The 72,089-nt window shown below is 35.9% G+C and overlaps 3 protein-coding genes across 3 annotated transcripts; 2 read left to right on the plus strand and 1 right to left on the minus strand.

Annotated features, from left to right (window-relative positions):
- Nucleotides 1–235: 235 nt before the first annotated feature.
- Nucleotides 236–8,640, plus strand: LOC123560059 (uncharacterized). The gene is made up of 5 exons (XM_045352309.2): nucleotides 236–696; nucleotides 3,148–3,317; nucleotides 3,909–4,078; nucleotides 4,233–4,426; nucleotides 8,367–8,640. The coding sequence occupies exons 1-5, from the start codon at nucleotides 588–590 to the stop codon at nucleotides 8,504–8,506; spliced, it is 783 nt and encodes a 260-aa protein (XP_045208244.2). The 5' UTR covers nucleotides 236–587; the 3' UTR covers nucleotides 8,507–8,640.
- Nucleotides 8,641–13,787: 5,147 nt separating this feature from the next.
- On the minus strand, nucleotides 13,788–39,165 carry LOC123560061 (ubiquitin-conjugating enzyme E2 Z-like). Its single transcript, XM_045352310.2, has 7 exons — nucleotides 38,994–39,165; nucleotides 28,987–29,059; nucleotides 27,558–27,745; nucleotides 22,522–22,633; nucleotides 22,226–22,338; nucleotides 19,664–19,754; nucleotides 13,788–18,939 (listed from the first exon to the last, which is right to left on the minus strand). The coding sequence occupies exons 1-7, from the start codon at nucleotides 39,140–39,142 to the stop codon at nucleotides 18,787–18,789; spliced, it is 879 nt and encodes a 292-aa protein (XP_045208245.1). The 5' UTR covers nucleotides 39,143–39,165; the 3' UTR covers nucleotides 13,788–18,786.
- Nucleotides 39,166–51,658: 12,493 nt separating this feature from the next.
- On the plus strand, nucleotides 51,659–55,766 carry LOC128546310 (uncharacterized). The gene is made up of 5 exons (XM_053516712.1): nucleotides 51,659–52,113; nucleotides 53,004–53,132; nucleotides 53,377–53,491; nucleotides 53,724–53,834; nucleotides 55,474–55,766. Exons 1-5 carry the CDS (start codon nucleotides 51,907–51,909, stop codon nucleotides 55,608–55,610), a joined length of 699 nt encoding a protein of 232 aa, XP_053372687.1. The 5' UTR covers nucleotides 51,659–51,906; the 3' UTR covers nucleotides 55,611–55,766.
- Nucleotides 55,767–72,089: the final 16,323 nt, after the last annotated feature.

Consider the following 72,089-nt stretch of genomic DNA (forward strand, 5'->3'; position numbering starts at 1 on the left):
TAATAATGTAGTTTACGTGGGTGTTATTTCAGGTGAGGCTCCGCTGTCACAACTGAGACAGTAGGTGAAAGCAAGCAGATCTAAGGAAAAGTATATATCATTATGACAGCTGTTAGAAAGTTTGTATTTTTAGCCATTCTACGAACGGACAACAATTAATCATGTTTACATCTCAACATACGCTTTAGCTGCAGCACGCATCTCGGAAAGAACACTGACTAACCCGTATTTTTCGTCGAACTCGTGTTCCGGCGTGCGAAATAAATTAATCAGTAGATGTGAACATGTCAACGAAGTATATAGAGTGAAGAAAAAAATAAATAAACACTATAGGAATAAATTACTCCGATAATAAATCTTTTGTTACCGTCCATATTTCCTGACGAGTCGTGGTGACGTTAACGACGGAATTTATAAAAGTCAAAAAGTTAGCTTTCTTTTCAAACTCATTTTTGTTTTGGTACTTTCATCATCGTCGTTCATTTGTGCGTTTCTTTTTTGTGCCCGTGGGATGCCTTACATAGAATAAGTTTACAATATTACTCGACGTTTTTATACAGTTTAGATTCAATTGTCATTATATTAAAATGTCTGTAATATTAACGGCACTATTTTTTGTTTGCGTTGTATTGCATGTGAGCAATGCTGGGATTTTAATGACTGGTCAAGCAGGGGGTCTACCTGTAGGAAATGACGGTAAGAATTTTATCACACGTGTTAGAATAATATTTTATTTTAGCATACTATATATCCGTTTAATTAAGCCTTTTAAATGTAACAAGTGGCTAATTCTACTATCTATTGTCAGGTAAATACTAGTTACGAATAATGTACATTGGATTGGAATTACATGTATATAAATTGTTTCGTTCAGGATTTAGTACTATAACTTAGCGTCAAAAGCTTTGTGACATTTTATTCAATTACAGTACTTCAGTATTTTTTTCTATAAAATTCTTTAAATCTTTAAACTGATCTTAGAATTCAAGTCTACAAAAAAAGACATGGGCTACAAAAAGAAATAAAATGTCTCATTCATTTTTGAAAAAAAAAAGCAAGAACAAAAAAAAAACAAAAAAAAAACACACAAAAAAAAACCAAAAAAACTAACAGGTATGAACAAGCATATATATCCAAACGTTTTGCAGCATTTTATTCAGTATATAACATGTTGACAGGTTTACTTCAAATTAACTTTATGGTCTTTATATGCTATGACAGAGAGCTCTGCTCCCTCAACAATATAAAAGAAAAATAAACTAAACAGATTGGTTAAAAAATCTGGCATCGTTGAATTATATAATATGCAGTTACACTTTGGGAATAGGGGGCTATCCCACACAGTAAGCAAAGTGTTCAAAAATTGTTTGTGGTCACAGCATTTTATTCTCATAAGTATCTTACAGTAGTCAGAAGTTCTGACTACGAAACTTATCAATCTTTTCAAAAATATAGATAATTTCTAAATACAACAAAGAAGATATGAATCTTTACAGAAATTAGCGAACTAAATTTTATAAAAGCGTTGTATGTCGACTTAATTGGTGTTATCATATATACTATAAAAAATCCAGATCTGGTGTAGGGTTTCTCTCTGTAAACATTTAAATCAAGGGCTTCCATGCGGAGTTGTTAAGGTCGCTGACATCGAATTACTTGTCCCTCGCCGCTGAGGGTTTGAAACATTGGTTGCTATGTAGAACTTGTCCCTCACCGCTGAGGGTTTGATTGCTTGCGATATAGAACTTGCTGAGGGTTTGAAACATTGGTTGCTATGTAGAACTTGTCCCTCACCGCTGAGGGTTTGATTCCGATATAGAACCCACCGCTGAGGGTTTGAAACATTGCTTGCGATGTAGAACTTGTCCCTCGCCCGCTGAGGCTGAGGGTTTGAAACATTGCTTGCTATGTAGAACTTGTCCCTCACCGCTGAGGGTTTGAAACATTGCTTGCTATGTAGAACTTGTCCCCCACCGCTGAGGGTTTGAAACGTTGCTTGCTATGTAGAACTTGTCCCTCACCGCTGAGGGTTTGAAACGTTGCTTGCTATGTAGAACTTGTCCCTCACCGCTGAGGGTTTGAAACATTGCTTGCTATGTAGAAACCGCTGAGGGTTTAAATCATTGCTTGCTATGTAGAACTTGTCCCTCACCGCTGAGGGTTTGAAACATTGCTTGTCCCTCACCGCTGAGGGTTTGAAACATTGCTTGCTATGTAGAACTTGTCCCTCACCGCTGAGGGTTTGAAACATTGCTTGCTATGTAGAACTTGTCCCTCACCGCTGAGGGTTTGAAACATTGCTTGCTATGTAGAACTTGTCCCTCACCGCTGAGGGTTTGAAACGTTGCTTGCTATGTAGAACTTGTCCCTCACCGCTGAGGGTTTGAAACGTTGCTTGCGATGTAGAACTTGTCCCTCACCGCTGAGGGTTTGAAACATTTCTTGCTATGTAGAATTCATTTATTAGAGGAAGCTAATCATCGTGTCTGTGGATTTACATTGATACCCGCCCTCGCTTGAAACAATGTTCAGAGGGGTACATAAGGCCTTCCCCTACCATCAAAACATCAAAAGCTAGATGAAACATTACCATATGACCTGAAATATGTCGGTGTGGCTCTAAACCAGTTAAAAAATAAAAAAAAAATAAATAAAAAAAAAACAACATACTGTTTAACGATTTTAAACTTAACGTCTTGAAAATTTGCAATTTGAAGTGGATTTGATATACATTGTGTCAAAGCAAATACCGTTACGACATTTACGAACACTTAAAAAGATGAAACTGAAAACATCTTTATGCCGTCAAAAAAAACCTTGTTGTAGGCCTTCTTGTCATTAAAGATGGAAATGAATTTAAGGAACAAAATGCACAATAATAACAATAAATAATTCATTGCACAAAAAAGCTTCGATATAATTATGTAAGGTTTAAAAGATATAAGCTCTAAAACAACATTTAAAAACTTTATTATGTATTTATAAAATAAGCAAAAAATAATCAAATACATGTTTTTGCGCTCCGTGTAAAAGTATGGAATTTAGTCTTACATGTATTTGAAATTTCATGCAATGCAAAAAGAAATTGAAATGAGAATGTTAACTAGTTTGTTAAAGTGTACTCATTTGGAACTCCCTCATTTGCAGCTTATAACGAGGACGATTGGGAATCAGTGTACAGAATTTATCATGGTGACGACTGGGACTCCCATGACGACTACCTCAGTCAGGAACGAACCGCTCGGTACGGCGACAACGACGATTCACAGTTCCGTAGCTGGAAGTTGGACCAGTGGCACCATAGTAAAATACAGAAGGTAAGTTGCTGAAATCTAAGCTCTACGCGGCGAAGAAAAGAGTTCCTAGTTATGTAGATTGTTGTTAGAACTACATTGTATTGCAAGAACTACAATACTAAAGTACTAGTAAACAATCGGGACAGCGACGAGCTGTAGCTGGAAACGGACCGGCGACAAAAAGGATAAGAGGATAAGCGGTTTGACTCCCGGCTAGAAAGACTAAAAAAAGCATGAGCAGTTAACAGCAAAGTTAGTGTTTTTTCATAATGTTGTTTGTTCGCCAGGAATGGATCGCACGGCATGGCAAGGGCGATTTTTTTTTCGTAGCTAGAAGTTACACCACTGGTATCGTGGGGAAATTCAGAAACTATGGATAGGTCCCGTGGCTGTATGATAAAGTTCTCGAGTCACAGCTAAGAGTTACGTTAGTGACATCATAGTATCATTGTGGTTTCGTAGTAATTAAGGTGTCTCGAATCTATGAGTCCGCTCAAGTTATCTTTTGAAATAAATAACAAGAAAAAACATATCTAAAACAAAATTTACCGTGGTTAAATTATTGATCTATATTTCATGCATTATTTAGTTCTGACTGATTCACAATTACAGGTTCGATTAGAGCTGTACGATGATGGAGATGAGGTAGCAGAGTTTGAATTTGTAGGTGTAATGCAAAATATGACGAGTTTCTTCAATCCCAGAAACCTTCGCAAGACGACTTACATTGATATACCAGTGGACGGCAGTCCGTTCACGGGGGACGATTTCAGTTTTGACGGGTGAGATCACAGTTTCAGTATGTAGTAATTCTCTAGTGAAGTCTATATTTATTTAGACGAATAGTTTAAATACAAATGTATTTATAATGTGGCTTACATAAAATTTGCCTTGGAAATCCAGTATACGAAAACTCGCGTATAATCTTTTTTTCAGAGATGATGATGCCCGTCACTGGACGGTAAGTTATCGGCATCGAGGGGACTGCCGTAACGATGAAGGTTGGATACAGGTTATAGACAAGCCCAAACCTGGCCGTGACCGATGCGTCTGTGGGTACGAGAACGTAGATAAATTCCCGACAATAATGTACGCCAAGGGGAACACGAAAACGAAATGGAATAATCCACGTAAGTTCAAATAAGAATAGTATAATTTGCACATAAATAAAACTTACACATCATAAAGAATGTGCATTAAATAAATATTTCATTCCGATCATTTTCTTAAAAGCAAAGAAGGTATCTAATCATAAGCAGACCTATTTCAGTCCCCTACGCATTTTAATAGTTTTTTTTTTACAAGAGGCGCTCACACCATAATAGTGTAAAATTGTTTGACCTAGTGGCCCAGTTTTTGACACCACATGACCAAGTTTCAAAGTAGTCCGAGTTTTCAAGGATATAAATATTCTGACCAACTTTCATGAAGATTGGAGCAAATATTTTGCCTCTAAAATGTAAAGAAGAACTTTTTGATTTGGCCAACTGACCAAACTTGACCTAATCTTCAAATCATCCGAGATTCCATGGAGACAAATATCCTGATGAATTTTCATTAAGTTTGGACCAAAAATGTTGCCTCCTGATTGTAAACAAGCATTTTCTTTTAATTGACCTAGTGATCTTTTTTTTTTAACCTACATGACCCAGATTAGAACTCGTCCAAGATTTTATGAAAACAATCATTCTGACAGAGTTTCGTGAAGATTGGTGCAAATAAGTGGCCTCTAAAGTGTAAAAAAAGCTTTTTCCTTTGATTTGACCTAGTGCACGTTTAGTGACTTTGACCCCTCTACAGTTAATCACTATGCTTTCCTATTTGATGGTGCATGACTAACAAAGTGTAAGACTTTAGATGCCTTTCTCCTAAATCCTACCCACAACGGACGGAAGGAGCTGATTTTTTGTCTTGCAGCTTTCTTAGTCGTGCCCTTAAAAGTTAGGGTCTTGGTGCTATGACTTCAGACAAGTTGTTGAGTACATTGGTGTAATTATACCTTAGATTACTTTAATTTTATGTTTTACTTAATCTGGTATTTTTTCGCTAATGTCAGAGCTTCTCAGCGGGCATTTTATTCACATTGTGTTGTGAAACTATTGAAAATAAGGTAAGTGTGAGGTTGGCATGCCCTAAACGCGTTTAAACCCCCAGTTTCCTTTATATAGGTTACTGATCGTTCGAAGGCGGTGCCCTTATTTTCAACGGGTTTTCTGTCTGTCTTGTAATTTCTGTTGCGTATCTTGTCTTGCTTGTTGTAAGCGTTCCCCCCCCCCCTCTTCCTTGCCCCCCCCTCCCCCCCAGGTCGCCCCCTCCTTTCCTCTTGCGTTTGCGCTCCTCCGTTTTTTGGCGTCCCCTCCCCCTTTACTATGAGTTGGTTTTTGTGCCCCTTTAATTCTGGCTGCTGGGGTCCTGGGGCGTTGCACGATTGTTTTTTCCTGCTTGTAGGTGTGCGTTTGTGTGCTTAATTGTGTATCTAAAGCGGTGCCCTGCAGTGTTCTTGTATCTGACTTGTCTGTTTTTCTATGTTAGTAAATTGGGTGTTTATCTTTGGTACATGAATGTCTGCTTTATTGTGGTTTACGTTGTACTGTAACTGTGATTAAGGAACGTGGCATTCTCTTTGTATTTTCATCCTTGTTCTACTTTCCCCTTCAACCTGCTCCCCCACCCCCTTACCACTTCCTCCCCCACTATCTATATTTGGCATATGTACTTGTTAGATTTTTGAAGCAACCAGTCTGTAATATTTTCCCGTTACAGCTTCTTTTTATTGTGGGCCTACTTTGCAAATGCGTTGCTCTGAGGCTGTGTTTTTAGTGCTCCGTGCTTCCGAGAAATCTACCCTTACCTATTATCTTTTCTAGTGACGTACCTTTTGACTCTACGCGACCCAGATTCGAAAATACCCTAGACTTCATCATAATAAACATTCTGACCATGTTTTATGAAGATTGAATAAAAAATGTGGCCCTAAAGTGTAAACAAGCTTTTTCTTTGATTTGACCTGGTGACCTAGTTTTTGACCCTACCTGACCCAGATAAAAAGGCATCCGAAAAGTTATGGAGACAAACATTCTGACCAAGTTTCATGCACATCAGATGAAAAATCTAGCCCCCATTAAATACACAAGGTTTTTTCTTTGATTTGACCAGGTGACGAATTTTTGACCCCAGATGACCCATATTCCAAACTGACCTAGATTTCATAAAGAAGATCATTCTGAACACATTTCATGAATATATAGTGAAAAAATGCAGCCTCTCTTGCATACACATAGTTTTTCTTTGATTTGACTGGGTGATCTATTTTTTGACCCCAGATGACCCATTTTCGAAAATGAGCTAGACTTCACCAAGACAAACATTCTGACTAATTCTCACGAGTTTCAAACTTAAAATGTAGTCTCTACAGTGTAAACAAGATTTTCCTTTGATCTGGCCTAGTAACCTAGTATATGACCCCCATAACCAACATTCTGACCAAGTTTTATGAAGATATGGTCACAGATGTGGCCTTTAGAGTGTTAACAAGCTTTTCCTTCGATTTGACCAGGTGACCTAGTTTTTGACCCCCAAATAACCAAGATTCAAACTTGACCTAGAGGTCATCAAGATAAACATTCTAACCAATTCTCAAGAGTTTCAAACTGGGACTCTAGAGTGTTAACAAGATTTTCCTTTAATCTGGCCTACTGACCTAGTTTTTGAATCCACATGACCCAGTTTTGAACTTGACCTAGAGATCATTATGACAAACATCATGAACATGTTTCATAAAGAACAACTGTGGCCTCTAGAGCGTTAACAAGGCAAATGTTGACAGCCAATGACCGGTCACAATAGCTCACCTTGAGCATTTCATGCTTAGGTGAGCTAAAAAAGATTAGTAAAATTTCAGACAATGGCGGATCTCTTGGGCAGCAGTTTTAAAGTTTGTGACTTCACTGCCATCCGTTTAGATAAAAAGATCAGTGTAATGTGTTGGGGCCAAACAAACACATTTATTCTTTTGTGATATTCGACGCTTGACCTTTGTTAAATGAGGCGTAAAAACAACTCGACATTTTCATAACTGAACATCTTGTTTGATTTATTCATCACTTAACAACCATTACAGATTTTCAATATTCTTACCGACAATTATCCGAATAAAATTCACAAAAAATATTTCATTGGAGGTAGTTACATGAATAACAACACAAGCTCCTCGCACATGACACAGACGTCAAGGTCACAAACTGAGCACCTCAAAACAAGATGGTCATTGACACAAAATGCTCACCTGTGTATAAGTCTTCCAGTGTGTTTTAATGACATAATTATACAAGTACAGAGTTAGATTTTTCTGTGTCAGCCTACATTATATACATGTCACACACATTTTTGAACCTAGGGCAATAATTTGAACAATCAGGGTAGACAACTCTTGATATCACACGCCAAATATTAAGGCTCTAGCTATTATTGATTCACAGAAAAGATTTTCAAAGTTCCTTATATAAAAGCTTAAAGTAGGTACATGTCACACACGGGAGTGTGGCCATTTTGGACCTTATTGTAATAAGGAGCCAAACCCTTATTTCACATGCCAAATATCAAATCTCTAATGAAAAGATTTTTAAAAGTCTGATAGCTGAATACCTATTTTTAAACAAAAAGATCCATATGTTCAATGAACCGGAACCTTTCGAACAACTTTGAAAGATCATTTATGTTTAGTTTCATCAAAATCTATTCAGTGGTTTTGGGGGAGATATCTTTTGAACACAATAGTTGACGACGGGCGGATGAACTTGAAGTACAGACGACAGACACAGCATGATCACAATATCACAAGAGCACTTTTTGCTCAGGCAAGCTAAAAATGGACAACGCATTTTTACTTTTCTTCAGATTGTATCTATAAAATTTGATTTGCATAAAAAACTGAAAAACAGAATTTAATGTGTGTACATGAATGCTTTTCAATTAACATGCGTAACTTTTGTTTCGGACAATGCATATTTCAAACTAACACACAAGAAATTGATGCAAAAACCTATAACAACAGCTCTTATGTCATTCCAGTTACAGTTGGCTATGCGGACATGATGCAGATTTCTGTGAGTGACGTGCCATACCCAGTGCAAATGCCTCAGAATCGCCAGCCACAGCAGACACAGTTCCAGACAGTATTTCGTATTAATCCTTTTGAGATGAAGAAATAGGACAGTACGTGACGGGGAGTGTTTGCAAACAATGCATCTGGAAAGCAATTCTTGACCAAAACACGAAGAACGGAAAGTGATTGACATGTACAGCATGCATTAAGGCTTTGTAAATATTAAATCTTAACACAGTTTTCCTGTTGTGGTTGTTTTTTAAAGTGCATTTGCAATCACTGACATATCATGTGGTAACTAGAAAATGCTTTTGTAAACAAGAGCACCGCCTTGCGGGTGCTGACGCTCATCTGATTTTTTTTGTGTAATAGAAATATTGTCCTACCCATGATTTTCTAAGTCTAAAAAGGGCCATCATTCTCGCAAAAAGCAGGATAGAGTTATGATTCTTGATGTACAGTGTCCACTTATGATGGTGAAAAACTGTTGCAAGTTTTAAAGCAATAGCTTTGATAGTTTATGAGAAAAGTTGACTTAAACATAATACTCAACCAAGAAAATGATTTTCTAAGTCCAAAAGGGGCAATAATTATTGCAAAAAGCAGGATGGAGTTATGTTGCTTGCTGTACAGGGTCAGCTTATGATGGTGAACAAGTGTTGCAAGTTTCAAAGCAATAGCTTTGATAGTTTAAGAGAAAAAGTTGACCTAAACATAAAACTTAACCAAGAAATCTGATATTTTCTAAGTCCAAAAGGGGCCATAAATCTTGCAAAAAAGCAGGACGGAGTTATGTTTCTTGCTATACAGGGTCAACTTATGATGGTGAACAAGTGTTGCAAGTTTTAAAGCAATAGCTTTGATAGTTTAGGATAAAAGCTGACCTAAACATAAACTTAACCAAGAAAACTGATTTTCTAAGTCCAAAAGGGGCAATAAATCTTGCAAAAAGCAAGATGGAGTTATGTTTCTTGATGTACAGGGTCTGCTTATGATGGTGAACAAGTATTCCAAGTTTCAAAACAATAGCTTTGATAGTTTAGGAGAAAAGTTGACCTAAACATAAAACTTAACCAAGAAATCTGATATTTTCTAAGTACAAAAGGGGCCATTAATCTTGCAAAAAGCAAGATGGAGTTATGTTTCTTGCTATACAGGGTCAGCTTATGATGGTGAACAAGTATTCCAAGTTTCAAAGCAATAGCTTTGATAGTTTAGGAGAAAAGCTGACCTAAACATAAAACTTAACCAGGCAATGCCAACGCAGACGCTGACGCCGACAACCGCTCAAGTGATGACAATAACTCATCATTTTTTTTCAAAAAATCAGATGAGCTAAAAAGCGCATGTCTCCCCCAATGCAAAGTCCTATAGGCAAGAAGTCAATTGGAGTCAGGAGCGAAAGTCGAAGAGACACTGATGGTTGGCTGCAATAGGGATCACCGACTTGGCATGTCCAGTCATCCCGCTAAATTTCAACACTCTTAGCCTAGTGGTTCTCAAGTCACTGTTCAGGCTCCTGTGACCTTGACCTTTGATCAAGTGACCTCAAAATAAATAGGGGTCATCTACTCTGCATGTCCAATCATCCTATTAAGTTTCAACATTGTAGGGCAAGTGGTTCTCAAGTTATTTCCAAAAAATGATTTTACATGAACAGGCCACTGTGACCTTGACCTTTAATAGACTGACCCCAAAATCAGTAGGGGTCATCTACTCTGCATGTTCAATCATCCTATGAAGTTCCAACATTCTGGGTCAAGTGGTTCTCAAGTTATTGATCAGAACTGGTTATCAATGTTCAGGCCTCTGTGACCTTGACCTTTAACGGAGTGACCCCAAAAACAATAGGGGTCATTTACTCTGCATGAACAATCATCCTATGGAGTTTCAACATTCTGGTTCGACAGGTTCTCAAGTTATTGATTGGAAATGGTTTTCCATGTTCAGGCCCCTATGGCCTTGACCTTTAACAGAGTGACCCTCACCCTAAAATCGTTAGGGGTCATCTACTCTGCATGACCAATCATCCTATGAAGTTTCAACATTCTGGGTCAAGTGGTTCTCAAGTTACTGACCGGAAATGGTTTTCAATGTTCAGGCCCCTGTGACCTTGACCTTTCACAGAGTGACCCCAAAATCGTTAGGGGTCATCTACTCTGCATGACCAATCATCCTATTAAGTTTCAATATTCTGGGTCAAGTGGTTCTCAAGTTACTGACCGGAAATGGTTTTCAATCTTCAGGCCCCTGTGACCTTGACCTTTAATGGAGTGACCCCAAAATCGATAGGGGTCATCTACTTTGCATGCACAATCATCCTATGAAGTTTCAACATTCTGGGTCAAGTGGTTCTCTAGTTATTGATCGGAAATGGTTTTCCATGTTCAGGCCCCTGTGACCTTGACCTTTGATGGAGTGACCCCAAAATCAATAGGGGTCATCTACTCTTCATGACCAATCATCCTATGAAGTTTCAACATTCTGGGTCAAGTGGTTCTCTAGTTATTGATCGGAAATGGTTTTCAATGTTCAGGCCCCCGTGACCTTGACCTTTGACAGAGTGACCCCAAAATCAATAGGGGTCATCTACTCTTCATGACCAATCATCCTATGAAGTTTCAACATTCTGGGTCAAGTGGTTCTCTAGTTATTGATCGGAAATGGTTTTCAATGTTCAGGCCCCTGTGACCTTGACCTTTGATGGAGTGACCCCAAAAACCATAGGGGTTGTCTACTCCAGCAGCCCTACAACCCTATGAAGTTTGAAGGTTCTAGGTCAAATGGTTCTCCAGTTATTGCTCGGAAATGAAGTGTGACGTACGTACGTACGGACGGACAGGGCAAAAACAATATGTCTCCCTGGGAGACATAATGAATTATCTCCCAATACAAAGAGCTCACTGGTTACAAAAATGGACTAGATCTCCGCAATTATCAATAAGATCCTCAAAGAGTGATAAGACTTGTTATTGCAGTAAGCCTCCTTTTTTAGACAAAACTTATCGTATCTTCAAACAATTTGTTTAAGTCAATAATAAATGACTGAAACTGTGTATTATTTTGACTGTCTATATAAACTTAATTCATATCCTGCTTAATTTCTATAATGAACTTGTCAATCTTTCAATTTGGACAGTACCATTAACTGTTAAATGAGGAGCATGCCAAAAAGTTCCTGACTGAATGGCAAAAAGCATAGATCATTATCAGACTGCATGGATATACAGGCTGATCATGATCTGCACTGGCTGCAAAGGCAGAATCAATCTGTCCAGCATGATAAGGGTTAAAAACAAGAGGACCATGATGGTCCTGAATCGCTCACCTCTTCCCACATGATCAAGTTTTGAGTATGACGTCGTTTTTTCTATTATTTGACATAGTGACCTAGTTTTTGAGCTCATGTGACCCAGTTTTGAACTTGACCTAGATATTATCAAGATAAAAATTCTGACCAATTTTCATGAAGATCCATTGAAAAATATGGTCTCTAGAGAGGTCACAAGGTTTTTCTATTATTTGACCTATTGACCTAGTTTTTTAAGGCACGTGACCCAGTTTCAAACTTGACCTAGATATCATCAAGGTGAACATTCTGGCCAATTTTCATGAAGATCCATTCAAGGGTATGGCCTCTAGAGAGGTCAAAAGGTTTTTCTATTTCAAGACCTAATGACCTAGTTCTTGATCGCAGTTGACCCAGTTTCAAACTTGACCTAGAAATCATCAAGATAAACATTCAGACCAACTTTCATACAGATCCCATGAAAAAAATGGTCTCTAGAGAGGTCACAACGTTTTTTCATTATTTGACCTACTGACCTACTTTTTGATGGCACGTGACCCACTTTCGAACTTGACCTAGATATCATCAAGATGAACATTCTGACCAATTTTTATGGAGATCCATTCACAAGTATGGCCTCTAGAGAGGTCACAAGGTTTTTCTATTTTTAGACCTACTGACCTAGTTTTTGACTGCACATGGCCCTGTTTGGAACTTGACCTAGATATCATCAAGATGAACATTCAGACCAACTTTCATGAAGATCCATTGAAAAATATGGCCTTTAGAGAGGTCACTAGGATTTTCTATTATTTGACCTACTGACCTAGTTTTTGATGGCATGTGACCCACTTTCGTACTTGACCTAGATATCATCAAGATGAACATTCAGACCAACTTTCATACAGATCCCATGGAAAAAATGGCCTCTAGAGAGGTCACAAGGTTTTTCTATTATTTGACCTACTGACCTAGTTTTTGACGGCACGTGACCCACTTTCGAACTTGACTCAGATATCATCAAGGTGAACATTCTGACCAATTTTCATGAAGATTTCATGAAATATATGGCCTCTAGAGACGTCACAAGGTTTTTCTATTTTTAGACCTACTGACCTAGTTTTTGACCGCATGTGACCCAGTTCCGAACTTGACCTAGATATCATCAAGATGAATATTCAGACCAACTTTCATACAGATCCCATGAAAAATATGGCCTTTAGAGAGGTCACAATGTTTTTCTATTATTTGACCTACTGACCTAGTTTTTGATGGCACGTGACCCAGTTTCGAACTTGACCTAGATATCATCAAGGTGAATGTTCTTACCAATTTTCATGAAGATCTTTTGAAATATATGGCCTCTAGAAAGGTCACAAGGTTTTTCTATTTTTAGACCTACTGACCTAGTTTTTGACCGCACATGACCCAGTTTCGAACCTGACCTAGATATCATCAAGATGAACATTCAGACCAACTTTCATACAGATCCCATGAAAAATATGGCCTTTAGAGAGGTCACAAGGTTTTTCTATTATTTGACCTACTGACCTAGTTTTTGATGGCACGTGACCCAGTTTCGAACTTGACCTAGATATCATCAAGGTGAACGTTCTGACCAATTTTCATGAAGATTTTGTGAAATATATGGCCTCTAGAGAGGTCACAAGGTTTTTCTATTTTTAGACCTACTGACCTAGTTTTTGAAGGCACGTGACCCAGTTTCAAACTTAACCTAGATATTATCAAGGTGAACATTCTGCCCAATTTTCATGAAGATCCATTGAAAATTATGGCCTCTAGAGAGGTCACAAGGTTTTTCTATTTTTAGACCTACTGACCTAGTTTTTGATGGCACGTGACCCAGTTTCGAACTTGACCTAGAATTTACCAAGATGAACATTCTGACCCATTTTCATAAAGATCCCATGAAAAATGTGACCTCTAGAGATGTCACAAGGAAAAGTTTACACACGCACGAACGCACGCACGCCGGACGCTGCACGATCACAAAAGCTCATCTTGTCACTTCGTGACAGGTGAGCTAATAAATGTAAAATTTGGTATTGAAATTGCAAAGAAAAGATCAAAATGACAATAAATATATAAAGCAAGTTTATTATAGTTACAAGGAGCAAATAATATAAAACAGAATATTATATACAATTTAACTACAAAAAAATCGTAACAAAGTCATTTCATGATTCTTAACATTAAAGCAACAGAACTAGAACAATTAAACAACTATACCTTCATATGATACTCAACATTTCATTGGACCTTAATTGTGGTCCCTATATTGCACTAAGAAAGTCTCTACTTTTAAATATACATGTATTTATTCCTGAACAACACTCTATCCAAACTTTTGTGCAGGTATTATATTAACCTGCAAGCATAAACAAATGGAAACTGTCACACTATTATATTATCAAATATCTTAACAGAGTATATTAAACACTCATAAAATCTGTGAAATAAACATTTGAGCCGCACCATGAGAAAATCAACAGAGTGCTTTTGCGACCAGCATGGATCCAGACCAGCCAGTGCATCCACACTGTCTGGTCAGGATCCATGCTGGTCACTTTCAAAGCCTACTGCAATCATAGAAACTGTTAGCAACAGCATGAATCCTGACCAGACTGTCAGGATGCGCAGGCTGGTCTGGATCCATGCTAGTTGCAAAGCCACTATGTTGGTTTTCTCATGGCGCAGCTCATATTTGTGTTAGTCAGCCTAACAATTTTATAATAAATATAACTAAATAAGTTGAGAAAAAAGCAAAAACAAACAAACAAAAAAGTATCAGGCTAGAAAGATCTTCTTTTTGACTGGATAATTAATATTTCATTAATTTTTAGGTACCAGTCAAAAAACAAAAACGAAGAAGATGTCATGTTTAGATGCAATGGGACATAGATGGTTAAATCCTCCTGCTTAATTTGTTTTATGTCCACAAAGTACCCCTTTAATGTTTTCTAGTTTTATCCAAACTACCACTTCATTCTGTTTACATTCCATAACTGTCATCTTAAAGATTGTTATACCTTCCTTTCTATTCATTTTCATTTAATTTTAAAGTTTTTATTCAACAAAACCAACAGGGGGATTTGCCTACCTACAAGAGGGTGGGGGAGTTTGTCTTACACATGCAGTCAATATTATTACCGGTAACATATTTAGACAGGCAAATGCCACTGAATTGTTCAAATTCTACAGACAGGTCAAATTCCTGTAGTCTTGAAAATAAAAAGCTCTGAGAAGTACAAAAATGTATTACTGTTATCATTTAAAGTAACTGATTTCAGGCATTCATAGCAACACTTATAACATTGTTAAATGTTGAACACATATCTATAACGTTGGACATGTATCTATATCTCATCTTTCCAAAAGTGACAAATTGCATAAGAGCTATATCACATACAAATTATTGTTCCTATATAATAAATTAAATCATATATTACAGGCAAAATATGAAATTCTATGTAAAGCACGAGTAACACATAAAGCTTGAACAAAAAACATCAGGTGAAAATAAAGACTGATTAAAAACAAGAAAATTTCTCCTAAACTTGAATGTTTCAACATTTTGACACAAAAAATCATCACTTAATATTGTTGCTGTCACCCTTATGGCTTAATGAAAGCTAACACAAAAGTTAGTAAGGTTCATAATGCAAAACTAAAGCTGTAATGCCTAACTTTAGAGCAAACTGGATGAGAAGTCAGAATTGGCAAAAGAAGTTTTTGCTTTATCTTAAAAAGACAAGACTTAAAATACAATTGTCATTATTGCCCAGATTGTCCCAAAACTTGTACGGACAAGTGAAATTTGACCAGACTGTACTATTTAACTATCATACAGACAAGTACTAAATAGCAATTGACAAAAACGGACAAGCAAGTCAAAATCAGATTTCACCACCCCTGTTCAATAAGGTAAAAGAAGAAAACCTTTAGTTAAAACACAAGCCATACTTCAGAAAAAGGAAATTTGAGACATCAGATATTTGGCAATTCAGGGTGTGTGATACCCAACATATTTCTGAATGCTTTTAATACCAGACTAAAGGATAAATAAGTTTTGTAATGCAAGCCTTCAAGGCAACTTACCTGTTATAAGGACCTTATAACATCTTTAGGTAAACAAGGTTTATGGTATAAGACTAAATCCCTTAAACAATTTCTATGCAATACATAGGACAAAATTTCCAATATACCAATTATATTGGACTAAAGGCGAAACTGTAATTCCAGAAAGAAAATATTCTGAACATTGACTAAAGGGATAAAATATTCCAATGCCAAACTTGTTGGGTTAATAAGACTTCTGTTACAAGATTAAAGTGATAACAAAGCTTAACTACAAGGTTCCTTCTGCCAGACTAAATGGCAATCAAGGTTTTTTTTTCTAAATGACAAAGACATTTTCTCATGCTAAATTAAGTGGAAAATAAAGTTTCTGATGCCAGACTCAAAGGCAAACTAGGTTTCTGCTGCAAGACTAAATAGAAAACAAGATTTCTGATGCCAGACTAAATAGAAAACAAGGTCTCTGATGCCAGATTGAATTAAGAAAAAGTTTATGATGCAAGACTAAATGACAAACAAGGTTTCTGACACTAAATAGAAAACAAGGTTTCTGATGCCAGACTAAAAGACTAACAAATGATGTCAAACTTACTGGCAAACAAAGTTCCTTTTAACAGAAAGAAAGACTAACAAAGGTTTCTGATGTCAGACTAATGGGTAAACAAGGTTCCTATTAACTGCTTAAAAGTCTAACAAAAGTTTCTGATGTTAGACTAAAGGGCTAACAAAGCTCATTTTAGTAGATATGAAGACCAACAAAAATTTTTGGTGTCGCATTACAAGGTTAGAAGGGTTTCTATTAACTGATGAAAAGACAACCAAGGGTTTCATATCAAACTAAAGAGCTAGCAAGGTTTCTTTCTAGAGGACATCAGGACTAACATAATAGTTTTATGCCCAAGGTTTGACTGAAAAATTATCAAAATTTCTCACTATACAATGCAGGTACAGTTGTGAATTGAAAGGGGAGATGAAATTCATTCAGTCAAATATATACATATCTACAATGATTGTTTTTACATCATTTATCCTTAAATTAGGCCTGTCAAACATTCAATAAACAGACTTATATAACATAGATTTGTTTTATTTCTGTATGCAGACTGTGCCAAAATCTAATTCTACACTGAAAGTATCAAGTATAAAATTAATCAAGCATGTATTTAAAGGAGATGCCTTCAGATATCAAAACTATCAAAATAAATAGCATCTAGATACATTTGAGCTGCACCATGAGAAAACCAACATAGTGGCTTTGCAACCAGCATGGATCCAGACCAGCCTGCACATCCGCACAGTCTCGTCAGGATCCATGCTGTTCGAGAATGATTTCTCTAATTGCAATAGGCTTTGAAAGTGAACAGCATGGATCCTGACCAGACTGTGCGGATATGCAGGCTGGTCTGGATCCATGCTGGTGCACATGCACTATGTTGGTTTTCTCATGGTGCGGCTTATTTATAAAATATACATACTAATTTTTACCTCTGACATACATCATGTATTTCACAAGTTTTACAAACAAATATAAAACGCTGTATTCAACTCATATTGGATATGAAAAAATACTCAATGATGAGACTTCTTGCTTTAGTTGTGATGTCAAATACTAGTACATCAGAAATGATATAAGGATGGCGTCTCAACATTCTGTTCCTCAAAAAGATCACCTTTTGAAACGACTTTTCTGTTTTATCTATATAAAATTATAATGAACTGTGGCTGATAAAACACAACAGTGAGTGGTATACAATAAAAAAGTTGATGAAACACTATCCTGATCTGCAATGATCGTGGATTTTGCCAGTCTAACTTGGTACAAGTGTCTCATGAGACCTTGGTCTTGCAGAATCCACTGGTCCAGGAGTCAATTACAACACTGCTGATCAAGGTGCAATTTTACTTACTCTACTATATCAGTATTATTCAAGTCAGTATATAGTGAATAAGCTAGCAAAACTAAGTTGCTGCTACTTTAAAGCATTCTTTTACTGTCTGATTTATGTGAAAGAGCTTATTCATGTATCTACAACATGATATTATTATACCGGGTACTTGAAGTGATTTTGTGTTAATATGAAATTATTTAATTAGGCTCAGAATTTTATGCCTTTGGGCAAATAGTTATATCATGGGAAACATTTCGCAAACTTCACTTATCAATTTATCTAAAGTCTTCATTTAATTTTTTAAAAGTTCTAATTTGAAAGTACTTTAAACGTTTTCAAAAACTTAAAGATATAAATCCTTTCATTTAACAAAACAAAGGATTAAACAAATAAATGAACTTTAGCAATAAATAAAACATAATAAAATTTTCAGTGCCATACTGATATTCTTTATTTAAAAAATTTGTCCGTCAGAGTAGATATTAGTTAGACACCAAACTGATTCTTCGTAAATAGCGGGAGTTCCTGCTAGCGCTTAAATTGTTAATTTTGATGCCAGTGTAGTCATGATATGGTCCAGCCACTGATATATCCATGCAGAATTTTGGAAAGTAACTTTAAGAATAACAAAATTATTATATTTTATATCATTTTGTTAACAGTACTCAAACATTAAGGGCAAAGGGGCAGAGATTTCCTCCCTGCTGCAGTGGTCTGAACCTCCTCCTACCTTTCCTGTGGCAAACAAAGTTCTGAATGGAAAGACCCTGCTGGCCCCACTCTACTTTGAAACTTCGACCTACTTCAAAAATTAATGTAACCCCCCAATACAGACAATTTGCACTATTCCCAATTATTCTGCTTTGGTCCTATGATACACAAAATAACACACATTTCATACAGATTCAAAGAACAAGCACTTTCCAAAATAAATCCTCCAGGGATTTATACAAATTTGAAGCACAATTTCATTAGATAGTCTAACATTCAATATATATTTACAAGACAAACTGGTTTAATTAAAGACAAAAAAAAAGAAATTGCGATAATAAAATGTTGACATCACATCTAAGGACCATTATAAGATTGCACCTATGATTGAAGTTGTCGTCATCTTTCACTCGATGTCGTCTCCATGTCTGTATCAGAAGATTCGTCCTCCGAGCTTACAATTTGTTTTTCACTTAATGTAGTTTTGATTTTTTCAAGTCTTTTTAGTATTGATTCAAAATCAAACTGCCCTCGTTTTTCACCAAATGGGTCCTGAAAGAAAGATATATCAAAACAATGGCATAACAGTCAGATGTATTCTTAGACTCGTTTTATACAGAAGGACAATTTCTTTGGGGTTCAACTTTGCATTTATCACTTTCTTGCATGACATACATTGTATTATCTCTGTTTTGGGAAGTTTCTTAAAATTATTTAACGAAAAATGAACATTAATTTAAGGAACTTTGGCAAAAATCCTGAAAATGTAAAAAAAAAAGAGCTAACCAAACTTGTAAATCAGACCACCTTTAGTTAAATACTTCTGGAGGCTATATTTTTTGATGAGTCTGAAAAAAAAAACTGAATATAATCTTTTATTTCACACTGGGATCAGAGGTCAAAGAAGAAGCAGTTTGAAATTTTTTCTATCTTTTAACTCCAGCGGCCAAGTTTTTTCTGAATGAAAGCAATCTGAATAATCCTGTTACACAATAACCATGGGAACAATTCTGCGGAATCATTTTAAAATGATGCTAGTAATTTCAGAAGAGAAGTTCTATGTCTTTTCTTATACAAAAGTATGGCAAAGAGACCATGGGCACCACCCTAAGAGCATTCAATTTTTTTTAAACTGACTTAGTGGTTTATTAAGAGATGTTCTTTTTATTAAAGAAATTAAGTGATGGATAGCCAAAGACAACTAACGATTCAGTAATTGTGAAAGCTCGCCTAAACATGGAAAAAAAATACCTTGAAAGTGGAGAGAATATTTTACCTGCATAGCCTCTCCCTGTTGATGTATGTTGTTCTTACATATACTCTCATAATAATCATAGTAATCTGGGAAAGACTTCTCCATCACCTCTCTGAAATTATGCACAACTGTTAGATAAATGAGCCGCACCATGAGAAAACCAACATAATGCATTTGCAACAAGCATGGATCCAGACCAGCCTGCGCATCTGTACAGTCTGGTCAGGATCCATGCTGTTTGCTAAAGGTTTCTCTAACTGCATTAGGCTTTGAATGTGAACAGCATGGATCTTGACCAGACTGCGTGGATGCAAGGGCTGGTCTGGTTCCATGCTGGCTGCAAATGCACGGTGTTGGTTTTCTCATGGTGCGGCTCAAATGGATGTTACTTTTTCTTGTCTAAAAACACCAGGGTTGAATCACCTGCCTTCTGCAGGCTGGATAAACTGCTCCTCCCATACAGAAAGTATGAGTTTCTTCATGTCAAACGATTAAAAAAAAAAATTAACAAAAAACATGAAATGGGTAAAACATTGAAAGCAGAAGTACATCTTCATTTCATTACAAACATCAGAAATACACAAAATACTGGTCAGGCAAATAAACAGAAGGGGAACAAGAGCACCGCCTTGCGGGTGCTGACGCTCATCTGATTTTTTTTTGTTTAATAGAAAAATTGACCTATCCATGATTTTCTAAGTCCAAAAGGGCCATAATTCTTCTAAAAAGCAGGACTGAGTTATGTTTCTTACTGTACATGGTCAGCTTATGATGGTGAACACGTGTTGCAAGTTTTAAAGCAATAGCTTTGATAGTTTATGAGAAAAGCGAACAGTGCTGATCAAGAAATCTAATTTTCTAAGTCAAAAAGGGGCAATAATTCTTGAAAAAAGCAGGATGGAGTTATGTTTCTTGATGATGAACAGGGTCAGCTTATGATGGTGAGCAAGTGTTGCAAGTTTCAAAGCAATAGCTTTGATAGTTTAGAAGAAAAGTTGACCTAAACATAAACTTAACCAAGAAATCTGATATTTTCTTAGAAGTCCAAACGGGCCATAATTCTTGCAAAAAGAAGAATGGAGTTGTTTCTTGCTGTACAGGGTCAGCTATTGATGGTGAACAAGTGTTGCAAGTTTCAAAGCAATACCTTTGATAGTTTAGGAGAAAAACTGACCTAAACATAACACTTAACCAGGTAACGCCGACTCCGATCAAGTGATGACAATAACTCATCATTTTTTTTTCTCAAAAAATCAGATGAGCTAAAAATTAGTAAATGTTAATATGTAGATATACATGTCTGACTAAATAAACTTAAAGGTCCATTACTAAGGGAAAGTGAGTTGGCAATTTTTTTCATAGCCAGTGCATAGACTTCTGCAAGACACTAAATAATGAAGATTGGCAGGTCAAAATTTACAGAAGGTCTTTGGAACTCAAAGAAATGTATGTGTATTATGTTGAAATTTCAATGAATCGACAGAATGACCCCCCAGGTCTTTTTAACTTTCTTCATACTTCATAGAAAAAATAATTGTACATATACTGCGATTTATTTCGAATTTCTACATACCAACTTTCATTTTCCAATAAAATGAAATAGTTTCTGTGCTTTTTAAAAGAAATTAAAATGTTCACTTTCCTTAGTATTGGACCTTTAAGTAGAAAGTAAAACAAAATTGTCAAAGTCTTTTAAGTTCTATTGTACTATATATTTTTAACGAACTGTTTGTAAGTAGACTTTCCAATTATGTCTTCATTACCTTCCACATCTGGAACATTAGCAATAATAACCTGCTTGATGAGTACTGCCATTTTGAGAATTTGTTATACACTGACAGCTAAAACAAGATGGTGACAGGTCACAGTTTGTTCTCCACAGACTGTGGTAAGTTGGTGTTTTAGGTTAAGTGTCATATTTCGTAATGCAATGGCAGGCAGTTAACCTAACCAATGTTCCTGATTGCTAAACCAGTGCTGACCTGTTCTCTGCAAGTAACCACTAACTTCCCTGCATGATTCAGAGATGGAAGACATATGATTTCAGGCACAATATCTGTTATTGATTGTCATGCAGAACATACGCCTCACCTGGGGGTCGAACTCACAACCCTTCATCTGCAGATCTGTGCCCATCCTACTGTGCTGAACAGATGAATGCTGACAACATTATATCCAAGTAGTCAGATTTTAGTTTTCTGTTGGATTAGAAGTCACAAGGACATAATGTAGATCATATGGTGACTCTTCCAGCCTTTTTTGGTGGGGGACACCCCAAGTGCCCCTCCGGGGATTATTCCAGGCATGGACAGGCACATGGGAAGAACCATCATAAAACCCTAATCCAGCTCGATGGCTTTTTCACATGAAGAATTCTATACCCAAAACAAAGTTTCAAATCCACACAGGTAAGGGGGATTTGACTAAAAGATGGCAACCGTAACCACCCAAAAATGGCAGAACACAGTAATGTTAGCCAATCTCTAATACATGAAACACAAGATATACCAACTGAAATAGGTATCCAGTTTATGAATACATTTTTTTGTAATACTGTGACATCCAAAAATAACATGAGATTACCTCAAAGCTTCTGGACAGTTACATCTTCTCTCCAACATATCACAGACAGCAACACGTAAGGTCTCATGACGTATTATATCATTGTAACGTTTAGCATCTCCAGCATTTCTCTCCTGACAACAAAAATATGTTCAATTTTATCATTCTTGTCTTTTTAACCCTCCAAAAATTAAGTTGAATGTCAAATGTTAAGTAATGTAAGCTGCAATCACAGAATGCTAGTACTAAGAAATGCTAAGTCAAATGTACAGACATTCACATGTTTATTATATAAACATATACGATCAAAATCTTACTGTTTGAAAGCCTGGTTCATTGTGGTATGGTTTTTCATTTAATAATGACTGTATGGAGATAAGCACACTGGAAAGGCTTTGTGCCGGGCTCCAGGCAGGTCCTGACCATGTACTGAAATATTAAATACATCTCACTTTCACAACAGGTGTACAAACATTCAATAACATTAAATACACTGAATAATCAATATAATCTATGTTTAGTTCTGACGGCCCCTATGTGCAAACAAGCGGAATGGTCTGAACAACTCTGGTAGAGCACCATCCAAGGAACATCCGTGCAAAATGTCATCAAGTCACATGCAAACAAACAAATTATTAATCTAATACATTAGTATTTGGACAACAAGAGCTGTCCGTAAGACAGCCAAGCTCAACTATTCGAAATATTGTCACAGAAGCAGGAAATTATTACCCAAAATGTTAAATATCAAGAGAGTTTTAAGTTCGAAAGGGGACATAATTTGACCAAAATACATATCAGAGTTATGGGACTTGATGTTATCAACTAGTTTTATAACCCCGAAGAAACATGTTAAGTTTCAATTCAATATCTGCATTAGTTTTGGGGATAGTAACTTGCATGTAAAACTTAACCAGAATTTTCCAAGTCCAAAAGGGGGCATAATTTGCTCAAAATACATGTTAAGAGTTATGGAACTTGACCCAGTGAGGTTGGTAATTGACATAGAAAAAGAATAAATAAGTTTCAAAAGCTATATGCCTTTTGGTAATAGCTGTATGTACTTGCACACAAAACTTTAACCAGGATTTTCCAAGTCCAAAAGGGGGCATAATTTGCCCAAAATACATGTCAGAGTTATGGGACTTGGTGCTATCAACTAGTTTTATAACCCCGAAGACACATGTGAAGTTTCAATTTAATATCTGTAGTAGTTTTGGAGATAGTTACTTGCATGGAAAACTTTAACCAGGATTTTCTAAGTCCAAAAGGGGGCATAATTTGCCCAAAATACATGTCAGAGTTATGGGGCTTGACCCAGTGAGGTAGGTAATTGATCTAGAAAAAGAAAAAATAAGTTTCAAATCTATATGCCTTTTAGTAATAGCTGTATGTACTTGCACACAAAACTTTAACCAGAATTTTCTAAGTCCAAAAGGGGGCATAATTTGGCCAAAATACATGTCAGAGTTATGGGACTTGACCCAGTGAGGTAGGTAATTGATCTAGAAAAAGAAAAAATAAGTTTCAATTCTATATGCCTTTTAGTAATAGCTGTATGTACTTGCACGCAAAACTTTAACCAGAATTTTCAAAGTCCAAAAGGGGGCAAAATTTGGCCAAAATGAAGGTCAGAATTATGGGACTTGGTGCTATCAACTAGTTTTATAACCCCGAAAACACATGTGAAGTTTCAATTCAATATCTGCATTAGTTTTGGAGGTAGTAACTTGCATGTAAAACTTTAACCAGAATTTTCTAAGTCCAAAAGGGGGCATAATTTGCTCAAAATACATGTCAGAGTTATGGGACTTGGTGCTATCAACTAGTTTTATAACCCCGAAGACACATGTGAAGTTTCAATTTAATATCTGTAGTAGTTTTGGGAGATAGTTACTTGCATGGAAAACTTTAACCAGGATTTTCTAAGTCCAAAAGGGGCATAATTTTTCCCAAAATACATGTCAGAGTTATGGGGCTTGACCCAGTGAGGTAGGTAATTGATCTAGAAAAAGAAAAAATAAGTTTCAAATCTATATGCCTTTTAGTAATAGCTGTATGTACTTGCACACAAAACTTTAACCAGAATTTTCTAAGTCCAAAAGGGGGCATAATTTGGCCAAAATACATGTCAGAGTTATGGGACTTGACCCAGTGAGGTAGGTAATTGATCTAGAAAAAGAAAAAATAAGTTTCAATTCTATATGCCTTTTAGTAATAGCTGTATGTACTTGCACGCAAAACTTTAACCAGAATTTTCAAAGTCCAAAAGGGGGCAAAATTTGGCCAAAATGAAGGTCAGAATTATGGGACTTGGTGCTATCAACTAGTTTTATAACCCCGAAAACACATGTGAAGTTTCAATTCAATATCTGCATTAGTTTTGGAGGTAGTAACTTGCATGTAAAACTTTAACCAGAATTTTCTAAGTCCAAAAGGGGGCATAATTTGCTCAAAATACATGTCAGAGTTATGGGACTTGGTGCTATCAACTAGTTTTATAACCCCGAAGACACATGTGAAGTTTCAATTTAATATCTGTAGTAGTTTTGGAGATAGTTACTTGCATGGAAAACTTTAACCAGGATTTTCTAAGTCCAAAAGGGGGCATAATTTGCCCAAAATACATGTCAGAGTTATGGGGCTTGACCCAGTGAGGTAGGTAATTGATCTAGAAAAAGAAAAAATAAGTTTCAAATCTATATGCCTTTTAGTAATAGCTGTATGTACTTGCACACAAAACTTTAACCAGAATTTTCTAAGTCCAAAAGGGGGCATAATTTGGCCAAAATACATGTCAGAGTTATGGGACTTGACCCAGTGAGGTAGGTAATTGATCTAGAAAAAGAAAAAATAAGTTTCAATTCTATATGCCTTTTAGTAATAGCTGTATGTACTTGCATGAAAAACTTTAACCAGAATTTTCAAAGTCCAAAAGGGGGCAAAATTTGGCCAAAATGAAGGTCAGAATTATGGGACTTGGTGCTATCAACTAGTTTTATAACCCCGAAAACACATGTGAAGTTTCAATTCAATATCTGCATTAGTTTTGGAGGTAGTAACTTGCATGTAAAACTTTAACCAGAATTTTCTAAGTCCAAAAGGGGGCATAATTTGCTCAAAATACATGTCAGAGTTATGGGACTTGGTGCTATCAACTAGTTTTATAACCCCGAAGACACATGTGAAGTTTCAATTTAATATCTGTAGTAGTTTTGGAGATAGTTACTTGCATGGAAAACTTTAACCAGGATTTTCTAAGTCCAAAAGGGGGCATAATTTGCCCAAAATACATGTCAGAGTTATGGGGCTTGACCCAGTGAGGTTGCAGGGCTCACACTGGCCTCCAAAAAATAATAGCCAACTTTTTAACCTGTGAAAAATTAATAGCCAAAATTGATGCGGATCTTTGAGTGCATTTTTTATAAAAATAAAAATGATAAATTTCAACATATATATCTTCTTAATTACTTTTAAAAGTAGCAGGCCCCAACATGGGGTGTGGGAATCGGGGATTCAGGGAAATTACCTCCTAATATTGGTGGTAGGGTCCCACTATAACAGTTTAAAATGCTATATTCTGATGGATTTTGAAGGCATTTACAGGACACATAGTTAGTTTGTGTAAGGCACCTGAAATTGTTGATATTGACTGACATTATGGACTGGGCAATGGCTCAATTAGCCCCATTCATGCACATACAATAAGGACACAGTTGCACACAATGGAAAGTTTACCAAGTCTTTGAGTATCATTCATGTTTATACTTTTTCTTTATACAAAAGTGTTTTCATGATTCTTTTGACCATAACTGCACTTAAGTTGCTTGAAAAGTACAAAACAATCAAGTCGCGAAAATACGTGATATTTGGCATCTATGCACACTATTGAATTACAGCTTTTTGTCAACAAGTTTTTGATGCTTTATTCAGTGAATATACTAATTTTTAAGTGTTTTAGAATGTTTTTACTTACGCTAATTACAGTATGCAAGCACATTTATATGTTGTTTTTTAGTTTGCCCGTATCGGCCATGTTTCTAAAAATAGAAACAGGACTGGGTTTTCCGATATTTTTTTAATTAATGTTCAAAACAAAAAACATTTATTATGCCAGAATTGTCTTGGTAAAAAAAAAATAGACTATTAAAAATATCTGGCCTGTAATATTTCAACAAATTCGCGTTCTTTACAAATTCTGAAAATTCGAAAAAAATATTTTTTTCGCTTGGAACAATTTCATTTTAGATTAAAAACACATATCTAACCTAGATCCTGATTAAAGCCATTTTGAAACCGTCGACAGTTAGGTCAGTTTATAATATGTTTTTAAAGATAATTAAATTAACGGTAACTATAGATAGCAATTTAATTTTTCATCAGGAAACTGCCCGTACAAATTGGTTTAATTGTCGTCTGCCGAATATAGAGTTGAAGAAAATTTGCGCTGGCGTTTTAAAATGTTCCAAAAAAGTAGCCTGCCAGTTCAATCTGATTGATAGCTAGATAAGTAAGATTAACTTCCGGTTATAATCGGTTTAATTGTCGTCTGCATCATACCGCCTTGGGCAATGTTGACACGTGTTTGGAATACACGAGGTAATAAACAGTCCGCTCTAATGATTTTCTACACTAGCAGACCGCGGGTTACTGTCTCACTTGGCATAATTATTTATGTAGCTATTAAATAAAATAATCGCCAGTTCCTGTCGCCAAAATGAAAAAATATTCGCCATTTAAATAAAATAATCGCAAATGGCGATAATGGCGACTGACAGCGTGAGCCCTGGGTTGGTAATTGACCTAGAAAAAGAATAAATAAGTTTCAAAGCTATATGCCTTTAAATGATAGCTGTATGTACTTGCATGCAAAAACCAAGGTGTGATGCCGCCGCCGACGCCAGGGTAAGTAGAACAGCTAGACTATTCTTTGAATAGTCGAGCTAATAAAATGAGCCACACAATGAGAAAACCAACATAGTGCATTTGCGACCAGCATGGATCCAGACCAGCCTGTGCATCCATGCAGTCTGGTCAGGATCCATACTGTTCGCTTTCAAAACCTATTGCAATTAGAGAAACCGTTAGCGAACACCATGGATCCTGACCAGACTGCGCAGATGTGCAGGCTGGTCTGGATCCATGCTGGTTGCAAATGCACTATGTTGGTTTTCTCATGGTGCGGTTCAAATTACCTTTCCTTCATAATTGTTCTTCAAATAATTTACCTGGTACTGACAAGTAAATGGTCAGAACCAGAACAGCTGAACTCAAAGTCTCACAACTACATTTAAAACTTAAAGTCAAAAAGATATATCTGTCTGTAAATACTTAATCACTAAAACTAACATACCCTATTATACTGAGACAAACTTTCCCATTCTTATAGAGGTTTGGATTGAATCGGACTTTTCCATCTCCAGTGGTCTGTAGCTTGACTCTAGGTGGTCGAATCGGATAGTCCGGTGGGCATCGTATCAGAAAATAAAAGTAACCACCTTCATATGGTGTATCAAAGGGGCCAGTTATCAAAGCATGAATCTGAAAAAATGCCATGTTATAACTTATAACATTCATAAAACAAGTCTATTTATTTTAAATAAAGATCCTTCTTGTTCTAACTTTCTTGACAGGTTAAAATTGTAGAAACAAAGTCTAAATTTAGGGGTGAAATGGTGGTGAACATGCATTAACATTATTCTACTCGAGGACTGAAAAGAAAACGAAGCTCTAAATTGGTCTGAACACAACTCATAATTTATGTAAATTCCTTACCCCACCCACTTTCGTATAAAAATACTGATCATTAATGATTTTGACATGAAAAACAGAAATCCATCAACATGTATTTACCCTTACCAAAATAATGTAGATTGATGTTATCAAATAAATGAGTGTGTGCTTTCATCCAATTTTCAATGAAATAAGTCCGATATTAGTAGCAAATTAATTTGGTAAACATTGGAAGAAAATGGCGTAACTGCATGGGAAATAACACTCATGTTCTAAAAATAGTAATGGGTTGGTTTTTCCAACAATCATTTATGTGATTTTATTACCAAACAAAACTTTTCTTTGAATAATCAAAAATACATTTCAGCTGGGAATTATTTCTTATGACTGGGAGTTTTTTGCTTCAAATTGGTAAAAAAATGGAGCCTAATTGGCATTGAGAATGGGTCGATATTTGGCCCCGTGAGACAGGTGGAAAAGGCCTTGCTTGTCTAATCCTTTATCAAAACAAACAATAAAAAAAAACTTATCAAATTTCACCTGTGAAAAACAACTCTTTCCTCCAGTTACATGTGTGTCAAACATGTATAATAGTTTAATACACAACAGTCGGTGACACTTTGAATTACTGTGTAAACATGCTTGGCACTCCTCGGTAGTTAATACTGATATATATAATAATTTATCATGTAAGTTGATGAAATTTGTTTCCTAGTAGCATAAAAACATTTATTTTAAATATTAGTAAAATATCATTATTTGAAAAACACATGACAAAATTAAATTTTTATCTGATCTGACTCTTGTCATTTCTGATACAATGTAGAACAATACGAAAATATTTTGAACTCAGAGCTGTAGCACAAAAAATGACCTGAACACAATATGCTTACCGGTAGTTCAAAAGTAACCAATCAAATGCAATGCACACAACACATGTAAAGTTCTCTGCATTACATAAATTTACTCTAAAATGTTTTTAGGTCTCTGTTTTATTATCTTACTAAGTATTGGCTCTTGTCAGTTTTATGGTCACAAAGGTTACCTACTTTTGTGATATCATCTTTGTCTGGAACAATGCACATCCCTGGTGGTGGTTCATTGTAAATGGTCATAATATCACTGAAACAATAAAATATACAACATTGCAATGCATGCCATATCATGACCTTTTCTAAGTACAGGAACACTGTCAATATAGAGAATACTAGAGATATGCAGGTAATTGTTAAAGGGCACTTGTATGTTCTATTTTGTTTGTATGCAAGTTGCAACATTTTTTGTATACACGACAAACTGCGCTGTTGCTTTCTTGGTGACACCACAACATCCATGATACAGGTACAATGTAGAAAGAGTGAGGTTCATATTGATAACTGGACCTCTAGACAGCATGTACCAGAAAAAGTTTCCAACGGATTTCATTGGGGATTTCCTACAAATAGGTTTGGACGTGACAGGACAGACAGTCAAAAGTTACCATGCTGTCCCAAAACGTCCTATTATTTGGACGATTATCCTCTATACCCTTTTAGAATTTAAATCTGCTACACTGAAAGCACTGTATCAAAAAAAAAACATGATAATGAGATGAAAATGTACATAATGATTTCAATCTTAGTGCCAGTACGTGGGCCAATATCATCAACATATCCTCTAAACCCTAAAGCACTGACAGTGCTCTAGCTAGGATTAAAAAGGGCAGGGTGCTGGCAATGAAAAGAGCATGTGCACTTCTAATGGGGTCTGGGGGAATGCTCGCCAAGAAAAAAATTGTAACTGCTGCATGCATTCACTGCATTTTGGCCATACTCATACTTCAGACATGGAATTTGGCATTTATATTTTAGGCACGGTAAATTTACTATTAGGTACACTTTAAGGATGGTACATGTATAAGTCATATTTTGTGTTTTGATAGGCTATATGTATGTCATAGATCTCTAATACATATATTGAATAAGAATGTTGCTACTTAAGGAAGTCAGTGGCACAGTGACAGTGGTTAGCAGGTTGAACTACAACACCAGAGGTCCGGGTAGGAATCCCGGTCACAGCTGATATCCCGACTAATGTTCAGTGCTGGGTGATTTACTTAAAATTGGTACTGTTTCCAGACACCTGTCATAGGCTCGGCTAGTCAGGGGTGTAACTGTTTTAAGTTATGTAACCTATTTCAGTTATTTTTTCAAGCATTTTATAACCTGTATTAGTTATAAAATAAAGTTAACTCAGGTAAATTATTCAAAAGAAGTCTTTTTGCTGTTCTCACAAAGTGACCTTTAAAGTGAAATTTGTAGCAAACTGTGGTTTAATAATCAAATTCTCTTTTAGTCTGATCATGACCTGATAAGCATAATGGGATGTTAAGAGTTTTATAGCTTTAAAACTTTTGCATAAAGCTTTATCAGCCTTATGTAAATTTTTTTACTGCATAGCTGGAAAGATGAAAGTTCAAGGATTCAGGAAATAATTGAATTAGTCTCATTCAAAATGAGGAATCGGCACATGAGGGCTTTGTAATATTTTATGATAACTGAAGCAAGTTCTGAAAGTAGAAGCAATAACTCAAATGGGTTATAGGAGAGATAGTGTTTGTATACAAATCCGTTGTATTTTCTATTTTTAGAACTGATAAGACAGTGATTGGGTGGGCATTCGCCGAACGTCCATGGTTTTTGTAAACACCGTTTTTCTAACGGCCAAACCTTTCTTAAAATCACAAATTATATCAATAATTTTTTGATCAATGGAAAGGTTATAAAACAAGCAATTCATTAATTACTTTCAATTATTGTTTCAAACAGACTGGTAACATTGCCCGATCATGCTTTCAACATAAAAACTAATATTTCTTGAAAAATAATGAATATATTCCTTTCAAACTTGGTCCATTTCTTAAGCATAACGTGTGATCCATATTAAGATGGAAATAACTTTGTTGCCTTCAGTTTTGTTAGAAATACTTCCCTTTTTCAGATTTTTATGATGCATAATTTTTGAAGTCCAAAAATATTATAAATATAATATATTGTGAGGCATGATGCCTCATGACCTTGTTTTGATGCAACTGTTTTGCATTGTTTTTACGGCCTATCAGTAGTTTTTTATTTTTTGATGTTAAATTGTTAGGCTATCTTTTAGCTACTTTTTAATCACAGTTCATTGTTCTGTAACATTTCCAGACATTGACTGATAACCAGTCGCATTTTTAAATTGTTGTTTACTAAATTATATTTCAAAATGTTAGAACTCTACTTATGTCATGCTTGTGTCAGTTAGTGAAACTGTAATTCTAGCTTTCACAGGGATTTTCTATAAAAGTACGCAATGTCAGCCTGAGTTATTCAACAGTTTCAATCAACAATCACCTGCTGTATTAAATTAAATCGATGTTTCATGTAATGTCCATTGTTGACTTTGTAAAACTTCATAAAATTTTATGTCAGTTGAAATTTTGACAGTTGTCAACCATCTTGGATTTTTGTACGTATGCACCGGGTGACTAAAATCTCGTACAAGCGGACTGAAATCGCTTCATATTCTGCAGAAATAGTTAACTTTTATTGTCAGGTATTTGATATTTAATACTTGGCATGTAGTGTTTGATTCGTAGCGTTCTATATTGTTTTATTATTTATTTCTGTCCGACTTTGTTTGTTTACACTAGTTTAGAGGTTAAGCTCCGCCTTCTTTGCATATAAGGAAATGTTCGTATCCCGAATGACGTCATGGTCGGCCGAAGTAAGTTCGTAGCATCAACTCGGTTACGGACCTGTCCGGGTATTTCCGACTTTGACCTTATTCAGACTAATTTAGATTCTGGTATTCATCCTCATTTGCATACCATGCATACCACAAAGGTTAATTATTAGAACGCTAGAATCATCAATTTGCCTCCGTCTCTCGTATAGAAAGGCTGTTTGTTCAGTTTGTTCTTAGACATTTTTTTTTATTTACACTTCTAAAACCTATACGAATATATCAAACTTGAAACTGCTACGGTACTTATTATCATTAAATTATACAGATATATTTATTAGCAGTATTGGCTGTTTTTCTTAGAAAACTCTGTAATTTTAAGTTGGTTCTCGGTCCGCCTGCTACACAACGACTTTTGCCTGATATTTTCATTACTGATTATTTTATTCAGTTATAATTAATAGTTATTGTTAAGGCTTCCCATAAATAAAAGTTGTTTGAAGCCGAAAGGAACGTTGTCATTAGTTTATTTTAAACTTTGAAATAAATTTGAACTCGGGCGCTACCAGCCTTTTAACTTGGGCGCTACCAGCCTTGTCTTGGGCGCTACCAGCCTATAGGGTCGCGACCAGACCCTAGTTTAGTCAACATATTGCTTATCCCTGATCAATGAATAACCTTGTAGTATTTAAATTGGTGGACTCAGTCCCCTGACTGTAGTCCCCTTGCCCTTGGTCTGTTTACATTTAACATTCTTTTTACCCTAACCCAAGTAAAGTACAGTGACCGGGGCGGGGGCACTACAGAATTTGGTAAGCAGCGGTGGGATCCGTTTTTCATTTCGGATCCAGTGATACGAACTCTATACTCCATAAACTTGTTGAAAAACGCTACCATGAACAAATGATTATTTAGAAGTTGTTGACAGCGAGCACATAATATTTTCTCAGTCAGAAAGATACATATTAGCAGGATAAAGAACCACACATCATCATAACCAGTGACCTTATTTACTGCCAGTATCGATCGATAAGCGAGTGTGACATTTGTAAACATTTGTGAACTTGACCTAGATATTTACTACAGTGATGGTGTATCAAATTGTTAAACCACCAGAGTATACCAAGGAGTCGAGGACTTGATTTAACCGAAGTCAGAGCTGTTCTTTAGCAGTGCTGATTTATTTGTGGAGACTGCAGCCTTATTATTTTTTTTTAAATAAAATATTATACATGTTTAATCTAATATAAAAAAATTTAGATTTCAGTCCAGGTTTAATGTAATAGATAGCAACTTAAGGCTGTTTCCAAGCCTTGGTGAGTAAAAAAAAGAAAAGAAGAAAGTCAGTAGATCAGGAGTAGTTTAGACTTTGTTGAAAATTTAGTACAAAGCTAGTATAACCACCAGTGACTTGTTTTGTTGTGAAAGTCGCCTCCAGACTTTGTAAGGGTCATTACCAGACCTTGCCTTTGGTAAAGTCGTTACCAGACTTTGGTAAGAATTTTTTTTGTGTATCTAAAAGTTGTTTTGTTGGCGCGTTGAGCTTGGTGTACTTTGTTCTTGGTACATTTCAAAGAGCCGTGCCCTGCCGTTTATTAAATATCTAGACAACCATTCTGTTGAATATTGTAGCCGTCTCTAGGCTTGTATTGTGACCGATACCAGGTCAGTGTATAGCACTAAAGCCATTTCCAGGTTTAGGTAACAAATATAATTTCATTGAATACTAGTAACTTGTACCATTCCTGACCTAGATGTGAAACAGCTGTTTCCAAGCTGTGGAAAACCAGTTCCTTAGAGACAGTTAAATTGCTAACTGTTACCAAGTTAGCTTTAAAGAACATTGTTAAACTTGATTAATTCATACAAAACATTTTTGTACCTATTAATTATTGATGTAATTCAGTGCCAAAACCTTGAATATTTAAATTCTGTAAATATTTTATATTTACTGTACTAGTAAAAGTTAAAGTAAATATACATATTTCTTTTGTGTGTATGTTGTTTAAATAAAACAAATTTAGTTACAGTCCATGATGGAGACCATTAGGGAAGTTACCATGGACCCAGGTGATATACCATCCACTGAAGTACAGCATGACATAGACCATGATTACCAACCAAGTACCTACGTTTAAAACCTAAGCAGATACACCTTATCTACCCAGATTTCTACCACCACCAGTACACTGTCAATCGCCCGTGAGACGGAGGCAACGTCAAGGTCGAGGTTACAGTCAATGGACGGTGGTGATTTGTATGAAAACAACTTGGTACCAGCTGGCAGTCAGCTAGTGGTATTTGGCACGCCTTACGGTGAGGTGACCTGGCGCAGGCGCTCAGGGGAGGACCGAGTTTCAGAAGACCAGGGTTTTATCCATCCTGGCAAGTACTGCATCATATCCAGCGGAGAAGCCATGGCCCCGGGGGTCAGGAAAGCCTTGCAAGGTGGTTTTTTATATGAAGATTTTTTTATACCAAGTTTTTGTATGTCAAATTATAGCGCATGTGCACCCCGTGCACATGTATCCGGTACCATCCGGGTGAGATGATTACTAGTTTCTGGTCAGAACCAAGTGTGGTTCTGGTGTGCCCACTGGATGAACCTTGACGGGATATCAGGGTGTGAGGAGTCGAGTTGCTGTAGGGGCCAGTACAGAACGGCTCCTTGGTCCCCGTGATACTCGTGTTGATGCAGACTTCAATGCTTTTTACCTAGGAAGAGAGATGTTGGAAGGGAATTGTCAGCATACATAGCACCTATACCTAGACCACAGAACTAAGGACCTAGTGATAGACCAAGGGGGATCATTCCATCGACCTTAAACCCTATAAATTTTATAAATGGACTAAGGGAGGCAAATCCAACAATCTTAAACATTTCAATTCCAAGTCAAAGAGTGTAATGATAGAGACAGAAAAAGAATCAAATGAATGTATGGGATTGTCGGTCAACCTTACCTTAAACGTATTCAGAGTTTGCATGAGAGAGAACGGAATGGTTATACAGGAATGAATTAAGATTGAAGTTACAGATGACCACCAAGAGCTCTGAAGGTGATCTGTTTGAATATTGTTACCGAGATGCTTTTTCTAAGGTTCCAATAAGAATTCTGACCCCCTGAGGAATACTGTATGGACCGCTTGAGGATCACCAGAGGTGGATTGGGTCGACAACCCCGCAGGAAGATCCAACATAGGCCCCCTTCAGTGAGGAAATTTCACATTTTATAATTATTTAATAATACTGTATGTTAGGAAATTTTAAGTGTAATATTTTGGTCCGGGCTACTTTTTGTGACATTTTAGTAGGATTTTAAGCTTTAAATAGTAAACTAGTCGTTTTCGTAAAATGCTATTATTACCACATTTTTCTTTTTTTTTGTAATATTTTGGTATCCGTACAGTAACAGTTGATTAAAGGTAGAGTGTTTTGTAATGTTTACCTCTGATATAATAAGTCATAAGTATATCTATGGTATTTTAACATTTATATAAGTGAAAGTAGATTTTCGACTTTGTCACTTCATTAAGCACTGTTGCCAGTCAGTGGTTATAAGTAATCATTTGATAGATTTTCAACATTCTGTTTAAAGTATTTGGTACATTTCAAGTTTAGCTGTTAAATATAACTGAGCCCTGGAATAAACTACTGTTACAATGTTATTTATTGTTAAGTACTCTGTTATTCTTGTTATACATTGTATTACTTAAAGGACACAATTGCTTAATTGTTGCTCAGGCAAACTCTTATGTACTTGTCCGAAATATTGTTTATTATTAAGTATGGTACTGCCTAAAATCCAGATGCAGTGTTGGTTATAGGTCCGAATTCAGGTGTCTGTATAAATTATTTCAGTATTTATAAATGTTGTTCATGGTACATGTGAATTTTTTTAAATGCATAGCATAAATGTAGCATCTATGAAATTTTATTGAATTGATTACATATTTGAGAATTAATTATTGGGAAATATGTAAATGCAATCTGTGCATGTATGTTCTACCTTCTGTCTAAAAGTAATTATAGTGCAAATGTATTAAAGTTATTGAAACAGTACTTTGTAATGGCAGTACAAAGATTCGAGCCATATTGTTCAATGTAAATATTGCTATGTCTGTAGATTACCGGGTGCATACACATGTTAACTGTATTTAATGCATGTTGTTAATTATTATGATTCTCATCATTGTTAATGTAAAGTAATTATTATTGTTGTATTTTGTGTAACAGGCTGTATTTTTTTTTTTCAATTTCGAGGACGAAATTTTGTCAGTAGGGAGGGTAATGTGAGGCATGATGCCTCATGACCTTGTTTTGATGCAACTGTTTTGCATTGTTTTTACGGCCTATCAGTAGTTTTTTATTTTTTGATGTTAAATTGTTAGGCTATCTTTTAGCTACTTTTTAATCACAGTTCATTGTTCTGTAACATTTCCAGACATTGACTGATAACCAGTCGCATTGTTAAATTGTTGTTTACTAAATTACATTTCAAAATGTTAGAACTCTACTTATGTCATGCTTGTGTCAGTTAGTGAAACTGTAATTCTAGCTTTCACAGGGATTTTCTATAAAAGTACGCAATGTCAGCCTGAGTTATTCAACAGTTCAATCAACAATCACCTGCTGTATTAAATTAAATCGATGTTTTCATGTAATGTCCATTGTTGACTTTGTAAAACTTCATAAAAGTTTATGTCAGTTGAAATTTTGACAGTTGTCAACCATCTTGGATTTTTGTACGTATGCACCGGGTGACTAAAATCTCGTACAAGCGGACTGAAATCGCTTCATATTCTGCAGAAATAGTTAACTTTTATGTCAGGTATTTGATATTTAATACTTGGCATGTAGTGTTGATTCGTAGCGTTCTATATTGTTTTATTATTTATTTCTGTCCGACTTTGTTTGTTTACACTAGTTTAGAGGTTAAGCTCCGCCTTCTTTGCATATAAGGAAATGTTCGTATCCCGAATGACGTCATGGTCGGCCGAAGTAAGTTCGTAGCATCAACTCGTTACGGACCTGTCCGGGTATTTCCGACTTTGACCTTATCAGACTAATTTAGATTCTGGTATTCATCCTCATTTGCATACCATGCATACCACAAAGGTTAATTATTAGAACGCTAGAATCATCAATTTGCCTCCGTCTCTCGTATAGAAAGGCTGTTTGTCAGTTTGTTCTTAGACATTTTTTTTTTATTTACACTTCTAAAACCTATACGAATTATTCAAACTTTGAAACTGCACGGTACTTATTATCATTAAATTATACAGATATATTTATTAGCATATTTGGCTGTTTTTCTTAGAAAACTCTGTAATTTTAGAGTTGGTTCTCGGTCCCGCCTGCTAACACGACTTTTGCTGATATTTTCATTACTGATTATTTTATTCAGTTATAATTAATAGTTATTGTTAAGGCTTCCCATAAATAAAAGTTGTTTGAAGCCGAAAGGAACGTTGTCATTAGTTTATTTTAAACTTGAAATAAATTTGAACTCGGGCGCTACCAGCCTTTAACTTGGGCGCTACCACCCTTGTCTTGGGCGCTACCAGCCTATAGGGTCGCGACCAGACCCTAGTTTAGTCAACATATTGCTTATCCCTGACAATGAATAACCTTGTAGTATTTAAATTGGTGGACTCAGTCCCCTGACTGTAGTCCCCTTGCCCTTGGTCTGTTTACATTTAACATTCTTTTTACCCTAACCCAAGTAAAGTACAGTGACCGGGGCGGGGGCACTACAATATATATATCTTCTGTCATTATTTTTCAAGAAATATTAGTTTTTATGTCGAAAGACCAATCGGGCAATGTTACCTGCCTGTCAAAATAAAATGGATTAATTATGAATGCTTAACTTACAGTGTTTTTCTAAAACTATATAAAATTATATGTAATTCAAAACGGTTATTCATTTTAAAAAGATATCTGAATACGAAAATATGAAAATTTTAAGTATTTCAAATCTTTTTGAATTTTGAAAATGCATGAATGAGCGAAAAAGTTATCAGAAATTAAAAATTCCAACCCCATACACAATGTTAAAACATTTGTTTTACCCACCACCAGATAAACAGATGTTAATGCGTGATGTCACGCCGGTCTCTCCTATAAACTGCAATATAAGTTGAAAAAAGTGGCTATTCTTACGGTCCCATAGGAATAGCCTCGCAGGCTATTTTTACGGCTCTCCCGTAAGAATAGTGAAAAGTCCGCAGGTGTCTACTCCTACGGCATTCCCGTACGATTACTGAAAAGCCCGCAGGTGGTTTTTCCTACGGCAGTTTTGTGTTTTTTGTATTAAAATATCTTTTTTAAAATGAATAACCGTTTTAAATGACATATAATTTTAATAGCGGCATAGTGATGTTCAAAACTTTTTAGAAAAACAGTGTAAGTTAAGCGTTCATAATTAATCCATCTTATTTCGAAATAATAATTAAAAAGCATTAATAAATTGCTTGTTTTATAACCTTTCCATTGATCAAAAAATATTGATATAATTTGTGTTTTAAGAAAGTACTGTTTACTAAAACATGTGTAACGATTACTGAATGCATAAAGGGAAGTAATTCCATTAATATGCAAATTTTATTTGTCAATTGTCATAGGAGTAAAATGACAGTATAGGCGCAATAAATCACCTTTGGTGATGAGCTAGCTTTTCACCGACGTGATTTGTGTGTGTCTGTCTGTGTGGATGCCAGTACATGGCATTAAAACGTTACAAATGGTGGCAGCGGTGGGATGAAGTCAACTGCCGGACTGGAGTTGCCTTACCCATGCATTTCCTAGACCAGATCTCTCTGAGGGGAAAGTAATGTAACGATTACTGAATGCATAAAGGGAAGTAATTCCATAATATGCAAATCTGTAAACCTGTCAATTGTCACTGGAGCAAAATGACAGTATATACGCGCAATAAATCACCTTTGGTGATGAGCTAGCTTTTCACCGACGGGATTTGTGTGTGTCTGCCCATGTGGATGCCAGAACATGGCATTAAAATGTTACACATGTACGTTAAATGGCTTCTGCCCATCCGATCAGTGGACTTTTTACTATTCTTACGGGAGAGCCATAAGAATAACCACTTCCTAACTTGAAACAGTTACAGCCCCGACTGTTCACAGTTCCTAACTTGTATAATTTTTACTTCAGTTCCAGTCATTATCAACTTCACAACCGCCCTGCTGTAAATAGCTAGCTGGAACACAGACTGTATATCACTTTCTTAGACCTTTGAAGGTTTTCAGATGTATGTTTTGTTTGAAATAATAAAAAAAATGAAAACGAAAATAAACTGCTAGAACGGGAGTGTTAATTTTTTGCGTAACAAACCGTTTAATTCTGAGGATACATTGGTTGGAGGATTTCTCCTTATCCCAGTCACTGCTTAACCCTGGATCCCATAGAGAAGTCCCTCCTCCACCAGCATCTTCAACAAAAGCGAGTAAATCCACAGTTTCGTCAGTTCCAGAGGTTGCCATTTTGAAATTAATTCATTTGCGAATAATAAGGAAAATCATTGTTGTCATCTCATGCATCTATGACCTGCAGTCTGCTTGATGTTATAAGACAGAAAATAGGCTCAAATAGTAGTTTGGTTCTTTATCTGATATATTTTTATCATCTATAATGAAACATTTTAGGTTACCGGACCCTAATCACTTCCTAACCTACACCCTCTTTACACGAAACCATTTTAAATGTGTCTATTTAATGATTATCAAACAAAACTCATTGTGACTTGACATTGCCAAAAAGGATATGATTATATTCATAAGAAGTCTGTCATTTTGAAATATTTTGATCTTAATGCCTTGTAAATATCATTATATTGTTTAACTTGATGGTGATTAATACACAAAAGTTATTAACTGAATAATGAAAATAGGCTAACTTTAAACACAAAAGAAAAATCACTGTTCATAATAGTTACACGTATAGCATAAAAGATGTCCGAGTCTGTCTGGTACTTTATCCGTTTTAAATAGTAGGTCTATCAGGATTGTAGGCCTAATTATGGCGTACCGTTAGGGTCGAAAATGCCGATTTAGCTTTAAGACAATTCGATTTAGTACGACCCAGGGTCGGACATATTCCAATAATTAGTATGACCCTGGTTGAGAATTAGCTTAAAGCTATTTCATTTAATACGACCCTGGGTCAGACAATTTCAATTTGTATGATACTAAATCGAATTAGTATGACCCTGAATTAAGACAAATCTATTTAGCTTTAAGACACTTCAAATTAGTTCGACCCTGGGTCGGACATATTCCAATTTGTATGACCCTGGGTCAGACATATTCCAATTAGCTTTAAGCTAATTCCGAAATAGTATGACCCTGAATTAAGATAAATCTATTTAGCTTTAAGACAATTCGAATTAGTACGACCCTGGGTCGGACATATTCTAATTAGTATGACCCTGGGTCAGACATATTCCAGTTAGTATGACCCTGGGTCAGACATATTCCAATTAGCTTTAAGACAATTCGGAATTAGAATGACCCTGAATTAAGATAAATCTATTTAGCTTTAAGACAATTCGAATTAGTACGACCCTGGGTCAGACATATTCCAGTTAGTATGACCCTGGTTCAGACATATTCCAATTAGCTTTAAGACAATTCGGAATTAGTATGACCCTGAATTAAGATAAATCTATTTAGCTTTAAGACAATTCGAATTAGTACGACCCTGGGTCGGACATATTCCAATTAGTATGACCCTGGGTCAGTCATATTCCAATTAGCTTTAAGACAATTCGGAATTAGTATGACTCTGAATTAAGATAAATCCATTTAGCTTTAAGACAATTCGAATTAGTACGACCCTGGGTCGACATATTCCAATTAGTATGAACCCTGGGTCGACATATCCAATTAACTTTAAGCTAATTCCCGAAATAGTATGACCCTCAATTACGGCAGCTATCTTTAGTACGACCCTGGGTCGGACATAGTTACAATTAGTAATGACCCTGGTCGGACATATTTACAATTAGTATGACCCTGGGTCGGACATATTCCGATATGTCTGACCCTGGGTCGTACTAAATATGAAATAGCTTTAAGCTAATTCCGAACCTGGGCCATACTAAATATGATATGTCCGACCCTGGATCGTACTAAATGAAAAAGCTCTAAGCTAATTCTCAACCAGGGTCATACTAATTGGAATATGTCCGACCCTGGGTCATACTAAATCGAATTGTCTTAAAGCTAAATCGGCATTTTCGACCCTAACGGTACGCCATACCTAATGATGTCTTTATTGTTATTGTTTTTTTAAAAATCTATTAAGATACATAGGCATATATACATAAAGTTAATAAATGTGATTAAATTACATTTTCAATGACTTTATATTGATAACAATACAGTTAAAAAGTTTGGTTAATTTTATGTAATACAATGAAAATGCATGTTTACTCTTGAGATACTCATGAGATATAAACACTTAGTTTGGTCCACAAACTATAACAATATATCCGGCATGGCTGTATTGGTTTATTACAAACAAGGGAAGAAATTTATATTCCATAGTTTTATTTTCCAAAGCGAAACATGTCACGGCCTCCGCGGAATCTTTGTGGGTCCTTAGTGGTTCTACACGACCTGAAATAGGGCCTATTTAATGTAATACGGTACCGTCAGAAAATATAAATTCTTTGTCTAATAAATATACTGCATGCAATCTAAGTTTACACACCCAATGGTCGGAATTCACGAAAATCACGTGTAGGTTACTAACCGAGTAGGAGGTGTTCATGTATTGAAAATGCCCGCGCTCGTGCGAATCGTGACACCGAGAGCGTTGAGCGCTCGAGGTGTTACCGCACGACCACTTCATGAACACCGATCCAAGAGGTAAGTAACCGACTTACACAGCGTTTTTATTAATTTATTTATCGATATGTCTTTCCTTCCACCAGTCAAAGAAAATGATTGTGGGAATTACTTTAACTTCAGCACGTAAAATGATATTTAAAAAGTGTATGAAAGTTCTGCTTAATACGCCAGTGTAAATGCATTTTTGTTACCCGATTATATGTTGCGAGTTTTTCTCTCTGTTTTACAGAAAACAAACAACGCAACAGCGCACCAGTGTGGTCTCTGTAACCGCTCTCCCTAACTTCAATATTTCACACTGTGAATATGTATCCGAAAATGGTATCGTCTGTTTATCTGTCCGCAAATTTGTTTCATTATTTTGTTTGATCTTTTTAATGCACAACTTCACACTTTGGTTGCGTGTTTATAAAAACATTTTCATGATAAACTTAGTTTCGGGCTGTGCATTTACGGTTTCGTCGTCGTCGTCGTCGTCGTCGTCGTCGTCGTCGTCTTCATCATAATCATCTAACAATTATAATTATAATGATTATCTTCTTCTTCTACTCCTCTCTACTTAGTCTGATTTCGAGTACCGAGCCGTGAATGTGTCTGAAGCTTATTGTAGATGAAAACATGACGATCGTAATTCAAATGTCAAAATATACAATATGTATAAAAACTTGACACAGATATTGACTATTGTCCTTAAGTATTGACCTGGCACTCATTAATCTTCGCCAATAGTTTCGGGGGTTACCGTTTTTTTTTTACGAAAAATAACCAATATAATTAGCCAATGGCACGGTGGCGTAGTGGTAGCTGTCTGAATGCCACGCACGTTACCACGAGTTCAAAATCACCTCAGACCATTTTTTAAAATTCAATGTTATGTTGTTATCGGGCTTACTTTTATTCTTACAATATCTACGTAACATATTTCACGAATTCTGATTGTTTTCTCTTGTAGCATTCATTTTCTGGAAACGCTGGTGACAAGTATTTGGCCTTATCTAAGATACTTTTAAAGATGTTTCATTCGACATTTTCCATAATTAACGGTTATTCTTTCCAGAATTAGACCATAAAGTTTGATAGATAAGAGTGGCAATATTTCTGCTTGTTAAGTTTGCCTATAAAATTTGGGGGGCGGGGGGGGGGGGGGGGGGAATGGTTCTACGCTGGAGTCGTACCCACAATACCAATTGGAAGCTAATGTTTTGTCCGCACAGCTATTTCTACATAATTTTATGATACTGTGAAAATCAGACAATAACATGATATTAAATAAACATTACAGTTTGAACTCATCTAACATTCTTTTCCCGCGTTCGGGAATGGTATGCTACTTGTGCACGTGCGCAGATATGGTAATGTAGGTATTCCTTTTGGTTACTAACCCGCAGAGAACAATAGAACAGTTGTGTAAGTTTTTGTACGTACTTGTAAATCCACCTGTTTGAAATACATGTATAATCAATGAAAGAAAGTAACTCTTCATTTTCATGGAAAAGATCGAACTGTGATTTTCAATGTTGCCAGTATGGAACAAATATACGTGTAAAAACACCAGCCGATTTTGTCTTGGAATATTGGGACGGACATAGTTTATTTACTTTACTAATGTTCTAGTAACCTTTGGCACTAATTTTAGAGGACCAGTCAGTTTTGTGACATTGGGATTTATACATATTATATTATAACATTACATTATAATAATCCTTAATTTCTTTGCATACAGTTATAGGCTGTGCAAAGTTGACAGTACAAAAATACAACACTCAACAGGCTGTCATTGGTTTATATATAGCGGCTGGTTTAGGACATTTTGTTATGTTGTGTTCGTTTGCTCGCGGTTTATCATTATGTTACATGTTTCTTTGTGTAGTCGTGGTGCACATACCAACGCACCATAATGAATTTTGAAAGTTTTGTATGTTGTTTTGGTGCGTACACCAACGCGACAAAACGGAACTGACAATGCGGCCTTAAGAAACACAGGACGCGACAGAAGGAAACATTTAATTTCGTGTTTAATAGAGAACTCGAAGAGATCGTCCAAAGTGCCTGCTCTGGAACTGAGTTTTATGCCTGACTATACTAAAGTAACCAGCATAGGAGCCATCTGGTCCAGTTTTAGGCATAACTATATTAAAGGAACCAGCACGGGAGCGATCTGGTCCAGTTTTAGGTCTGACTATACTAAAGGAAAGGAACCAGCACGGGAACCATCTGGTCCAGTCGCGTAATGGTGAGCAGGTTATTCAACGTTTATTTTTCACTTGGCATGGCCGCAGAGTTTTAAAATAAAGCGTGCCTTTATTTAAATTCCATTGTGGATGTACTTTTGACATTTAGGTAGAAAAACAGGATAGAAGGTTGTATTTGGTGAACTGAAAGTCAATTTTAGCATGAGTAAAACTACCAGGTCACAGCAGTGTAAATTTGATGTAATTTTACAGTAAGGAAATGTGACAAGAGAAATTTCTCTTAGATGATAATTGACCCCTATATTTTCCCATCATTTTATGCCAGTCTTATCATAATTCCATAAAATTAGGTAAGGAACAAATTTTGTTCACTGATCTCGGACCAACTATGTATAACTTTTTAAAAATTGCCAGTTTAATACAGAATATACGGGGAATATCATTTAGGCTATTGCTACCGCAGTGAAGAGAGAAAAAAAAGTCATCAAAATAATTTATTACATAAAAGTCCCTAAAGAGAGGTTTCCAGCTAGTTGGAAAAATGATAACACTCTTTTTAAAGATATTTTAGAAAGAAATAGGAGATCTGTGCCATAGATATTCTTACGGCTGAACACTATATCCGACTGCTCAGTTTAATTCATATAGAATCTTTTTACCTGATAAAGACTTTTTTCCGACATTTTCTAGCATATCTGATTTTCAGGGACTTAAATTCCCATAAAGAACTTTAAAGCTACTATATAGAAAAAGAAAAAGGAGTGCTAACTTTTATGTAAGAAAGAGGCAACTATTAGAGACATAAAATTCTTACGCCACAATTTCTACCTAGCATGATGCGATAGGAACAAAACTGCCGATTTCGGTAGACTGCTGAAACGCAGCATAATAAAAGAATGCTACTGAGAAACTGCACGAGGAAATAGAAAAAAAAAAAAATGAAGACTATTCATATTTTGACTACTATATACTGATAATGACTACATTCTAATGGATCACGGACTGACTACCTTCGGAATATTGTGGCAGGAGTCAGTTTCGTATTGTGGCCCGGGCACGTTTTCTGAATTAAATAGTTACATGTGTATTAAAGGCATTTATATTCAACTGGTTATTTTTGATGTTTATAGAACTATGGATTCCTACGAACGAGTAATTGTGGCGTAAAGTTAATTAATTCTTGAATAGATATTCCTAGCTTCATACAGAGGGTCGGGCCTAAAATCCTACCTGAGGTAATGGAAGTCAGGCGAGACGGAAATGGTCATCCATCTAGACTGAGCTATTTGATAAAAATGTCAACGTTTTATGACTCACTGTTCTTGACAGCATTATTTTCTTCTAGTCAAATGCTTCAGAAATGCACATATGTTTTGAGTAAGTTGTTTGCAAATAATACGTTACAGGTTGCAAAGTGTGTGCATTTAAGGATATTATTACCTCAAAATTTAGTGTCCCTAAAAAAATCGACAGGCCGAACATGTCACATTTGGATCCGGATATTTTGCATTCTGCAATAAAAAAAGTAACACTGGTAATTGTGCAATATATTGCGATGTAACGCAAAATTTATATAATATAAGGAACTGAACAAATAACATTATACACTGTTGCGTTTGACGCTTTTTTTTTTTTGTTTCGTTTAGTAACAATTAAAGTGAACCACGCCACGAGAAAACCGACACCATGGCTTTGCGACCAGCATGGATAAGACCAGCCTGTGCGTCTGCGCAGTGTGGGAAGGACCCATGCTGATCGCTTACGGTTTTTCTAACTGTAATAGTCTTTAAAAGCGAACAGCATGGATCCTGGCCAGACTGCGCCGATGCTTTGGCTGATCTGGATCCATGCTGGTCGCAAAGCCACTATGCTGGTTTTCTCAAGGCACGGCTCAAATATATTTCGCAAGTAAACGGCATTGTAATGTTTCGTCCTGCAGCAATTCTTAACATACGTCTTCTATATTTTTGAACTTTAGGTTGCCAACATCGTTGTGCTACAGAATAGGCTAAAACCCGCCCGTTTTGCTTATTAGGGAGATCGCAGATCTACTAGTCGCGGAGTATGAGTTAGGTCCCTGGGGCGGGCGTCTTTTCTCTGTGACGATTTGATAAAAGACATTGTGTCTACAATCATTCGTCCTTCACCGCTGATACATATGGAAAAGTTGTCAGTTATTTGCGGAGAACAAGTTTGCACTGGTACTGAATCCAGGAATACTGGTTAGGTTAAGCATTAAGTTAAATCTGCGCGTTTGATAAACCGGAAGCAATGGCGTAATATCATTTATCCGGAATCGTAGAATAAAGCATGGATTCGGCGTACGGATATGAAAGTAATTTTATGAATAAATGGAAATCTGTGAGTATTAAATATAATATTCAAACATCTGACACGTTTCATACTTCCGAAAACGAGCTCTTAATCTAGATCTAGAAATGTGCGGTTTGTTTTAATTATTAAAAAAATTATTTCAACACATAATAGGCCATAATAAAAATTATGTTTATTTACGACTGTGAGAAGTTTCATTAATATATACTTCGTAGAACACCTTCTATTCCCAGAATGGTTATAAAAGAGGTTTCCATAGACTTCCAGTATGAAAAATATGTTTGATGTCTAAATATTCAGATCAGTCTAGCAAAAAAAAGTGAATCACACGACCCCATACTGAGAAATTTTCCTCACTTATCAGGGGAAGGAAGTGTGCAAATACTGGTACGATTAAGTCAATTTCGCTATTAGCGTTTTCTCCCCTTGTGAGCAAAAGCAACAGCGCTTTGATATCTCTTATCTCAAACAGCGACCAAGTAACCAGATATCATCTCTTACAGGCTTGATTGTCTATACAATCAATGAATATAAATAAATAGCATTTTTTATTCAGAATGTGAATACTGTGACTGACGTATTTTTTAAACAAAAAAAAAAAGCAATTTTCTGTTCTTTGCACGGGACAATGGATACTTTTTGGCACCTAATACACAAGTGTTTCATTAGAAATTTATTCGTTGTACATTGTATTGATTTCTGATCTGAAATTTTAATCCAACGAAAGTATCTAAACTGTATTAGAGGAAAACATTTCAATACGATATAGCGTTATATTTTATGTTTTGTGATATAATTTATTATGAGAAATCAGATTAACTTGAATAATTGATGTATTCTTCAGACTGAATGTATAACAAGGATAGATTTATCAAGTTTACCAAATTTATTCAATAATTTCATTGCACATCTTTTAATAATATCATCGCTATTCAAACAAATCAAAGCATACATGTATATGATGTATGCATGAATGGCTATATTCTGTTGTAAATGTATGCAGCTATGATAAAACATAGAGTTATTCTGAAACTTGATAATATTAAATCAGGTACATTATATACAATATCAACACATCTGTTTATAATTATATCATCTCCAACACCATGCCCCTTATTTTATCTCTGCTTCATCTAAACACATCCTTATCAATAGGAACGCATCAGTGTAGCTTTGCGTAATAACTGTATCAGCTTATATTGTGTTTTCTAATTTTTGGGACAATTCCTAGCGAATTCAGTTTTGTTTTTAATTCTTCCGTGTTCATTTCACTGGCGAGTTTTCATTTTCTTTTTCAAATTTCTTATGTGCACTCTGAATGTAAAACTGAATTCTTCGTTTTTTGCTTGATGATCTACTTCGCTATATATAGAATTTTATCATGTCTTTAATATTGAATTGTGTACTTTGATGAGACTTTAATAAACAATCAAACCTATATACGTAAATATATTTGCAGTTTAACATAATATTTGCAGTTTAACATATTTGAGAATTATTTTCTTTCCTTGTTACTTGTTATTTTTAATAAATGGGTAAAACGTGAAAAAAAAATAAAACCTAAAATGTTGGCCCAAATGAACACAGGTGGTAATTATTAGGTGTCGATTCCTCCTTGATTATGAAAACACATGTGCATCTGTTCACTGTTAATTAATAATCTAATTAAGAGATAAACATCTTTTTGGCGTTTAACGGCACGCACTAGAAAACTGTTATCAAATTAATTCTTTAAACGGCATTTATAGTTTAGTACTACATAATAATATGATTAAAGCAATTTAGATTTCGGAAAAAAAGAACAATTTCAGGCAATTTCGAAATAACGATTTTGCTGCTATTTCACATATATCTTGTAAATTAATTCTAATTCACTGATACAATCCGCTACTTTGACGTAAATCACGCGTTTAAATTCAAAAGCTTATATTAAAACATCGGCACGTGTTACTATGTTATACCTTTCATTCATACATGCCGTGATTACGATGGCAACATACGTGTCACTTTAAAATTTAATTAACTCATTAGAATTTAAATTTTGCGTACACTGATTTAAGGCACATGACCATAAAATTTATATTGCTAATATCTTGTCAATACAATACGCTGTCCCGTGCCACGAAGATATACATGTATACAAGAAACAGGATGCTACTTAACCAAAATGACACTTTTAAAAATTTTGAATTCAAATTCAACTACTTTACTGAAACACCCAATCGTTATGTCAAAATAAGTCATAATAAATATTTTGTTTATTATTCTGGTTATTACTACAATGCAACAACAGAACTGCTTACACTTTTATTTTCGAATTGTTTAAAACATATCTCAGTATTTTCAAAGGAAAATGCCATGAAATAAAAATTTTTAAAAGAGCATTTGTCAGACGAAACACCCAAAAATCTTGCTAAACTCTTGTTATTTCCTATTCCGATACAGCTCTATCTTATCGTAAAACTTAGCACGTTTTTGTCAATATACAGAAAGCGTTGAAACTCTAGTTTTTAAAGGAATTTTGAAGCAAGAAAGAAATAACTTATTTTATAATAAAATATATATCTAGAATGTGCATGACGAGGACTTTCCAAATATATCCGGGATGGTATTTTAACTTTAACTTTTCCTTCTAAAATACTTAGTAAAAACAGGGTTATCGTGTAATTCTGCCAAATATGTATAGAGAGTATAATGAATTTGAGAGACGTTTTTCAAACGAATTTTGAAGCAACCAAATATTGACTTATTTTGAAGAAAAAAAATACCATCGTAAAGGTATTGAATTGTTTTTCAAGGAAATATCCGGGATGGTATAATAGAATTAATAGAAATATGTAATTTATGACATTTTCTATGGTAAATGTATCATTTTCCTATATAAATCAATGTAAGTATAGAAATAGGATTTATCAGTTGCGCTGTCTGATGGCTTATCAGAATATGTGCCGTAGATGTACTGATAAGATCGCCAAAGAGGAGAATTGTTCAACATGTACCTTTTTATTTGCTTTTTTTTCTGAGTATATCCTGAAGTTTCGACACTAACGCTTACTTAACGGTTATTTCTGATATACGTCTTAGCGTGGTTTGTTCACCTACTGAAGAATCAGGTTCTGGATGGAGAAAAAGTCATATGCCCCTTGGATTTGGATCTGAACTTTAAGAATTTTTGAGTTGAAATAGTACACCTCTTTTTTAAACTTTGCACATCCTGTACCTCTTCATTGTGTCTTTTATTGCACTTGCTTGGTTTTCGCTTTGTAACTTTAAGGATCTTTTTATATCTTGGCATGATGTATGCAGGACTTCAACCTAAAATATCAAAAAGGACATCAAAAGTATTTTTCAAATTATTATGTAATAATATCGTTTATTGATTTACAACGAAATTGATAAAATTAGAGCATTCAGTTGTTTGTCGCGCAGTACTCCCTACCAGGTTTCACTGAAACATGGCATGTTTTTTTTTATCAAAACATTTATATTAAAATATTAAAGGGCCGTATGACGATGTAAAATTTTAAAACCTAAACAGGAAGAAAAATGTACCACGAGTTGCGCAATAAACATTTTCCGTGAATTGGACACTATTTTCCAGAAAAAGTTTGCGTCCGAAATTGCTTGAAGTGCAAGTGTGCAACAAAAAAGAGCTTGAACAAGATTTATTTGGGTATAGCACTACCCCTGAAAACATGCAGAACCAAACTTTTATAGAGTTCTTCACAATGAGTTGTTTTGTCACGTTTAAGGGTCCCAAAACAGGCTAGTTTGATCATTAGAATGAAAAAATAGGCAAGAAACGACGCATTTCAAATATCAAAACATTGACATGACCGTTTTATAACTTCAATAACTTCGAGAATTCGATGTCTACGACGCTGAAACACAAAACCGAGTGTGACGTAGACATGGAACTAGTGCATGCACATACCCGTAGAGTTCAGAATACCATAGAAACACACTTACCTGATAAAAAAGCAAGCGAACACGCGAAGATGTCAGTAAATATCCGCCATTTTGTAAGTTTGCGACCATTTCGCTCACTTGAACCAAGTGTGCAACCACTTCACGTCCTGCCCCTTGTTAAATGTAATCCAACGCTTTCCCGTACTTTTCTCACAAATGAGTTTTTAGGGTTTTAGTGCGCGGATTACAAATAAAGTTTATTATGAAACCACTTGTACATGATTATATCTTTTCTTAATCTCTGCTCATTGTACTGCATACTGTTTATGCCACTAATAATTAATTTGTTCATAATACATTATTTTAATTCACGTCTTTCAATTCACTGTATATATTAGGATGATTTTTTTACATTATTATGTTAGAGGACCATATGTAGGACCATATGTTAGACTGGCTATAGCCAAATATGTTATCCTCTTTAAATAAAGTTGTTGTTGTTATTATTATTATTATTATTATTATTATTATTATTATATTGTAACCTGTGATAAAATATAATTTACATTGTAAATGGCAATGTTTTATAATACTATAATATGAATGCAACTTTGAATCACAAGACCTAAAGCTTGAAGTTTAAAATTCAGGGGCTTAGTTAGGCAGAAAAGGAATTGTAGGCCACTGTCCAAGGAGGATGTGTCATGCTTCTACAAAAAAGTGTAGACTAGTGTGATTTTCATTAATTATAAAAACAAATCAGTGCTTTTGCTGTATATAGTTACATTATGAACATAGTTGATATGCGACAAACATTTTTGATAGAAAAATGTATTTCATTGCATTTTATACATTAATAAAATTATGCAACATTGTGACTTTATATAGAAATAGAAAGCGAAGTCATCAAAACTGTGGACTTAAAGAGTCAGTGCTGTTGACATATACATGTGTAGTTAGTTATACTTTGTACATAATGTTAAAACTCTTAAGAAATAATGAGTATTTTAACAGAAACACTCTAGACTATTTATAAGTAAGCTTTAGAATCAAAGTGATTTTTTACATTTCAACAGGTTGACTGTAAACATTATGCAGTACTGTTCCTTTAAGATTTAAAACAATCCGGCTTTGATGTGTTCAAACGTTAAATCAGTTTGTTAACTGTGCCGTGGAGGATCTATATTACCTCTACGGCTGTGCAAACTTATAACAAAAAGTGACATGGTTAAGTAATTACAGTTATGTATTAAAGTATTACGTATGTTTCCCTTTTTCGCAGTTTCAGAGCTCAAAAATAATTGATTTAGTATCTGAGTTACACTTGAACCTATATGACAAGTTTTAAGTTACAAGTACTTTTCCGTATGTCTATTTCAAATTTTTTAGTTTACATTTTAAATGTATTTTAATTCACAAGATATCATAATAACTTTGATTTTTTAATGACTTCACTGATGCTTGAACAGAGTCGTTTCAAATTCATAAGCTATGGCATTTTATACTGTATGGTAACACAATTCCTTCTTACACATTGTCCAGATTTGACCACTGTGGTAATCTATAGCCCTACTGCACAGTAGCCCGCTGAATTAGTGTAAGGTACTAGAAGGGATTTCAAAGAAAATGATAAGATACCGCAAGTATACAATACGATACCTAAAGACGTTTACGATTATCCCTAATGACCCCGAAATCTAGGTTCCCAGCTGGATTCCAGTTCTACATGGATAAAGAAAGTCGTGTAGTATCAGCAGTCTTGGGAATAAGGATAAGGATTTCGTATTTATGGCAGTGTTTATTGTAATTAGTGCACAAACATTGGGATTACAAACACACATTTGATTGCAGAATCCAGAAAAAGAATCATCAAAACCGGCGTTTAAACACTTCAGTTTTGAATCAATTAATTTAAACGGATTGAAATATTGGTAAAAAAAAAAAAAAAAAAAAAAAACAATGTCTGAAATGCCAGGAAAAGTCAGAAAGAGACGAGGACCTTATGGGAAACGTTTATTAGGTTTAAGACAGTCGAACAATATAGGTTTAAGCCAGTTGAACAACACAGAAAAAAACAATGATGTGGATCGTGTAACGGTTTTAAAGAGACTTCGAAAAAAACTTGAAATGTCTAGGAAACTAGAAAAAGAGAACGAACTTGACCAGGTAAATATTTCTGAGAGAATTTGATTATTTTCTAACACGATGCAGTATTCGGACAGGTTCGTCAGACATCGGTAGTTAATCGGTAAGCTCCGATTTCTTTATGAAACTTGGCGTGTATTTGATTGGTAGACTAGCCACTAGACTGATAATAAATATATTTCTACATTTTCCCTTTTTTTGACGAATTCAATTTCATAGAGACAAAAGCCAGTCTATTTTAGAGATTTTCACAGAGGAATGATGTTGAATGATATTGGACATAGGATATAGACTGGCTCAGTTCACTTCGTTTAATCATAAAAATGTAAAAAGATATATCATGGTCTTGGAGCTAGTCTATTTGATTGGCTGCCGCTGATGTGGCCTTCTGCAATCAATGGTCGGGCGTTCTGCCGACGGAGCTCGATGCGTTCACGTCTAATTATTTGAGCCGCGCCATGAGAAAACCAACATAGTGGTTTTGCGACCAGCATGGATCCAGACCAGCCTGCGCATCCGCGCAGTCTGGTCAAGATCCATGCTGTTTGGTAACGGTTTCTCTAGTTGCAATAGGGTTTGAAAGCGAACAGCATGGATCCTGACCAGTCTGGATCCATGCTGATCGCAATGCCACCATGTTGGTTTTCTCATAGCGCGGCTCATTTACATAATGGTGGCGATATACTGCAAGTGTAAGCAACATACTCGCATATATTTTTGTAACGTAAAACAATTGAGCGACATCGTATCAATCTGAAGTATATATCATGTTTACTAATTTGTTGGCATCGTTACAGATAAAAGGGTAGTCGTGTAGCTTGCATTTTTACCTAACTTAAGTCTTTTCCTAATGATCGTAACTAGACCTACAATAAAACATAATATTTTAATATTTTTTACAAACGTCACAGAGGTCACCACAAGTTCATACAGCACTACCAAATCAAACACATACAGCACCCGTACACACCAGTCCTCTACGACGGTCTCCAAGGAAAATATTTAACATGGATGAACCACTCGTACCATCTCTTGACGAGGTAATATTTTCTTCTTAGTGCAACACAGTTTAATTAAATCCTGCTTATCTGAAGATTTATTTCTCATGTTTGTCTTTTTCTGTATTTAGACAGTTAACTACTTGGTATGTGGTAAAGAGAGTACATTAAATCGAACATGAATGGGATTGTCCTGTTACATTAATTACTCTTGACATTTCTCAGAATTTTATTTATGCATTGTCTAAGTTGTCTAACTTGACTTTTCTATGTTTTTTTTTTTCAGAATGTTCAGTTGATGAACAACATTACAGTTTCGAGGACAGTCCTCCGGAATGCTCATCAGGCTGCGCTCAAACACTATAAGCCAGCATTCACTCTGATGTCAAAGCTTTTGACAGGTAATGACAGTAAAAAAAAAAAGGCGTTGTCTATTTTTTTGTAAACAGTCTCATGCTTTTAATCATTAAAAGTAATTGTTAGGTTCTTGAAAGAAAATTCATACCCGTGTTAAAATCCTACTAGGGCAGAATTTTTTCGCTCACTAGTCACTTAAAAAAGTAACAATATCCGGCCTTAGATGATTTTATGTATACCTGTTCTTTTATTTTATAAAGTGGGTGTTGTCTTCAGGTCTCTTTACAACCCAGGAGTTGGCTAGCTCGAGAGGTCTGGGGATTGGATTTAAGAAACCAGGGGATGATAGACCAGCCTTAGATGAAAAAAGGATCGAGGCCTGTAAAGGTATGTCTCTGGTTTCAAAATATTTAACAAGAGTTGTCCGTAAGACAGCGCGCTCGACTTTTCTCAGTGCTTGACTCAAAATTAGAGCTTTGCCAGTAAAAACTTTATAAAACTTTAAACAAACATTCTAAGATAAAAAGGACCATAACTCTGACAACATTCAAATCAAAGTTATTGGGTTTGTTTCTCTAAGTTTCAAGTCAATAGCTTTGATAGTAACAGAGACATTTGACTTTATCAGAAATTTAAACAAAAAAAAAATCTAAGTCGAAAGGGAGCATAACTCAATCAAAATTCAAATCAGAGTTTGATAGTAAATAACTATTTTAAGTTTCAAGTCAATAGCTTTGATAGTTACAGAGATATTGACTTAATCAAAAATTCTTAGATAAAAAGGGGCATAACTCTGTCAAAATTCAAATCAGCGTTATGGGGATTGTTTTTCCTGGTGTAGACTTTGATAGTTAATAACTATTTTAAGTTTCAAGCCAATATATTTGATAGTAACAGAGATATTTGACTTTATCAAAAACTTTAACCAACGGCGACGCTGACGCCGACGCCTGGGCGAGTAGTGCAATAGCTCTACTTTTTCTTCGAAAAGTCAAGCTAAAAATGCAACCTCTCATGAACATCCACTATTGAAACAAACCCTGCTGATATTATTCATATATCACAGTATTCTCATGTCCTTTTTATACGCCTGTCTGAAAGATCGGACATATGGGAACGCCTTTGGCGGGCCGGTTGAGTCCACAAACGTTGTCCGGAGCATTTCTTCTTCATGCATGGAGAGATTTTGATGTAACTTGGCACAAATATCCACCGTCGTAAGGACGGAGTTTATCTGCAAAACCAGGTTCTTAGGTCGAAAATCAAGGTCACACTTAGAGGTCAAAAGTCAAATTCATGAATGACTTTGCCTGGAGCATTTCTTCTTCGTGCATGGAGGGATTTTGATGTAACTTGGCACAATTGTTCACCATCATGAGACAGAGTGTCATGTGTAAGAACCAGTTCCCTTAGTCTAAGGTCAAGGTCACACATAGTGTTCAGTCAAATATATAGGCATTGTAACTGAAAATACAAACTTCCAAGTATGAGCTATCTATTTAGATGTATGTGAAGTTAGCTGCATCAAAATACAAGGACTGAAAAAATATCATTTCCCGAAAAAGAGTTATTTGAGCTGAAAAAAAATGATCCTGGATGAAATATTTGGAAAAAATGGAGATAACTCCGCAAAGACTTTATGATAGGCTTAGGCGACTATTGACCTAGAACCTCATGCAAGCTACCCACTTTTTACCTTTAATCTGATGTTAATCTGTAACGTACAATAATTTCATTAAAAAATACGTAATTCATAATTTATAAACAAACAGGTTACCGGACGCCAAAATACCTTGTGGACAGGCTAAACGTATGTTACCGGGCCTTTCAATTACACCGTTTTGATGCCCTCTGTACCAGTTTATTTCAACAAACAAAAGTACTTTCATCATTGTGTATATAAAATCGGGAAAAATTGCTTTTAAGTCCGCATACTGAACACAGACTGCATATTACCGACAATTGGCCATTTTTTCAGGAAAGCACTACGTCGCATTTTTACAGTAACATAATATTGTTTTTTCAGAATATGTCTATGGCTGGATGATGGGCATGGGTCTGCCAGAACCTTTTGAAAGGGAACTGAACTCGGCAGTAACACAGCAGACTGCATATGCAAGAAAAAAACTTCAAAAACAACAACACTTTAAACAGTGGAACTAAATAACAAAAAGTTGAACTGAATAACAAATAGTGGAACTAAATAACAAAATAAATAACAAAAAGTGGACTTAAATATCAAAATTGATAACAGAAAATGAAACTAAATAGCAAAGAAGAAAATGTTATTGTGTCGAATACAAATAATATTGAAATCAGCTTTCATTGTTTCATTTAGTGTATACAAAGCTCTCTGGATACCTACATTTTTTCAAAAGAATCTGACCAGTCTAAACAATTTTTAGCTCACCTGACCATTGCTTTTTGGTTTCCTACCAAAATTGTTCAAATTATGCCCCTGGGGTGAAGAGACCCCACCCCGGGGGGTCTCAAGTTTTACATAGACAAATAGGATTTTTTTAAAAAAATCTTCTTGTCTGAACAATGCTGAGACCGCAAGAACTAGGCCTTTTGATATTTGGTAGGTAGCATTGCCTTGTGGTTCTCTATCAAGATTTTCAAATTATGCCCCTAGGGTGAAAAGAGTTCCTGCCCCGGGCGTCCCATGTTTACATAGACTTATATAGGAATTTTTTTTTAAAAATCTTCGTCTGAAACTACAAGGCCTAGGCTTTTGATTTTTGGTATGTTGCATTGCCTAGTGGTCCTTTACCAAGATTGTTCAAATTATGCCTCTGGGGTAAAAAGATGCCCTGCCCTGGGGTCCCAGGTTTACATAGACTTACATATGAATAAGCTTTTAAAAAATCTTATCGACTGAAAGTTCAAGGCCTAGGCTTTTGATATTCAGTTTGTAACATTGCCTATTGGCTCTCTAACCATGCTAACAAGATTGTTCAAATTATGCCCCTGGGGTGAAAAGAGGCACAACCCCATGGGTCACATAGATTTTTTATGAGTTATATCAGAAAAAATACTTCAAAAATTAACTGATCATATTTCCTAGACTGTTTAATTATAGTTACCATATGACCCCAAGTAACTGGGGGTAGTTTGACTGTAACCTTGACCCACTGACCTACTTTCTTGTTTTTTAAGATACAGCATTGAAATTTGGATGACATGTACAGTTTTGCACACCGTTCTTAAAACTGACTTTCAATGACCTTGAATATAACCTTCTGACCTACTTTCTTGTTTTTTAAGATACAGCTTTGAAATTCGGATGACATGTATAGTTTTGCATGCTAATCTTTAAACAGACTTTCAGTGACCATCAGTGTGACCTACTGAATTACTTTCTTGTTTTCTAAGCTACAGCAAAAGTATTTGGACCACTTGTAATATTTATTTTTACAGATTTCAAAAGTAATCTTGTATAATCTTCACCTTGACCCACTCTCCTAATTGTCTTGTTTTTAAAGCTTTAGCTAAGAAATTTTTTCAAGCAATTAACTCTACTCAGGTGAGCGATATAGAGCCATCATTATTGTCCTCTTCTTTCAGTGTCAACTCTAATTTGTTGTGACTATGTGACCATAATTGGTCAACTACTTCATTTAGGTGAGCTATTCTGATCACATTCTTCAAGGCAAATTTCTTATGCAAAGAAAACAAAAAAACATCTAGTCTGATTTTTTTCAGAATTCCATGTCAGAAAAAGTCAATGTGGCATCTATGTTTCGTTAGGGATTTTTGAAAAAAAATTCCATACGGATTTTATTCAAAAGTCCATATGGGTTTTACTGAAAAGTCCATGCCGAAATGGAATATATTCCATGTGAAATTATTCAGTATTCCTTTTATAGAAACAGAAAATCTTTTAAAAAGTCCATACGGAATTCAAATAAAACTCCATATGGAAAAAAGAAGGTCTGCATGGAATATCAGTCCAGGACTTTTAAGATTCCATGTTATGTGACAAGGACTTATTTACATATTTCGTTGCTATTCTATGTCAATTGTTACTAAATATAGAATTCCATGTAACTGTAACAGTTAGGTTTGGACATGGATTCCACATGGACTGCAACAACTTATTCAAGGTTAGTTCCATCTGTAGTCCATGTAGGATTTTTCATACAGGATTATTTCATTTCAATATCTCAACCCAAACTAAACTTACTGTACTGAAACCAAATCTTGATGCCACCATCCGCAACTTCGAACTAGGTGTGTACCCCTACCCCCCACCACCCTTGTCACTGTACATGTTTTCATGATTCTAGATAAAATATTTTTAAGAAATACGCAGCACAAACTTTTAAGCACTATACATGTATTTGTTTTACCTCCCACCAGACTCTAGCCCTTTCAATGGTTGAGTAGTGTCATGTGGTTGCCCTCTATATTTCTATAGAGGGTCAGTGGGTGACCCTACATGAGAATTGCAATTCAAAATGACAGAAATTTTCATTTTCAATATAAAAATGACGACAAAGTAAAAGTAATTACAAGAAATTTTGTTCATTAATAAATTTTGTTATCGAATTAAAGCAAAATATTTCTTCTTTAAACATGATTTAACGTTTCATTATTTAGGTCGACTATTCAATGTATGAGGGAGCTATCCTACTTGCCTGGGAGAAGTAATTAAGTGGTCGGTAAAACAAATCAATTATTGGGTTTTCACCTCGCCCTCTATAAAGCATACTGACCCTTCATATTTCCACAGAGGGTCAGTAACAAACCCAATAATTAGTAGTGTATTTTTCACTAAGTAAACATGGTAAAGGACTGTAACTCTGGCCTAGCTGAGTGAAATACCAGGTGGACAACTACACATCTATATATTAATCCTCTAATGCACATTTTGAGATACATGGAACACAAACTTTTATGTTTTGACTAAGTCAAGGGCCATAACTCTGGTCTTGCAAAGTGAAATAAAAAAAAACTAAGGTGCACAAATTCACATGCTGGATAATATTCTTACATGGTTTCTGATGACTCTTGGTGAAATATTTTTTAAGATACATGTATATACAACACAACTTTTCAAGTACTTTTGGCATATTTTTTTCAGTATGTCAAGGATCATACCTCTGGTCTGGTTAAGTAAAATCCAAAACAGAATGCCAGGTGCGCAACTTTATGTGCTATATAACAATCCCGTAATGTTTTATGACTCTAGGTCAAATACTTTTTTAGATACATGAGACACAAACTTGTATGCCCTTCATGCAATTTTTTGATAATCAAAGGATTTTTGAGATATGTGCATCACAAACTTTTATGCCCTTTTCTACATATTTTGGACTAAGTTGAGGGCCATAACTCTGGTCTGCCTGAGCAGTATCTCAAACAGAATCCACGGTGCACAACTTCATATACAATGTACCGAATAATATTCCTGTAATGTTTCATAATCTGGGATCAAATACTTCTTTTAAATACATGCGACACAAACTTAAGCTCTTGCATATTTTTTACTAAGTCAATGACTACATGTCTGGTCAGTGGTTGTGTGAGATCCAAATTAAAACATTAGAAGCAGAACTGAATAACAATCCTGTGAGGTTTAATGACTTTGGGTCTAACAATTTTTGAGATATGCACGGCAACTTCTAGTGTACAAGGTAAAATTTGAGTTAAGAATGAAAAAGATGCATTAATGTTTTAAACAACTGGGATATTGTGACCAGCTGAGTAGTAAATCTAGCATGGGAACAAGCTAATTTATTGGAAAGAAATCAGCCAAAAAAAAGGGGACCAGGTGCATTTTCAAGACAGAACATACAACATATTACCCAGAAAAAGCAAGATATTTGACGTTGCAATATTACGTATACCTTATTGTCATAACACCAACCACCATATCAGACCAATGAGTGACATCTTCATTACTATCCAGGTGACCATATTGATACTGAAAAATACAGAACAAGACACACAGGAACCATGGCAAAGCACTGGAATGGAAAAGAGGCAATAATAAGTGCCATTACAAATTTACTTTCTAGCCATCGGTGATAAAGCACACCACAACAGACTAAATGACAAACAGGTGGATCAGTGTAATAGATAGAATTTATTGGCACAAAATCAAACTTGACAAACAAGAGCACCATTTGCCTGTACCAACGTTTGTCTGTTAGCATCTGACATTGTGCAAGAAAAAACAAATGGTTCTTGCCCTTCTTACTCCCCTACTGCATCATGATATATTCAATAATATTCAAGAAAGTGGACCTAAACCCAAAAAAAACAAGGAGCTGCGTTCAATAAACGCTTGATGCCCCCGTCGGCATCCTTGTCGATACAAAGCAACCTAAGTCCAAAACGAGGTCAAGGTCAAACTGAGGTCAGGTGTTGTTTGAAGATGAGGAATGGTCACAGGTTACATCTGTATTAGTATCACTTCATTCTTGTAAGTGGTATTGTAAACAGAGCATGTTTTATATCAAATAAGGTTAAGAAATTCAACAGTTTTAGTTGTTTATTTCAGCAGAACACCAGGGAGAATTAAATGTCAATAATAGTCTAAAATCATTTACCAGAGATTTGTCACAAGTTTTCACGACCTTGTTTGTCAACCAAGTTGAAAAGTGTCCCAAATGACCAGCTTGGCCACTTATATAAGCTCTGAAAGTGCCAGGACTGTCAGAATTGACCAATCATATGGTTCCATTTGTCCTGTAAGTCTGGCAGGATGACAGGATTTTTATTGGAATGGCGGCCATATTGCCAGGAATATTTTAGAAAAAGTGAATTTACATAAATAATATGAATGATAATATGCTAAAAACACTTAAAATACAAGCCTTACTAGTCATTTCAAATGTTTAACCAAAAGCTTTAATAAAAACTCATAAAAGGAAAGAATTATTAAGGAATATAAATTCCTAGCTGCAAGGATTCTGAATATTCCCGCCTGCCAAACTTAGAGGTCATAGCTGGACAAATCATTATTACAAAATACTGCAAGAATAGCTGAAAGATAGAAAAGTTACATAGTTTCTAGATGAGAAAACATTAAAAGATTTCATGTGACACATAATATGTGAAGAACTAGCAACTAATTATTTATAAAGAGGCCTTGGAAATTTGACCCAAGGTAGACAACTCTTGTCGGCCATTTTGAAGCCAGTTTACAAAAAGGTAAGAAAATCAATGCTTTCTTCAAATATAACCCCTTAATAAATGTCCTATAAAGTCCTATATGTTCAAGATGTCCTATAACATTGTATTAATATCTTAATTTGTGAGATATTCTCTTAGTATACATAAAATAGTGGAAAAATGTCACAGTCTCGAGAAGTTCAGAAATCCTGGCAGGTAAGTGCCTTAAATACCTCCAAATATAAGCTTCATTATCAATTTATTCTGTTAGTAAAGTATCCTACATTGTCATCCAAAGTTTATATATTATGTTTCATTTAAGATATACTGTCTAGATTGTTTATTTATAAAAATAGCAATATGTAAGCTTGAGGTTAAATTTGGTATTGAAATTCTGAGTCTATTACACTCTCCCCCACTTAAAAGATATTAAACACTGTCTTTACAAGGTTATCTAGATATTCTGTTTTACAGGTATCAGAGTTAAATCCGCAGTGGCACATTTCCCATTTCTGCAGGAACTGACAATTTAGAGGGACATTTACTGCTAAGAAGCATAGACACAAGGTCAGCATCTGTACCATTTTTGATGAAATTTCGTATTGCTTTGAAGTTCAAGAAACGTCTTCTTGCACTTTCAGATTTTTGTTCCACTGGCTCCGATCCATTCAACAGAAGAAAGTTATATTTGTCAAATATCTCCTCACTAGACATTGGTAACCCATCGTCGTCTTCATCAAGTCTAAAACAAGCCGGCATAAAATTAAGGCGTTTGTGTGCTGGAGAATGTTTTTCCCAGTCTACAGGGGGCCATCTGACTGTCCTTCCGGTTGTTACGTTTGTGAATTTTAATGGAGATTCTACCTTTTTCCAATTTCTTAGTGCTGGAGGGAAGAGTGGCATATGTCCGGTTGTCAGGCTTTTCACAGCATTAATTACTAAGTCATTAATTAATGATATTTCTGCGATATCTGGCTCTTCTATTCCCAACAACTGACAAAGTGTCTTACTTAGTTCATAATACTCCCTCCCTAGGACAGGTTTCCTGTGTATTTCAGTGTAGAGCTGTGCATCTTGATTTTCGACGTTGAAGTACCTTGCTGGAGATTTAAGAAGTCTTGCTGAATAGCATTTATTCTCAGCCTTGAACATTACTTCACATTTATCTTTGTTTAGGAAAAAGATGTCTGCAGGTGGTAAAGTCATTTCTGGATGTGAGGGCGAGTAATGGTTACTAGTACTATCTTCATGGAGTTTCGTTGCATAATATTCAGGGGTATCAGCTGAGATCATTTCCGGATGAGAAGGTGAGTACTGCGTGTCTTGACTATACGATGATGACTTAATTGGAGTCTGTGGCAGAGGAGTTAATGGTGACCCTAATGAAGATGACATAGCTGCCAACTTGAGAACATCAAGTCTTCTTGGGGCAGCACCAGAGAAGGAAGGGGTATCATCACGTACAGGTGTCCCAATGGCCTGCAACCATCCTGACTCCCACTGTGGTAAGGTACGTGTAGCATTTTTCAAAGCTGGTATAAGGATGCGGACAGCATTCATTGCTTGTTTTGCACATCAGAGTCAATAGGTGTTGGTTTGGCATGCCTTACATAGTTATATGGGTCCATTGCCAAATAAAAACCATTACTTTCAGTGTAAAATGCCATTTGATGTGTCTGAGCCAAACTCTCATGTTTGGTTTGAACATGTTTTTTCAAGTCATTTATTCTGCCAAAGGTACGCTCTTTCGGGTAACAGTACATACATATAACCGCAAGGTGTCTGTGCTCTGATGCGCAATGATTCTTGTGACTCTTCCGTGAGTCGTTATACATGCCGCAGGTCCAGCACTGATGAGCCATAGTCTGTAATTATAGAAGTAATTACTTTAACTGGGATGCTTAAAATTCAACATAGTTATTTTCAGTGTTCATTGGCTACTTGTTGAATAAACTTAGTTAACGTAAAATGCTAAAATCTAGCAAATGCTTTAATTGTAATTGTCTTCCTAAGTAAAACCTAGTACTGATAATTACTTTTATGTTTTCAGGCAAAGTTCCACAGAACATTCGGAGAAAGATACTGAAACCACGCTAAAATCAAAGTCAGCCATTACTGTCAATGGTAATATTTTTATAAGATTGTTGGTTAATGCGAAGCAATGCATAATTGCTAAAACGTACGCAAAATAACCATCTGATTTGTACAACCAACATAGTGAAACATGGGTGATCAGTCCATTTCCTACTATGAAATTCATACACACACAGAGCTCTGTGATTTACCTGGTAATTCTCCACCATAATTCATTATTTAATCTTGTCATTTCAGTATCAATCCCATTACTCATTTTTAAAGTATTTATAGCATTGTTGTAGCAATCTAATTACACAGTTCCCTGGTGCTCTGCTTCACAAATTAAAAATTTTAACAGTAACTCGTAACACATTGAACAGATAACTTTTTCCTCAAAACAATATCAGTACAGCAGTTTTTCTTAAGTAAGTGGACCCACTTTAGCTATTTGTTTAGATGATTTCTTATCCAAACTGGTAGTGTGTTCCCATGGTATGGCTGAACCTTATCAATGTGATAAACCTTCGGAACAGATCTGGCTGATTTCTTAATAACATACACCATACTGTCAATTTTCTTAACAACTAAACATGGACCAATCCATTTTGGTGCAAGCTTTGTACAAACACCTACTTTGCGTGTGGGGTTGTACAACCAAACTAAGTCATTTTGTTGAAATGTCCTTTTGTCTGACTTTTGGTCATAGTACTGTTTCCTGTATATTGAATTCTTTTTCAGGAACTTACGGGCCATTTCATGTGCAAGAACCAGTTGATTCTGCAGTTTCTGAACATGGTCGTCTGCAGATGATGCTTGTTCCATTTGAGGAAGTCCAATTATTGCGGTCATAGGTAACTGGATCTCCCTACCTAAAGTCATCATATTTGGAGTCTTCCAGTACTAGAGTGAACCGAAGCGCGGTAAGCCATCATAACTTGTCCTAAATATCTATCCCAGTGCTTTTGACTTTTTGTGCAGTACATAGATAGCATGTCTGCGAGACAACGATTCATGCGCTCTGTAACTCCATTTGCCTGGGGCCTAGACACTGAGGTCTTGACTTTGTGAATTTGAAGAAGTTCACAAACTTCCTTGAACAATTTTGAGTCAAAATTTGAACCACCATCTGTAAGAACTGTCATAGGTGTACCAAACCTTACAACAAAGTCATTTATAAATACGTCAGCTATTGTCTTTGCTTCTTGGTCTGGTATGGCTATAGCTTCACACCATTTTGTAAAGCAGTCATTTATAAATAGAATGTATCTATTACCATTTTCTGATATAGGTAAAGGTCCCATCACATCCAGAGATACCTTTTCCATTGGTTCACCGACATGGTTTTGACCTAAAGGTGCCCTAGTTGCTGTTGACTTTTTCCGTGCTGTACAGAGATCACAGTTTTTAACATAGCTTTTAATTGTTTCTGTCATTCCAGGCCAGTAGAAAGTTTGACGAATACGACTCAGCATTTTGTCAGTTCCCAAATGGGCTGCTGAAGGGATGTCGTGATAAATTTCAAGTACTTTACCTTGCAGTTCTTTTGGGACAATAAGGTGACTAATTTCTGTATCATTTTCGAACCATTTTCTGAAAAGCATACCATTCTTACACAGTAGCCTATTTCTCATTGACCACAGTTTTTTAGTAACAGATGAATGATCAGAAATATCTTTCCACTGTAAGTCATTATCATCTTCGACAGAAAGTAATATAATACCAATATCATCATCTTGTAATTGCTTCATCCTTATATCTGAAGCTGACCAACCTTCCAACATAAACTGCTGATTTCTGTGGACATTAATTTTGCTCCGTGTGATAGAGCGGATCATGTCAGATTTGGATGAAGTGTCTTCTACTTGTTTTTCAGACACGGCGTTTGGATGACCTGAAATGTGCTTGTTATTTGACACAATGTCTGATTGTAAAGCTTCACAAACAGGTAAGGTTTTCTCACTGTCAGTTTTTTCATTGGAGTGGTTTTGATGCTTTGGGTCATCATCAGTGATGGTTCCATTGAGCTCCTGTTTACCACAAACTTTACACAAAGGTCGGCTGACAAAATCGGCATTACGGTGTTGGGTACCAGGGCGATGTGTTATTGTAATGTCATAAGTTTCAACTGTCTGTAACCACCTAGCAATCTGACCAGTAGGATTTTTTAGTTTCTTTAACCAGCTAACTGCCGAATTGTCAGTTCTAAGTATAACCTTATGACCAAAGAGATAGTGATGAAAATGCTTCAATGCTACAACTACAGCAAGAAGTTCTTTCCGCATAGTGCAATAATTCATTTCATGTTTATTCATAGTTTTACTGTAGTATGCAAGTACACGTTCATGTCCATCCTGAACATGTGATAATACAGCTCCTGATGCATAACCTGAACTGTCGGTATCAAGAATCATTGTTTCACCTATTTTAGGGTAAGCTAGAATTGGACTAGACACAAGACATGTTCTAAGATTTTCAAAAGCTTGCTGACATTCTGCTGTCCATTTGAAAGCGCAATACTTGTTTGTTAAAGCATACAGTGGCTTTGCAATTTGCCCATAGTTTTTGACAAACCTAGAATAACATGAAGTTAGCCCTAAAAAACTTTTCACATCTTTTTTACTGTTTGGTTGAGGCCAGCTTTTAATGACTGATACTTTTTCAGGGTCTGTCTCAACTCCCTTTTCACTCACTACATGCCCCAAGAAACTACATGACTTTTGAAAGAATAGACACTTAGAAGGCTTGAGCTTAAGATTTGCATCAAGAAGGCGTTGAAAGATATGTTCTAGCCTAGTAATCTGTTCTTCAAATGTTTACTTGGACAGATAATGTCATCCATATAAAGACAACATTCCTTGTATTGCATACCACGCAGAACATTCCCATAAGACGTGAAAATTCTGACGGGGCGGCTGCTAGTCCCATAGGTAATCTTGTGTATTGAAATAAACCTAAACTAGTAGAAAATGCTGTTTTTTCTCTGTCTTCAGGTGCAATGCTCATCTGGTGGAATCCCATGTTCAGATCCATTGTGGAAAACCATGAATTGTTAGCCAACCCGTCTAGACACTGTCTAATGTCCGGCAGGGGATATGCATCACGTTTACAGAGGGCATTGACGGCGCGAAAGTCTACACACAGTCTCCAGTCCCCTGACTTCTTGCGAACAAGAACTGTATTACTACTCCAGGGAGATATAGAGGGTTCAATGATACTGTGATCTAAAAGTTTTTGGACCTCTGCTCTCTCAGCTTCCTGTTGTGACAGAGGAACTTTCCTCATTGGCTGTTTTACCGGTTTTGCACCTTGAGTGTCTATATGATGTTGAACACGATCAGTATAACCAAGATCGGTAGAGGTTTTTGCAAAGACGGACTGATACCTAATGAGCAATTTCTTGAAGGACTGCTTTTGCTCATCATTGAGATTAACTGAACTTCTATTAAAACAGTCCTGTAGATGTTCTGGGAGATCGTCATTGACCTTCAAAGACACGTGTCTGCAAATATTTGAACTTTCAGTTTTCTTAGTATCATCAACAGATGAACAGTAGCCTACAACTGTATTCGTATTCAAAACAACAGGAGCATTACCAAAGTTTATAACATTGACTGCCTCAGAATTGTCTTTACTGAAAACTCCTTGGACAACAGTGAAATTCTTATTGTATGTTTCTGCTACATTTTCAATCAACAGATTTTCTGAAAAGTACTCTTTCCTTGGAATTTTAACATCTACCCAAGAACTAGTATTAGCTGGTAAAGTAATTGTCTCTTTAACCATTATTCTACAGGTGCGGTTTGGTCCCTTTCCATGGTGTAACATGATAGAACCACTTCTCAGAACTAATTGCTGGTTTTCATAATCAATAGACTTGGCATTACTACACAAAAAGTCTTGACCAAGAATACAGTCAGTGTCAATGTCACAAACCAGCATGGATATATTGTACTTTGGACCATTGTCAAAATGTATTAGAAAATTAGCTTTACCATGGATATTCATTTGTCTACCATTCACATCTGTTACTGTATGGTTCACTTGACTAAGAATTTTACAGTTTTCTAGAGTTTCAAATGTTTTTAATGACAGTATAGAAGATGTTGAGCCATTGTCAATAAGGCACTCAATTTGTGAATTCTCAACAGTTAAATATGCATAAAAACCATTGTCAAAACAGTCATGTTTCATTTGTTCATTGTTGTCCAAGCAGTGGGCCTGTTGATCTTGTTCAGGCCTGTCAGTGCCCATCAACCCCTGGCCTACTGAGTAGATGGTCTTGAGTTTTCCGAGTTCCTGTCAGTTGATGCAGGATTGTGTAACCTAGGACAATTTTTCCTAAAATGACTAGGAGAGTTACAAATATAGCATCTCCTGTCCTGACCTGGTTGAGCTTTTGGTCTAGCATCTTGTCGGATCCGCATGGCTGCATGTGTTTTGCACGTTCAAGTTGGTCAATGCGATCCAGTATTTGCTTTAATGTCATTCTGACGTCCTGATCAACTGTATAATCACTGCCTTGCCCTTGTGTCATTCGGACCCTTTTTCTGTCTGGGCCAGTCCCAAAGATACCTTCGTATGTTTCAATTATTTCAACTGCATGTACGACGGTCTTGCAGTTTTCCACAATACATTTGTATTTCAGATCTTGGCTCAAACCTCGATAAATTGTATGGAGTGTCATAAGTTCTTGGGCAGTAGGATCCAGATGAGGGTAAGCCTTTCTAATCATCTGCTGAACATCGTCTGCAAACTGAGATGCACTTTCACCTGGGAGTCTGGAACGAGCCTCTAATAGGGACAACCATTTGGACCTTTGATTTCCACCACCAAACCTCTGTTCAACTCTGGTTCCTAGCAGATCATAGCGCTCCCTTATTTCAGTAGCTAGATGTGTGTAATACTCCAGTGCCTTCCCTCTCAGTGATCCAGCCAGGACAAGTGCCTTAGTGCGTTGATTCCAATTGCCTAACTTAGCGCAGACCTCAAACTGGGTTTCAAACACTTCCCAATCTCCTTCACCAGTATAAATATCAGGTTTCATACTGATTGTATTTGACTCTGGCACCTGTCTGTTATGCACGGGGGAGTTTACATAACTGTTAGTATTTGTAGGAATTCCAAGGTAATTTAGTCTTTGCCTGGGTGTGGGACTACGACTTTTATTTGCCCTATCACCACCTGCTTCAGAGTCACTGTTGTCAATTTGATCAATAACTCTAACATGCCTAATGTCATCATCCTGTGGAGTACTGTTTATGTTGGCCATATTTTGTCTTACTGTGTGAGAAAATACAACTTCACTTTCCGAGTCTGACATTTTTTTTATTTTTATTTTTTTTTTTTTTATTGAAACTGTGGAGGTTGACAAAAATTGTGTTTATTTCCAAGTCCTTTTTGGTAATTTATTTTATGTCATAAAGTTCAAGGTCAGTTCCAGGCAAATGTAAACATTACTGTAAGTTCTTTTATTCCACTGTTCCTGACACCATTTGTAAACAGAGCATGTTTTATATCAAATAAGGTTAAGAAATTCAACAGTTTTAGTTGTTTATTTCAGCAGAACACCAGGGAGAATTAAATGTCAATAATAGTCTAAAATCATTTACCAGAGATTTGTCACAAGTTTTCACGACCTTGTTTGTCAACCAAGTTGAAAAGTGTCCCAAATGACCAGCTTGGCCACTTATATAAGCTCTGAAAGTGCCAGGACTGTCAGAATTGACCAATCATATGGTTCCATTTGTCCTGTAAGTCTGGCAGGATGACAGGATTTTTATTGGAATGGCGGCCATATTGCCAGGAATTTTTAGAAAAGTGAATTTACATAAATAATATGAATGATAATATGCTAAAAACACTTAAAATACAAGCCTTACTAGTCATTTCAAATGTTTAACCAAAAGCTTTAATAAAAACTCATAAAAGGAAAGAATTATTAAGGAATATAAATTCCTAGCTGCAAGGATTTTGAATATTCCCGCCTGCCAAACTTAGAGGTCACAGCTGGACAAATCATTATTACAAAATACTGCAAGAATAGCTGAAAGATAGAAAAGTTACATAGTTTCTAGATGAGAAAACATTAAAAGGTTTCATGTGACACATAATATGTGAAGAACTAGCAACTAATTATTTATAAAGAGGCCTTGGAAATTTGACCCAAGGTAGACAACTCTTGTCGGCCATTTTGAAGCAGTTTACAAAAAGGTAAGAAAATCAATGCTTTCTTCAATATAACCCCTTAATAAATGTCCTATAAAGTCCTATATGTTCAAGATGTCCTATAACATTGTATTAATATCTTAATTTGTGAGATATTCTCTTAGTATACATAAAATAGTGGAAAAATGTCACAGTCTCGAGAAGTTCAGAAATCCTGGCAGGTAAGTGCCTTAAATACCTCCAAATATAAGCTTCATTATCAATTTATTCTGTTAGTAAAGTATCCTACATTGTCATCCAAAGTTTATATATTATGTTTCATTTAAGATATACTGTCTAGATTGTTTATTTATAAAAATAGCAATATGTAAGCTTGAGGTTAAATTTGGTATTGAAATTCTGAGTCTATTACAGTATTAATGCTAGACGAAACGGTCCCATTTGGTTAACCAAGAGATGGCCCATATAAAGCAACCGAAGTCCAAAATGAGGTAAAGGTCAAGGTCAAACTGAGGTCAGGTGATGTTTGAAGATGAGGAATGGTCACAGGCTACATCTGTATTAGCATCAATTCATTCTTGTAAGCGGTATTGATGCTAGACGAAACTGTCCCATTTGGTTAACCAAGAGATGGCCCATATAAAGCAACCTAAGTCCAAAATGAGGTCAAGGTCAAGGTCAAACTAAGATCAGGTGACATCTGAAGATGGGGAATGGTCACAGGTTACATCTGCATTAGTATCAAGTCATTCTAGTAATTGGTATTGATGCTAGACGAAACAGTCCCATTTGGTTAACCTCGTACGAACGGACGCACAGGACGATCACTATATGCCTCCGCATCAGTAGATGCCGGGGGCATAAAAACACTTCAAGAAATACCTATTTTCTAAGTTCAAATACCATATTTTTGACAAAGTGCAAGGTTATTGTTGCCGAACTCGCATGAGAAACATAAACAACTTATTTCTGGGGTGAAATAAGCAATCCTGACAGTTTCAGATCATGAAATTGTAGGTATTTTACAATATAAATACCTCCGAATTGTAATTTTATCATTTTAGCAGTCATTTTAAAATGGTCACCATGTCTGCTATTTGAAAGATCCAGCCAAGTTTTTTTTTTCAAGATCAGATATGAATAAGGAGTGTTTGTTCAAAGTTTCATGCAATGTCTACTAATATCATGATTAGGTTAGCTTTAAGCTTTCATCACAATCTAGCTAAAATAAATTAGTATAAACTAAACTAAACTAACTGCAATGCTTAATGTGGGGGCATAACAAAAATGGTGAACAAAGTCAGGTAAATACAGGCATTTGGCAAAAGAAGTAGGGATGGGAACGAATAAAAAAAGTGACATTGGAATACTTGTATAGATTATTTGAATATATTCCAATATTCATTTGTATAAAATTAGCAATGCGATGAATACAGCTAGTCGCATTCCAAAAAAAATAAAATAAAAAATAAAACAAATGTGTTCACGGTGATACATCGTACAGTGGATATAGCTGGTCCAGTGAGCCAAAGTAAAGAAGAAGATCCAGGTAATAAAATGTTGAATCCATAAGGCAATTAATATTCAAACTTCTGTAAAGAGCAAGGGTGTATAGACAGTACATGTGGAACATTTAAGGCACATTGCCATGGGCAAAAATACTAAATTAACTGTGTAAAGTTCGGATGCTTACTGCTGATTTGAGCATACCTGCAAAGTTTCTTTTGTTTTTAGCTCACCTGTCACATAGTGACAAGGTGAGCTTTTGTGATTGCCCTTCGTCCGTCGTCAGTCCGTCCGTCCGTCACGTGGCTAAAAGAACATTAGAGAGAACAAAAGAGTAGCCACATAAGTATCCATATGTAGGAACGTCCGTGCGTCCGTCCGTCAACAATTTCTTGTCTGCACGATAATGGTTTCATTTATGATTTTATTTTAACCGAACTTGCACACAACTTGTATCACCATAAGATGTCGGTTCCTTTCTTGACCTTGCCAGTTCCCATTATGGGTTCCAGAGTTATGGCCCCTGAAAGGGCCAAAATTAGCTATTTTGAGCTTGTCTGCACAATAGCAGCTTTATTATGCCCCCCTTTGAAAAAGGAGGGGTATATTGTTTTGCAGATGTCGGTCGGTCTGTCGGTCGGTCGGTCGGTCGGTCGGTCGTAATGTAGACCTATCCGTTTCCGGATGATAACTCAAGAACGCTTGGGCCTAGGATCATGAAAGTTGATAGGGAGGTTGGTCATCACCAGTAGATGACCCCTATTGATTTTGAGGTCTGTATGTCAAAGGTCAAGGTCACAGTGACCCTGAATAGTAAAACGGTTTCCGGATGATAACTCAAGAACGCTTGGGCCTAGGATCATGAAAGTTGATGGGGAGGTTGGTCATCACCAGTAGATGACCCCTATTGATTTTGAGGTCAGTATGTCAAAGGTCAAGGTCACAGTGACCCTGAATAGTAAAACGGTTTCCGGATGATAACTCAAGAACACTTGGGCCTAGGATCATGAAAGTTGATAGGGAGGTTGGTCATGACCAGCAGATGACCCCTATTGATTTTGAGGTCAGTATGTTAAAGGTCAAGGTCACAGTGACCCTGAACAGTAAAACAGTTTCCGGATGATAACTCAAGAACGCTTAGGCCTAGGATCACGAAAGTTGATAGGGAGGTTGGTCATGACCAGCAGGTGACCCCTATTGATTTTGAGGTCAGTATGTCAAAGGTCAAGGTCACAGTGACCCGGAACAGTAAAATGGTTTCCAGGCAATAACTCAAGAACACTTGGGCCTAGTGTCAGGAAAATTGATAGTTAGGTTGGCCATGACCAGCAGATGACCCCTATTGATTTTGAGGTCAGTATGTTAAAGGTCAAGGTCACAGTGACCCTGAACAGTAAAACAGTTTCCGGATGATAACTCAAGAACGCTTAGGCCTAGGATCACGAAAGTTGATAGGGAGGTTGGTCATGACCAGCAGGTGACCCCTATTGATTTTGAGGTCATTAGGTCAAAGGTCAAGGTCACATTGGCCAGGAACAGTTAAATGGTTTCTGATCTTCTTGTCCAAAACCATAGGGCCTAGGGCTTTGATATTTGGTATGTAGCAAAATCTAGTGGTCCTCTACCAAGATTGTTCAGATTATTTCCCTGGCGTCAAATATGGCCCCACCCCTAGGGTCACATGGTTTATATAGCCTTATATAGGAAAAAACTTTGAAAAACCTCTTGTCCAAAACCACAGGGCGGCTTTGATATTTTGTATATGACATCATC

This window comes from Mercenaria mercenaria, chromosome 10, assembly GCF_021730395.1.
Source record: "Mercenaria mercenaria strain notata chromosome 10, MADL_Memer_1, whole genome shotgun sequence".
Classification (NCBI taxonomy): Eukaryota; Metazoa; Mollusca; class Bivalvia; order Venerida; family Veneridae; genus Mercenaria; species Mercenaria mercenaria.

Bases quoted from the DNA above. Each gene is read 5' to 3' on its own strand.
- LOC128546310 (XM_053516712.1), top strand. From the start codon at position 51,907: ATGTCTGAAATGCCAGGAAAAGTCAGAAAGAGACGAGGACCTTATGGG. The intron at 53,133-53,376 runs GTAATATTTTCT...TTTTTTTTTCAG, and splicing joins TCGTACCATCTCTTGACGAG to AATGTTCAGTTGATGAACAA. The intron at 53,492-53,723 runs GTAATGACAGTA...TGTTGTCTTCAG, and splicing joins GATGTCAAAGCTTTTGACAG to GTCTCTTTACAACCCAGGAG.
- LOC123560059 (XM_045352309.2), top strand. From the start codon at position 588: ATGTCTGTAATATTAACGGCACTATTTTTTGTTTGCGTTGTATTGCAT. The intron at 4,079-4,232 runs GTGAGATCACAG...TCTTTTTTTCAG, and splicing joins GACGATTTCAGTTTTGACGG to AGATGATGATGCCCGTCACT. The intron at 4,427-8,366 runs GTAAGTTCAAAT...ATGTCATTCCAG, and splicing joins AACGAAATGGAATAATCCAC to TTACAGTTGGCTATGCGGAC.
- LOC123560061 (XM_045352310.2), bottom strand. From the start codon at position 39,142: ATGGCAACCTCTGGAACTGACGAAACTGTGGATTTACTCGCTTTTGTT. The intron at 29,060-38,993 runs GTTTGTTACGCA...TTATTGTTTCAG, and splicing joins TGTATCCTCAGAATTAAACG to TGATATTATGACCATTTACA. The intron at 19,755-22,225 runs GTAATCTCATGT...GCATAATTTCAG, and splicing joins AACTGTCCAGAAGCTTTGAG to AGAGGTGATGGAGAAGTCTT.